General features: G+C 52.9%; 1 pseudogene; it reads left to right on the top strand.

Annotated features, from left to right (window-relative positions):
- The first annotated feature begins 7281 nt into the window (after window positions 1-7281).
- LOC116958048 (uncharacterized) lies at window positions 7282-25128 on the top strand (annotated as a pseudogene).
- Window positions 25129-61549: the final 36421 nt, after the last annotated feature.

Raw genomic sequence — 61549 nt, 5'->3', positions numbered from 1 at the left:
GAGTGTGTGTAGCATTGTGCACGTGTGTGTGTGTGTGTAGCATTGTGTGTGTGTGTAGCATTGTGCACGTGTGTGTGTGTGTGTAGCATTGTGCACGTGTGTGTGTGTGTAGCATTGTGCACGTGTGTGTGTGTGTAGCATTGTGCACGTGTGTATGTGTGTGTAGCATTGTGTGTGTGTGTTTAGCATTGTGTGTGTGTGTAGCATTGTGTGTGTGTGTAGCATTGTGTGTCTGTGTGTAGCATTGTGTGTGGTGTAGCATTGTGCACGTGTGTGTGTAGCATTGTGCACGTGTGTGTGTGTTTAGCATTGTGTGTGTGTGTAGCATTGTGCACGTGTGTGTGTGTGTGTAGCATTGTGTGTGTGTGTTTAGCATTGTGTGTGTGTGTAGCATTGTGCACGTGTGTGTGTAGCATTGTGCACGTGTGTGTGTGTGTGTGTTTAGCATTGTGTGTGTGTGTGTAGCATTGTGCACGTGTGTGTGTGTGTGTGTAGCATTGTGCACGTGTGTGTGTGTAGCATTGTGCACGTGTGTGTGTGTAGCATTGTGTGTGTGTGTAGCATTGTGTGTGTGTGTAGCATTGTGTGTGTGTGTAGCATTGTGTGTGTGTGTAGCATTGTGTGTGTGTGTTTAGCATTGTGTGTGTGTGTAGCATTGTGCACGTGTGTGTGTGTAGCATTGTGCACGTGTGTGTGTGTAGCATTGTGCACGTGTGTGTGTAGCATTGTGCACGTGTGTGTGTGTGTGTAGCATTGTGCACGTGTGTGTGTGTGTGTAGCATTGTGCACGTGTGTGTGTGTGTGTAGCATTGTGCACGTGTGTGTGTGTAGCATTGTGCACGTGTGTGTGTGTGTGTGTAGCATTGTGCACGTGTGTGTGTGTATAGCATTGTGCACGTGTGTGTGTGTGTAGCATTGTGCACGTGTGTGTGTGTGTGTGTAGCATTGTGCACGTGTGTGTGTGTATAGCATTGTGCACGTGTGTGTGTGTGTATAGCATTGTGCACGTGTGTGTGTGTGTAGCATTGTGCACGTGTGTGTGTGTAGCATTGTGCACGTGTGTGTGTGTAGCATTGTGCACGTGTGTGTGTGTAGCATTGTGCACGTGTGTGTGTGTAGCATTGTGCACGTGTGTGTGTGTAGCATTGTGCACGTGTGTGTGTGTAGCATTGTGTGTGTGTGTGTAGCATTGTGTGTGTGTGTGTGTAGCATTGTGCACGTGTGTGTGTGTAGCATTGTGCACGTGTGTGTAGCATTGTGTGTGTGTAGCATTGTGTGTGTGTGTAGCATTGTGCACGTGTGTGTAGCATTGTGTGTGTGTGTGTGTAGCATTGTGCACGTGTGTGTGTGTGTGTAGCATTGTGCACGTGTGTGTGTGTGTGTAGCATTGTGCACGTGTGTGTGTATAGCATTGTGTGTGGTGTGTGTGTTTAGCATTGTGTGTGTGTGTAGCATTGTGTGTGTGTGTGTGTGTAGCATTGTGCACGTGTGTGTGTGTGTAGCATTGTGCACGTGTGTGTGTGTCTCTGTAGCGTGTGGAGCGGTGGTGCAGCGGTTAGCGCTACGCTGCGCTGCGGAACTTAGCGACCCCAGTTCGATTCCCGCTCACGGCCACCAACACCACCGCTCCTGGGGCCTCCCCTAGGTCGACTCGGCCTCAAAATGAATACCTGGTGTAGCGGTGTGTGGCGAACATCGCTAGCACTGGGAGGGAGACAAAGGCGGCCGGGCGTGGTGCTGGTCACAATCCTCAGGCGCAACTCGCGAACGGCACTTGCCCCAAATCTCTTGATGGGCTACACGGGGGGCGTCTTTGTCTTTGTTACGTGCTGTGGTGTATACGTGATGGGCTGGTGGTGACGGTGATGTGTAAACACCTGGCGTAACCATGGTAACGATGTGGTTAAGGCAATCTCCACGGTCATGCCACCGCCCGTAGGCTCGAGTAATTATTTCCCCCAAAGTACTGTACGTGTTTATAATTATTGTAATTATTTAAATTAATTGTCTCCGCAGTGTTGCGGAGTTAAATCAAACGCCACTTGAATAGAGTGGGGAGGGGCATAGGGGGGGGGGGGGGGTCGCCGTTGCCAGGGCAACCGCGCCACACAAGCGTCTCCCCGGCAACGGCTGCCGTGGTAACCGGCAGCGGCTGCCATGGCAACCGCGTGGGAGCCAACATGGCCGCCAGGGGTGTTTGCAGTGTGTCTCACACCGTGTGTGTGTGTGTCACATCGTGTGTGTGTGTCACACCGTGTGTGTGTGTCACACCGTGTGTGTGTGTCACACCGTGTGTGTGTGTGTCACACCGTGTGTGTGTGTGTGTCACACCGTGTGTGTGTGTGTGTGTGTCTCACACCGTGTGTGTGTGTGTCTCACACACCGTGTGTGTGTGTGTCACACCGTGTGTGTGTGTGTGTCACACCGTGTGTGTGTGTGTGTGTCTCACACCGTGTGTGTGTCTCTCACACCGTGTGTGTGTGTCACACCGTGTGTGTGTGTGTGTCACACCGTGTGTGTGTCTCTCACACCGTGTGTGTGTGTGTCTCACACGTGTGTGTGTGTGTCTCACACCGTGTGTGTGTCTCTCACACCGTGTGTGTGTGTGTCTCACACCGTGTGTGTGTGTGTGTCTCACACCGTGTGTGTGTGTGTGTCTCACACCGTGTGTGTGTGTGTCTCACCGTGTGTGTGTGTGTGTCTCACACCGGTGTGTGTGTGTGTGTCTCACACCGTGTGTGTGTGTGTCTCTCACACCGTGTGTGTGTGTGTGTCTCACACCGTGTGTGTGTGTGTGTCTCACACCGTGTGTGTGTGTGTGTCTCACACCGTGTGTTGTGTGTGTCTCACACCGTGTGTGTGTGTGTGTGTCTCACACCGTGTGTGTGTGTGTGTGTCTCACACCGTGTGTGTGTGTGTGTCTCACACCGTGTGTGTGTGTGTGTGTCTCACACCGTGTGTGTGTGTGTGTGTCTCACACACCGTGTGTGTGTGTGTCTCACACACCGTGTGTGTGTGTGTCTCACACCGTGTGTGTGTGTGTCTCACACCGTGTGTGTGTGTGTCTCTCACCGTGTGTGTGTGTGTCTCTCACCGTGTGTGTGTGTGTCTCTCACCGTGTGTGTGTGTGTCTCACACCGTGTGTGTGTGTGTGTCTCACACCGTGTGTGTGTGTGTCTCACACCGTGTGTGTGTGTGTGTCTCACACCGTGTGTGTGTGTGTGTCTCACACCGTGTGTGTGTGTGTCACACCGTGTGTGTGTGTGTGTCACACCGTGTGTGTGTGTGTGTCACACCGTGTGTGTGTGTGTGTGTCACACCGTGTGTGTGTGTGTGTCTCACACCGTGTGTGTGTGTGTCACACCGTGTGTGTGTGTGTGTCACACGTGTGTGTGTGTGTCACACCGTGTGTGTGTGTGTGTGTGTCACACCGTGTGTGTGTGTGTGTCTCACACCGTGTGTGTGTGTGTGTCTCACACCGTGTGTGTGTGTCACACCGTGTGTGTGTGTGTGTCACACCGTGTGTGTGTGTGTGTCACACCGTGTGTGTGTGTGTCTCTCACACCGTGTGTGTGTGTCTCTCACACCGTGTGTGGTGTGTGTCTCACACCGTGTGTGTGTGTGTGTCTCACACCGTGTGTGTGTGTGTCTCACACCGTGTGTGTGTGTCTCACACCGTGTGTGTGTGTCTCACCGTGTGTGTGTGTGTGTGTCACACCGTGTGTGTGTGTCTCACACCGTGTGTGTGTGTCTCACACCGTGTGTGTGTGTCTCACCTGTGTGTGTGTGTGTGTCTCACACCGTGTGTGTGTGTGTGTGTGTGTCACACCGTGTGTGTGTGTGTGTGTCACACACCGTGTGTGTGTGTGTGTGTGTGTCTCACACCGTGTGTGTGTGTGTGTGTCTCACACCGTGTGTGTGTGTGTGTCTCACACCGTGTGTGTGTGTGTGTCTCACACCGTGTGTGTGTGTGTGTCTCACACCGTGTGTGTGTGTGTGTCTCACACCGTGTGTGTGTGTGTGTCTCACACCGTGTGTGTGTGTGTGTCTCACACCGTGTGTGTGTGTGTGTCTCACACCGTGTGTGTGTGTGTGTCTCACACCGTGTGTGTGTGTGTCACACCGTGTGTGTGTGTGTCACACCGTGTGTGTGTGTCTCACACCGTGTGTGTGTGTGTGTCTCACACCGTGTGTGTGTGTGTGTGTCACACCGTGTGTGTGTGTGTGTGTCACACCGTGTGTGTGTCACACCGTGTGTGTGTGTGTGTCACACCGTGTGTGTGTCACACCGTGTGTGTGTGTGTGTCACACCGTGTGTGTGTCACACCGTGTGTGTGTCACACCGTGTGTGTGTCACACCGTGTGTGTGTGTGTGTGCACACCGTGTGTGTGTGTGTGTGTGTCACACCGTGTGTGTGTGTGTCTCACCGTGTGTGTGTGTGTGTCACACTGTGTGTGTGTGTGTGTCACACCGGTGTGTGTGTGTGTCACACCGTGTGTGTGTGTGTGTCACACCGTGTGTGTGTGTTGTGTCACACCGTGTGTGTGTGTCTCACACCGTGTGTGTGTGTGTCACACCGTGTGTGTGTGTGTCTCTCACACCGTGTGTGTGTGTGTCTCTCACACCGTGTGTGTGTGTGTGTGTCTCACACCGTGTTTGTGTGTGTGTCTCACACCGTGTGTGTGTGTGTGTCACACCGTGTGTGTGTGTGTCACACCGTGTGTGTGTGTGTGTCACACCGTGTGTGTGTGTGTCACACCGTGTGTGTGTGTGTGTGTCTCACACCGTGTGTGTGTGTGTCACACCGTGTGTGTGTGTGTGTCTCCCCCCCTACCCCCCCCCCCCCGTGTTCCCCAGACGCTCTTTGCCAGAGTCTCGTGTTTATATTTCTCACGGGCCTGGGGTAATGGATGGGGGGTGAGGGCGTGGGGAGTGAGGGGGGAGGGGGTGAGGGGGGAGGGGAGGGGTGAGGGGAGGGGTGAGGGGAGGGGTGAGGGGAGGGGTGAGGGGAGGGGTGAGGGGAGGGGTGGGTGGTGTGTGGGGTGAGGTGCTGTGAGGTTATTGGTGAGGGCCAGGGATGTGGGTGAGCAGTGAGGGAAGGGTGGAGGGGGGTGGTGGTGGTGGGTGAGTGAAGGTGACAGTGCTGGGGGTGAGGTGAGTGGTGATTGTGGCACAGCAGTCAGCCCACGTCACCTGCACCTAGCCTGGCACAGCAGTCAACGCACGTCACCTGCTGGGTCTGTCCCGTGACCTCCTCCTGCACCTAGCCTGGCACAGCAGTCAACCTGTGTCACCTGCAGGATCTGTCTCGTGACCTCCTCCCTCGTGCACTAGCCTGGCACAGCAGTCAGCCCACGTCACCTGCAGGGTCTGTCCCGTGACCTCGTGCACCTAGCCTGGCACAGCAGTCAACCCACGGCACCTGCAGGGTCTGTCCCGTGACCTCTTCGTGCACCTAGCCTGGCACAGCAGTCAACCCACGGCACCTGCACCTAGCCTGGCACAGCAGTCAACCCACGGCACCTGCTGGGTCTGTCCCGTGACCTCGTGCACCTAGCCTGGCACAGCAGTCAACCCACGGCACCTGCAGGATCTGTCTCGTGACCTCGTGCACCTAGCCTGGCACAGCAGTCAACCCACGGCACCTGCTGTGTCTGTCCCTCCTGCAGGCAGAGAGCCTTCGACACTTTGCGTGACGGCCTCAAAGTGCACCTAGCCTGGCACAGGCGTCGTGGTGACGTCACCGCCACTTTGGTGGCGAACGGCGGGAACTGGTGTTGGAGTGATTGGGGCTGAGGTGCTGTGTGTAGAACTTCTTTCATACCGTACGTAGCCACCCGTGCTGTGTGTGTGTGAACTTTATTCACACCGTACGTGGGGGGGTGGGTGGGGGGAAACACAACAAACTAAACACAACAACAACAACAAACTAAACACAACAACAACAACAAACTAAACACAACAACAAACTAAACACAACAACAACAACAAACTAAACACAACAACAACAAACTAAACACAACAACAACAACAAACTAAACACAACAACAACAACAAACTAAACACAACAACAACAACAAACTAAACACAACAACAACAAACTAAACACAACAACAACAACAAACTAAACACAACAGCAACAACAACAAACTAAACACAACAGCAACAACAACAAACTAAACACAACAACAACAAACTAAACACAACAACAACAACAAACTAAACACAACAACAACAACAACAAACTAAACACAACAAAAACAACAAACTAAACACAACAACAACAACAAACTAAACACAACAACAACAACAACAACAAACTAAACACAACAACAACAACAACAAACTAAACACAACAACAACAACAAACTAAACACAACAACAACAAACTAAACACAACAACAAACTAAACACAACAACAACAACAAACTAAACACAACAACAACAACAAACTAAACACAACAACAACAACAAACTAAACACAACAACAACAACAAACTAAACACAACAACAACAACAACAAACTAAACACAACAACAACAACAACAAACTAAACACAACAACAACAACAACAAACTAAACACAACAACAACAACAACAAACTAAACACAACAACAACAACAAACTAAACACAACAACAACAACAACAAACTAAAACACAACAACAACAACAACAAACTAAACACAACAACAACAACAACAAACTAAACACACAACAACAACAACACAAACTAAACACAACAACAACAACAACAAACTAAACACAACAACAACAACAACAACAAACTAAACACAACAACAACAACAACAACAAACTAAACACAACAACAACAACAACAACAAACTAAACAACAACAACAACAACAACAACAAACTAAACACAACAACAACAACAACAACAAACTAAACACAACAACAACAACAACAACAAACTAAACACAACAACAACAACAACAAACTAAAACACAACAACAACAACAACAAACTAAACACAACAACAACAACAACAAACTACACAACAACAAACAACAACAAACAAAACACAACAACAACAACAAACTAACACAAACAACAACAACAAACTAAACACAACAACAACAACAACAAGAAGCAGTCCTCAAGAAATGAGTTTGCCGATCTAGACGATGATTTACCAGTGCCATAGCTCCCAGTCGCTTCTCTAACCGGAAGCAAGAGCGTCCAGACGGCCGCACGGCGACAATGCAGTAACCGTGGTCTTTGTTCGACGCGCAGAGTTTTCGTGATATCGCCATCATCCCCCTCCCCCCCTCTCTCTCTCTCACGTGTCCAGGTTCCAAGGGGGCCAGGGCCTGGTGCTGTACCCCCAGATCGGGGATAAGCTCGACATCATTTGCCCCCACGAGTTCCGCCCGGCGGGGCCCAGGGGGCGGCCCCCTACGAGTACCACCGCCTCTACGTGGTGAGCAGGGAGCAGGCGGACAGGTGAGATCCTCGCCCTACTCGCTCGCTCAACTCGTCCAATCGTTGAACCTACGTGCCTGCTCGCCCGCTCGCCCACCCGCTCGCCCACCCACTTGCTCGTTCACCTGATTGCTCGCCCACCCGCTCGTTCACCCACTTGCTCGTTCACCTGTTAGCTCGCCCACCCGCTCGTTCACCCACTTGCTCGCCCACCCGCTCATTCACCCACCCGCTCGCCCACCCACTCGTTCACCCACTTGCTCGTTCACCTGTTAGCTCACCCACCCGCTCGCTCACCCACTTGCTCGCCCACCCGCTCGTTCACCCACCCGCTCGCCCACCCACTCGTTCACCCACTTGCTCGTTCACCTGTTAGCTCGCCCACCCGCTCACCCACCCGCTCGTTCACCCACTTGCTCACCCGCTCGCCCACTCGCTGGCCACCCGCACCACAATACCCGCTGGCACGCTCACATCGGACCCAAGGCCCGCAATGCTTGACCGCGGCTGGGCCTGGCTTGGGACTGGCGCTGGCTCCCATGAGCCACGGGCCCTTGGTTTGGTGCCAGTCACACTCAGCCTGAGCCGTGCCTGAGTGTTACAGGCTGAGCCTGAACCATGCCTGAGTGTTACAGGCTGAGTCTGAACCATACCTGAGTGTTACAGGCTGAGCCTGAACCATGCCTGAGTGATACAGGCTTAGCCTGAACCGTGCCTGAGTGTTACAGGCTGAGCCTGAACCCTGCCTGAGTGTTACAGGCTGAGCCTGAACCATGCCTGAGTGCTACAGGCTGAGCCTGAACCATGCCTGAGTGTTACAGGCTGAGCCTGAACCATGCCTGAGTGTTACAGGCTGAGCCTGAACCATGCCTGAGTGCTACAGGCTGAGCCTGAACCGTGCCTGAGTGTTACAGGCTGAGCCTGAACCCTGCCTGAGTGTTACAGGCTGAGCCTGAACCATGCCTGAGTGCTACAGGCTGAGCCTGAACCATGCCTGAGTGTTACAGGCTGAGCCTGAACCATGCCTGAGTGTTACAGGCTGAGCCTGAACCGTGCCTGAGTGTTACAGGCTGAGCCTGAACCGTGCCTGAGTGTTACAGGCTGAACCTGAACCATGCCTGAGTGTTACAGGCTGAACCTGAACCATGCCTGAGTGTTACAGGCTGAGCCTGAACCGTGCCTGAGTGCTACAGGCTGTGCCTGAACCCTGCCTGAGTGTTACAGGCTGAGCCTGAACCGTGCCTGAGTGTTACAGGCTGAGCCTGAACCATGCCTGAGTGTTACAGGCTGAGCCTGAACCATGCCTGAGTGCTACAGGCTGAGCCTGAACCGTGCCTGAGTGTTACAGGCTGAGCCTGAACCATGCCTGAGTGTTACAGGCTGAGCCTGAACCATGCCTGAGTGTTACAGGCTGAGCCTGAACCATGCCTGAGTGTTTACAGGCTGAACCTGAACCGTGCCTGAGTGTTTACAGGCTGAACCTGAACCGTGCCTGAGTGTTACAGGCTGAGCCTGAACCATGCCTGAGTGTTTACAGGCTGAGTCTGAACCGTGCCTGAGTGTTACAGGCTGAGCCTGAACCATGTCTGAGTGTTACAGGCTGAGCCTGAACCATGCCTGAGTGTTACAGGCTGAGCCTGAACCATGCCTGAGTGTTTACAGGCTGAACCTGAACCGTGCCTGAGTGTTTACAGGCTGAACCTGAACCGTGCCTGAGTGTTACAGGCTGAGCCTGAACCATGCCTGAGTGTTTACAGGCTGAGTCTGAACCGTGCCTGAGTGTTACAGGCTGAGCCTGAACCATGCCTGAGTGTTACAGGCTGAGCCTGAACCATGCCTGAGTGTTACAGGCTGAGCCTGAACCATGCCTGAGTGTTTACAGGCTGAACCTGAACCGTGCCTGAGTGTTTACAGGCTGAACCTGAACCGTGCCTGAGTGTTACAGGCTGAGCCTGAACCATGCCTGAGTGTTTACAGGCTGAGTCTGAACCGTGCCTGAGTGTTACAGGCTGAGCCTGAACCATGTCTGAGTGTTACAGGCTGAGCCTGAACCATGCCTGAGTGTTACAGGCTGAGCCTGAACCATGCCTGAGTGTTACAGGCTGAGCCTGAACCATGCCTGAGTGCTACAGGCTGAGCCTGAGCCGTGCCTGAACCGTGCCTGAGTGCTACAGGCTGAGCCTGAACCGTGCCTGAACCGTGCCTGAGTGCTACAGGCTGAACCTGAGCTATGACTCTGCTTGGCCTGAGACAACGATGCCCAGCGCTGAGAGTGCCGACTGCATCAACGCCTTCCCAACTGCTCGCTCGCTCTCGTCCCCAGGGTGCTGTGGAGCAAACTCTCTCGCTCGCTCCCCCTCTCTCCAAACTCTTCCTCCAACTCTTGAGTCTCTCCCATCTCTGTCTCCCACTCCCCCCGCCTCTCTCTCTCTCTGTCTCTCTCCGCCGTGTTGACGGAAATTGGCTTTAATTGGCGGAAAAGCGGACTCGGCTCTCGGCGATTTCCTGCCGCCGATACCGGCCCCATAATTGTCGGAAACGTCGCTTCCTTCGCTGGAGGGCCGGCGGGCGGGGGGGGGGGTGACTCGTCTGGGACTCACCGGGCCTGGCTGAGCACTGGGGACTGGCTGAGCGTTGGGGCCTGGCTGAGCGTTGGGGCCTGGCTGAGCATTGGGGCCTGGCTGAGCGTTGGGGCCTGGCTGAGCGTTGGGGCCTGGCTGAGCGCTGGTGCCTCTCGTGAACACCACTGTGGCTATGAGATGTTGACTACCTCGCCTGGTGTACAGGAGGTCGTGGGTTCCATCCCGACCCTAACTGCTGCTGTATATTTGGAGTCTGCGTCTCTCTCTTTCCTCATCATCACGGTGGCTAGGAGATGTTGACTACCTCGCCTGGTGTACAGGAGGTCGTGGGTTCGATCCCGACCCTAACTGCTGCTGTATATTTGGAGTCTGCGTCTCTCATCATCATCATCACGGTGGCTATGAGATGTTGACTACCTCGCCTGGTGTACAGGAGGTCGTGGGTTCCATCCCGACCCTAACTGCTGCTGTATATTTGGAGTCTGCGTCTCTCATCATCATCATCACGGTGGCTATGAGATGTTGACTACCTCGCCTGGTGTACAGGAGGTCGTGGGTTCCATCCCGACCCTGACGATGCCTGCTGCTGCTTCTGCTGTAGATTTGGAGATGGCATGTGTCTCTCTCCGCGTGCTCGCGTGCATTTTTCTCCGAGTCCTCCGGTTTCCCCCCCCCCCCCCTCCACATTTAGAATGGACGACACGCGTTTTATATAAACTCGACGTCCTCTAATATCAACTATAAACAAACAAGTGACAGAGCTCATTAATGTAGGGGAGGGTGGGGGGGGGAGAGAGTCCATTTTAGACATTGAATATCGGCAAGAGAATCTTAAAATCTTCTTTGGTTCTTTCGGTAAAGTCACGTAGAGTGAGAATAAAATACTAAAATAACACAATAAAATTCTCACGACGTTTCGGCCACAACGCAAGCGGCCGTCTTCAGGTGGAAGGAACAGACCTGTCGGGACGACAGAGCTTCAGTGAACGCTGTTAAGATTCGTAGCGACTTTTAAGCTGGTTGGGAGAAGTGAGGCACCTTGACAAATGGGGTTTACATATCAAATAGCTGAGGGATTAGCTTGTGACTGGTCACAGAAATGGCTATGTTAAAGTCAAAACCTACACATCCACAGAGGCAACTAGTAATTTAGCATTGAAATAGCTAAGGGATTAGCTTGTGACTGGTCACAGAAATAGATGTTAAAGTAAAGGCCTACACATCCACAGAGCTTCAGTGAACGCTGTTAAGATTCGTAGCGACTTTTAAGCTGGTTGGGAGAAGTGAGGCACCTTGACAAAGGGGGTTTACATATCAAATAGCTGAGGGATTAGCTTGTGACTGGTCACAGAAATGGCTATGTTAAAGTCAAAACCTACACATCCACAGAGGCAACTAGTAATTTAGCATTGAAATAGCTAAGGGATTAGCTTGTGACTGGTCACAGGAATGGCTATGTTAAAGTCAAAACCTACACATCCACAGAAAGCAACTAGTAATTTAGCATTGAAATAGCTAAGGGATTAGCTTGTGGCTGGTCACAGGAATAGATGTTAAAGTAAAGGCCTACACATCCACAGAGCTTCAACGAACGCTGTTAAATTATTCTCATCCGACGTGGTGACTTCACCGAAAGAACCAAAGACGATGAATCCTTGCAGTCACGGAAGCTTTAAATGGAAATCTTAAAATCAATACCAGAGGGGTACGGACAGGGAGCCAGTGATGTTGCGCGTGTGTGTGTGTGTTGGCGACGATGGTGACGGTGTGTGTACGATGATGGAAGTGGTCTCGGTAGAGGCTACACGGGGGACCTTTGTCTTTGTGCAGGTGCGACACAGTGCAGCGGCCTCGCGTCCTGCTGACCTGCGAGCGTCCAGACGCCGACCTTCGCTACACGCTCAAGTTCCAGGAAGTGTCGCCAAACTTTTTGGGCCTTGAGTTCCGTCGTCATCGTGACTACTACATCACCTGTGAGTGTGAGAACACCACTACCACTACTACATCACCTGTGAGTGTGAGAACACCACTACCACTACTACTACATCACCTGTGAGTGTGAGAACACCACTACCACTACTACCACTACTACTACTACATAACCTGTGAGTGTGAGACCACCACTACCACTACCACCACTACTACTACATAACCTGTGAGTGTGAGACCACTACTACTACTACTACATAACCTGTGAGTGTGAGACCACTACTACTACTACATCACCTGTGAGTGTGAGACCACTACTACTACTACTACATCACCTGTGAGTGTGAGAACACCACTACTCCTACCACTACTACTACTACACCTGTGAGTGTGAGACCACCACTACTACTACTACATCACCTGTGAGTGTGAGAACACCACTACTACCACCACTACTACTACATCACCTGTGAGTTTGAGACCACCACTACTACTACATCACCTGTGAGTGTGAGACCACCACTACTACTACCACTACTACTACATCACCTGTGAGTGTGAGAACACTACTACTACTACATCACCTGTGAGTGTGAGACCACTACCACTACTACTACATCACCTGTGAGTGTGAGACCACTACTACTACTACATCACCTGTGAGTGTGAGACCACTACTACTACTACTACATCACCTGTGAGTGTGAGAACACCACTACTCCTACCACTACTACTACTACACCTGTGAGTGTGAGACCACCACTACTACCACCACTACTACTACATCACCTGTGAGTGTGAGAACACCACTACTACCACTACTACTACTACATCACCTGTGAGTGTGAGAACACCACTACTACCACTACTACTACTACATCACCTGTGAGTGTGAGAACACCACTACTACTACTACATCACCTGTGAGTGTGAGAACACTACTACTACTACCACTACTACTACATCACCTGTGAGTGTGAGACCACTACTACTACTACATCACCTGTGAGTGTGAGACCACTACTACCACCACTACTACTACATCACCTGTGTGAGTGTGAGACCACCACTACTACTACTACATCACCTGTGAGTGTGAGACCACTACTACTACTACATCACCTGTGAGTGTGAGACCACCACCACTACTACTACTACATCACCTGTGAGTGTGAGACCACTACCACTACTACTACATCACCTGTGAGTGTGAGAACACCACTACTACCACCACTACTACTACATCACCTGTGAGTGTGAGACCACCACTACTACTACATCACTTGTGAGTGTGAGACTACTACTACTACATCACCTGTGAGTGTGAGACCACCACTACTACTACATCACTTGTGAGTGTGAGACCACCACTACTACTACTACATCACCTGTGAGTGTGAGACCTCCACTACTACTACTACATCACCTGTGAGTGTGAGACCTCCACTACTACTACTACATCACCTGTGTGTGTGAGACCACCACTACTACTACTACATCACCTGTGAGTGTGAGAACACCACTACTACTACTACATCACCTGTGAGTGTGAGAACACCACTACTACCACTACTACTACATCACCTGTGTGTGTGAGACCACTACTACTACTACATCACCTGTGAGTGTGAGACCACCACTACTACTACTACATCACCTGTGAGTGTGAGAACACCACTACTACTACTACATCACTTGTGTGTGTGAGACCACTACTACTTCTACTACATCACCTGTGAGTGTGAGACCACTACTACTACTACTACATCACCTGTGAGTGTGAGACCACTACTACTACTACATCACCTGTGAGTGTGAGACCACCACTACTACTACTACATCACCTGTGAGTGTGAGAACACCACTACTACTACTACATCACCTGTGAGTGTGAGACCACCACTACTTCTACTACATCACCTGTGAGTGTGAGACCACTACTACTACTACTACATCACTTGTGTGTGTGAGACCACTACTACCACTACTACTACATCACTTGTGTGTGTGAGACCACTACTACCACTACTACTACATCACCTGTGAGTGTGAGAACACCACTACTACCACTACTACTACATCACCTGTGTGTGTGAGACCACTACTACTACTACATCACCTGTGAGTGTGAGACCACCACTACTACTACTACATCACCTGTGAGTGTGAGACCACTACTACTACTACTACATCACCTGTGAGTGTGAGACCACTACTACTACTACATCACCTGTGAGTGTGAGACCACCACTACTACTACATCACCTGTGAGTGTGAGACCACTACTACTACTACTACATCACCTGTGTGTGTGAGACCACTACTACTACTACATCACCTGTGAGTGTGAGACCACCACTACTACTACTACATCACCTGTGAGTGTGAGACCACTACTACTACTACTACATCACCTGTGAGTGTGAGACCACCACTACTACTACTACATCACCTGTGAGTGTGAGACCACTACTACTACTACTACATCACCTGTGAGTGTGAGACCACTACTACTACTACTACATCACCTGTGAGTGTGAGACCACTACTACTACTACATCACCTGTGAGTGTGAGACCACCACTACTACTACATCACCTGTGAGTGTGAGACCACTACTACTACTACTACATCACCTGTGAGTGTGAGACCAGTACTACTACTACATCACCTGTGAGTGTGAGACCACTACTACTACTACATCACCTGTGAGTGTGAGACCACTACTACTACTACTACATCACCTGTGAGTGTGAGACCACCACTACTACTACTACATCACCTGTGTGTGTGAGACCACTACTACTACTACATCACCTGTGAGTGTGAGACCACCACTACTACTACTACTACATCACCTGTGTGTGTGAGACCACCACTACTACTACTACATCACCTGTGAGTGTGAGACCACCACTACTACTACTACATCACCTGTGAGTGTGAGACCACCACCACTACTACTACTACATCACCTGTGAGTGTGAGACCACTACTACTACTACTACATCACCTGTGTGTGTGAGACCACCACTACTACTACTACATCACCTGTGTGTGTGAGACCACCACTACTACTACTACATCACCTGTGAGTGTGAGAACACTACTACTACTACATCACCTGTGAGTGTGAGACTACCACCACTACTACTACTACATCACCTGTGAGTGTGATGGTAATGTGTGTGTGATGTGTGTGTGATGTGTGTGATGGTGATGATGGTGGTGTGTGATGTGTGTGTGATGGTGATGTTGCGTGTGTGTGTGCGATGACGACGTTGTGTGATGGCGATGTTGATGGTGGGTGGTGATGTTGATGGTGATGTGGGTGGGTGGTGATGGTGATGTTGATGGTGGGTGGGTGGGTGGTGATGGTGATGTTGATGGTGATGTTGATGCTGATGTTGATGCTGATGATGTTGGTGGTGATGTTGATGGTGGTGATGTTGATGGTGGTGATGTTGATGGTGGTGATGTTGATGGTGATGTTGATGGGTTACCCCACAGCCACCTCCAACGGGACGCTGGAAGGCCTAGAGAATCAGCGGGGAGGAGTTTGCCGATCTCACGCCATGAGGATCCTACTCAGGGTCGGTCAAGGTGAGTGTCGGGGAGGTCAGGGGTCACCATCAGCAGGGGTCAGCAGGGGTCAGGGTTAGTAGCGGTGGTGGTGATGGCGGTAGCGGTGGTGGTGATGGTAGCGGTGGTGATGGCGGTAGCGGTGGTGGTGATGGTAGCAGTGGTGATGGGGGTAGCGACGGTGGTGATGGCGGTGGTGATGATGGTCGCGGTGGTGATGATGGTAGCAGTGGTGATGGGGGTAGTGGCGGTGGTGATGATGGTAGCAGTGGTGATGGCGGTAGCGGTGGTGGTGATGGTAGCAGTGGTGATGGCGGTACCGGTGGTGATGGCGGTAGCAGTGGTGATGGCGGTAGCGGCGGTGATGATGGTAGCAGTGGTAAATGGGGGTAGCGATGGTTGTGATGGTGATGGCGGTGGTGATGATGGTCGCGGTGGTGATGATGGTAGCAGTGGTAATGGGGGTAGCGATGGTTGTGATGGTGATGGCGGTGGTGATGATGGTCGCGGTGGTGATGATGGTAGCAGTGGTAATGGGGGTAGCGATGGTTGTGATGGTGATGGCGGTGGTGATGATGGTCGCGGTGGTGATGATGGTAGCAGTGGTGATGGCGGTAGCGGTGGTGATGATGGTAGCAGTGGTGATGGCGGTACCGGTGGTGATGGCGGTAGCGGTGGTGAACGGGGGTAGTGGCGGTGGTGATGGTGATGGCGGTGGTGATGATGATGGTAGTGATTGGGCGTAGTGGCAGTGGTGATGTTGGTGATGGTGGTAACGGTGGTGATTTTGGTAGCGTGGTGGTGATTTTGGTAGCGTGGTCGTGATGGTTGTATCGGTGGTGGTGGTGATGATGGTAGTGGTATCGGCGGTGGTGATGATGGTAGTGGTATCGGCGGTGGTGATGATGGTAGTGGTATCGGTGGTGGTGATGTTGGTAGTGGTATCGGTGATGGTGATGATGGTAGTGGTATCGGCGGTGGTGATGATGGTAGTGGTATCGGCGGTGGTGATGATGGTAGTGGTATCGGTGGTGATGATGATGGTAGTGGTATCGGTGGTGGTGATGATGGTAGTGGTATCGGTGGTGGTGGTGATGATGGTAGTGGTATCGGTGGTGGTGATGATGGTAGTGGTATCGGCGGTGGTGATGATGGTAGTGGTATCGGTGGTGGTGATGATGGTAGTGGTATCGGTGGTGGTGATGATGGTAGTGGTATCGGTGGTGGTGATGATGGTAGTGGTATCGGTGGTGATGATGGTAGCGGTAGAGAATGGTGGTGATGGTAGCGGTAGAGAATGGTGGTGATGGTGATGGTGGTAGCGGTAGAGAATGGTGGTGGTGGTAGAGAATGGTGGTGATGATGGTGGTGGTGATGGTGGTAGCGGTAGAGAATGGTGGTGATGGTGTTGATGGTGATGATGGTGGTGGTGATGGTGATGGTGATAGCGGTAGAGAATGGTGGTGATGGTGGTGATGGTGGTAGCGGTAGAGAATGGCAGTGATGGTGATGGTGTTGATGGTGGTGGTGGTGATGGTGATGGTGATGATGATGGTGGTGGTGGTGATGGTCGTAGCGGTAGAGAATGGTGGTGATGGTGGTGATGGTGGTAGCGGTAGAGAATGGTGGTGATGGTGGTGGTGGTGATGATGATGATGATAGTGGTGGTGATGGTGGTAGCGGTAGAGAATGGTGGCAATGATGTTGATGATGGTGAGGATGGTGGTGATGGTGATGACGGTGATGATGATGGTGGTAGTAGTGGGGAGTGGTAGAGAATGGTGATAGTAGTGGTGATGATGATGGTGGTAGTAGTGTTGGTGTTGGTGGTAGTAGTAGTGGTGATGGTGATGACAGTGATGGTGATGATGGTGGTAGTAGTGGTGATGGTGGTGATGGTGATGGTGGTGATGATGGTAGTGATGGTGATGATGGTGGTGTTGATGGTGATGATGATGGTGATGGTGGTAGTAGTAGTGGTGATGATGATGGTGGTGTTGATGGTGATGATGGTGATGGTGGTGGTAGTAGTGGTGATGGTGGTAGTAGTAGTGGTGGTGATGGTGGTAGTAGTGTTGGTGTTGGTGGTGTTGGTGGTAGTAGTAGTGGTGATGGTGATGACAGTGATGGTGATGATGGTGGTAGTAGTGGTGATGGTGGTGATGGTGATGGTGGTGATGATGGTAGTGATGGTGATGATGGTGGTGTTGATGTTGATGATGATGGTGATGGTGGTAGTAGTAGTGGTGATGATGATGGTGGTGTTGATGGTGATGATGGTGATGGTGGTGGTAGTAGTGGTGATGGTGGTAGTAGTGGTGGTGATGGTGATGATGGTGGTGATGGTGGTGGTGGTAGTGGGTAGTGGTAGTGCAGCGGTGAGTGCTGCACTCCGAACCCGTCAATGACCCGAGTTTCGATTCACGCTCACGGCCAACACCGGTGACGAGCATCCAAACCGTTCCTGGGCCTCCTCCCCTAGGTCGACTCGGCCTCAAATGAGTAACTGGTGGCGGTGTGTGCAGTTATAAACATCGCCCCCGGGGGGGGGGGGAGACAAAGGCGGCCGGGCGTGGTTGCTGAGCAACCCCCACCCGCTCTGCGTGCCACATCATCGTCATGCTAACGGTGACCCCGCCCCCTGCCACGCCCCCCTGCCACGCCCCCTCTGATCCCCCCCCCCTCCCCCAGACCCCCGAGCCCCCGCCCACGTGACGTCTGTGACCCGGCGACCCACCCCCGGCTCCGGCTCGTCACGTGAGCCCGTGGTGATCGTGGTGCCGCCCCCACCCCACGGAGGCGGTGGGGGGGCGCCGCCCCCTACCAACCGCCCAGGTAACGCGCCCCTAGCAACGGAGGAGACACTAGCACGCCCCTAGCAACGGGGGGAGACGCTCGCACGCCCCTAGCAACGGGGGGAGACGCTCGCACGCCCCTAGCAACGGGGGGAGACGCTCGCACGCCCCTAGCGACGGGGGAGACGCTAGCCCCCCTGGCAACGGGGGAGACGCTCGCACGCCCCTAGCGACGGAGGAGACGCTCGCACGCCCCTGGCAACGGGAGAGACGCTCGCATGCCCCTAGCAACGGGAGAGACGCTCGCACGCCCCTAGCGACGGGAGAGACGCTCGCACGCCCCTAGCGACGGGAGAGACGCTCGCACGCCCCTAGCAACGGGGGAGACGCTCGCACGCCCCTAGCAACGGGGGAGACGCTGGCACGCCCCTAGCGATGGGGGAGACGCTCGCACGCGCCTAGAGACGGGGGAGACGCTCGCACGCGCCTAGCAACGGGGGAGACGCTCGCACGCGCATAGCAACGGGAGAGATGCTCGCACGCCCCTAGCGACGGGGGAGACGCTCGCACGCGCCTAGCAACGGGAGAGACTCTCGCATGCCCCTAGCAACGGGGGAGACGCTCGCACGCCCCTCGCAACGGGGGAGACGCTCGCACGCCCCTAGCAACGGGAGAGACGCTCGCACGCCCCTAGTGACAGGGGAGACGCTAGCCCCCCTAGCAACAAGGGAGACGCTCGAACGCCCCTAGCGACAGGGGAGACGCTCGCACGCCCCTAGCGACAGGGGAGACGCTAGCCCCCCTGGCAACGGGGGAGACGCTCGCACGCCCCTAGCGACGGGGGAGACGCTCGCACGCGCCTAGCAACGGGGGAGACGCTCGCACGCGCCTAGCAACGGGGGAGTCGCTCGCACGCGCCTAGCAACGGGAGAGACGCTCGCACGCCCCTAGCGACGGGGGAGACGCTCGCACGCGCCTAGCGACGGGGGAGACGCTCGCACGCGCCTAGCAACGGGGGAGACGCTCGCACGCGCCTAGCAACGGGGGAGTCGCTCGCACGCCCCTAGCAACGGGAGAGACGCTCGCACGCCCCTAGCAACGGGGGAGACGCTCGCACGCCCCTCGCAATGGGGGAGATGCTCGCACGCCCCTAGCAACGGGAGAGACGCTCACACGCCCCTAGCAACGGGGGAGACGCTCGCACGCCCCTAGCGACGGGAGATGCTCGCACACCCCTAGCAACGGGGGAGACGCTCGCACGCCCCTAGCAACGGGAGAGACGCTCGCACGCCCCTAGCGACGGGGGAGACGCTCGCACGCGCCTAGCAACAGGAGAGACACTCGCACGCCCCTAGCAACAGGAGAGACGCTCGCACGCCCCTAGCAACAGGGGAGACACTCGCACGCCCATAGCAACGGGAGACGCACGTCCCTAGCGACGGGGGAGACGCTAGCACGCCCCTAGCGACGGGGGAGACGCTCGCACGCCCCTAGCGATGGGAGACGCTAGCACGTCCCTAGCGACGGGGGAGACGCTCGCACGCGCCTAGCAACGGGGGACGCTCGCACGCCCTTAGCGACTGGAGAGACGCTCGCACGCCCCTAGCAACGGAGGAGACGCTCGCACGCCCCTAGCGACGGGGGAGACGCTCGCACGCCCCTAGCAACAGGGGAGACACTCGCACGCCCCTAGCAACGGGAGACGCACGTCCCTAGCGACGGGGGAGACGCTAGCACGCCCCTAGCGACGGGGGAGACACTCGCACGCCCCTAGCAACGGGAGACGCACGTCCCTAGCGACGGGGGAGACGCTCGTACGCCCCTAGCGACGGGAGACGCTTGCACGTCCCTAGCGACGGGGGAGACGCTCGCACGCGCCTAGCAACGGGGGACGCTCGCACGCCCTTAGCGACTGGAGAGACGCTCGCACGCCCCTAGCAACGGAGGAGACGCTCGCACGCCCCTAGCGACGGGGGAGACGCTCGCATGCCCCTAACAACGGGGGACGCTCGCACACCCCTAGCAACGGGGGAGACGCTCGCACGCCCCTAGCAACAGGAGGGACGCTCGCACGCCCCTAGCAACAGGAGAGACGCTCGCACGCCCCTAGCGACTGGAGAGACGCTCGCACGCCCCTAGCGACAGGGGAAACGCTCGCACGCCCCTAGTGACGGGGGAGACGCTCGCACGCCCCTAGCAACGGGGCGACCCGCGCACCCCTAGCAACGGCGGCAACTTGGTGAGGGGGCTGGGGAGACTGCTCATTGTACAACAACGATTTAATTCTGCAATTAACACCTTCTCCCCTCCACCACCACCATCACCTACCCCCCCCTCTCCTCCACCAGGGGTGTCAGATCCCCGCAGCGGCGTGGGGGAGGGGCCGGGGCCGGGGCCGGGGGGAGAGACGTTGCTCGGCTCTGACGTGGCGCTCATTGTGGGCGTGGCCAGCGGCTGCCTCATCTTCCTCCTCCTCGCCCTCTTCCTCCTCCTCTTCCTGCTGCGCCAGAGGCGACGCAGCAACCACCACCACCACAACCACCACCACGGCAACAACAACCACAACAACAGCAACCACCAGCAGCAGCAGCAGCAGCACGGCCACCACAACCACCACAACTACAACCACAACAACCACCACAACCACTACAACCACCACCACCAGCAGCAGCAGCAGCAGCAGCAGCTGGCACCTCTCTACCGGGGCTTGGTGAGCGGCCGTAAGAGCGGCCACCATCACCACCACCATCACCACCACGGCGGTGGCGGCGGTGGCGGCGGTGGCGCCATGCACCACCTGCTGCACCACCAGGCCCCGCTGCGCCACCCTGGGCCCTACTCACTCACCACGCTCGCCAATGCCCGGCGGGCCGTGTCTCTGTCGGCCGGCGGCGGCGGCGGCGGCGGCGGCCACCCGCCAGCGCCGCTGCCGCTGCCCTCGCCCGGCCCCCTGGCGCCGCCCCCTCTCCCCCCCTCCTCCTCCGGCACCGCCACCTCCTCCACCTCGTCGTCGTCGTCGTCGTCCCGGGGGCCGTGCGCCACCACGGGAGGGGGAGCGGCGGCTCGCTGCGGTAGCGGCGGCGGTGGCAGCGGTAGCGGCGGTGGCGGCGGTAGCGGCGTGTCGTCGTCCACCTCGCTGCTCGGCGCCGAACGGCTCGCCGGGGCCGTGGGGGGCGAAGGGGCGGCAAGGAGGAGTTTGTCCCTGGCGTCGGCCGCGGGGGCGTCGGGCACGGAGGCGAGCGACGTCCTCGTCGCGCTGAGGCCCGCGTCGGCGGTGCTGGCGGCCGCGGCCGGGGGGGGCGCCGGAGGGCTCGTCGCGGGGGGCCCAGGTGCCCCCCACTACGAGAAGGTGAGCGGCGACTACGGCCACCCCATCTACATCGTGCAGGGCCCCGACCGCAGCCCCTCCAACGTCTACTACAAGGTGTGAGAGGCGGTGGACGTGGCGGCGGAGGCGACGGGGAGGGGAGGAGGCGGAGGAGGAGGAGGCCTTCATCTAGCAGTGGATAGACCCTGGCCGACGATGTTGGTGGAGGCTATGGGAGGCCTTTGCCGAGCAATGGATAGACTCTGCCTGATGGTGGTGGCTTATGGGAGGCCATCATCATCCGGCAGTGGAGAGGCCCTGGAAGATGGTGGTGGTGGCGGCGACCGCGGTCATGGTGGAGGCTAGCGGGGGCGGGGGGGGGAAGAGGTGGTGGGCGACGATGGACGTGGGAGGGACGCGTTGCTTGAGATGCAGCAGACGACGATGACGACGATGATGATGATGATGATGAAGAAGATGATGCTAAGGATGTCGGCGGTTGAGGATGGAGTCGAAGAGAAGAGGGTGGAGTGACGGGTGGGAGATGCGACAGCGTTGGACCCCTGTGTCGGGATGAGATCTGGTCAGTTGTGGGGTTCTGGCCCCGGTGTTCTCCCGGGTCCCAGGTGGAACCGGAGTGGATTCCCGTCTGGTCTCCGGACGGGCCAAGGGGTCGCAACGCGTCGACGATCCCCCCCCCCCCCAACCAACCCTGATCTCCCCGACTCGGTAGCACCCAGAGCTCGCATTGTGCCAACGAAGGGGACCGTGGGTTTTGGCGGGGCCACAGAGACGAAGACACGCACACACGCACGCACGCACGCACGCACGGGAGCCTACGCACACGATTTGATGCTGAGTCTGGGTGGCGGGGTGGTGGGTGGGTGTTTGGTGTGTCGTGTGTGGATTGTCCTACGCCATGAAGACTCCAAGAAAGAAAAAAAAAACGACGGTCTATCGTTCTGGAGGGTGACCTGCGATTCGTTTCTAGGAACCCGTTTTCCTAACTGGTTTCGAGGAGGGGGTAGGGAGGAACCCTCCTTGGGCCCCAAAGTATCTCGTAGGGACCAAAGCCCCCCCCCCCCCCTCCCTCCCTCCTCGGGATGTGGGAAGGGGAGGGGGCGGTTAACGGAACAGAACCTGAGGCCAGCTCAAGAAGTTTTAGTCTGGTGGACCAAAAACGGTGCGTTTTGATGGTTTGTTTATTATTTTTAAACCGACGGAGACTTTGTTACAAACTGGCGTGGGTGTGGGTGGGGTAAGGGTAGTGGGTAGGGGGGTGATGTTTGTGCCAAAGATCCACCCACCGTGTGGCCTGTAACAGGTTGTCAGGGCAAGTGTTGTTAGTGAGTAGGCCGGCACGGTGCACGATGGAGTGGGTGGCCAACACCACACCTTGGTCTCCCCCGAGTGGCGATGTTTACTCTACACATTGCCCCAGGTGCTCATTTGAGGCCGAGTTTGACCGAGGGGGGGAGGGAAGGCTCCATAACTGATTCAGATTGAATTATCACCAAGTGTTTGCGCCGGCCGTGAGCGGAGAATCGAACTCGGGTCTCGCTGGGCTCGTGGCACAAACGTGCAGCGTTAACCGCGTCGACACCGCCACTCTCCCCATCGCTGCCACCACCACCCCCAGCACCACCACCGACACGGCCAGCACCGACATTGCCAGCACCGACACTGCCACCGCCACGGTGATGTCGGGGGGGGCCTTTGTGCGTTGCGGTTTTGTGGTTTATTGTTTGCGTATTTTTTTTTCTGTAAGCCGCCACCGCGGTTAAAGGTGGACGCTGCGTGGTGGCGGTCGTGGGCGGTGGTGGTAGCCAGTGGGCGGTGGTGGTAGCCAGTGGTCGTGGCTGCAATAGTGGTGGCGGCAGCGATTATGGTAGTGCCAGTAGCGGTGGTGGTGGTTGGGGTTTATGATGCACTTCCCCCCCCCCCCCCACCCCTTACTGACGGTCGCGTGCCCGGACGAGCCCCCAGTGAACGTTGTTCTGACCACCGCATTGCCCTCCATCCCCCCCCCCCATGCCGAATATATTTATTTTACTCTGCGATGTCGATAACGCCGACGATGATGATTCTCGTTTTGATTTGGTTCCTGATGATTTATAATATTAATTGTCGTCGTGTGTTCTCGCGCCGTTTATATATATCTATGTTTGTTAATATCGTTACGTTGTATGGAGAGGCGCGCGAGGGGGGCATTTTGGAAGACTTTTTTTATTGGGGCGCCGAGGTTTTTGACCCCTCGCACCTGCCCATTTATTTTCTTGCAGCTTTATTTTATTTTATCACTCGATTTTATGTTACAATTTTTCTCACTTTAGCACAAATACTGGAAGCTTTGTAAAATACGTCTTCGCTTCCGTACCCACGAGTGCCATGACAAGATTACGAAACGGTGGACAGGAGCAACGTGAGTGAGAAGTGACGGGCACCTAACGTTGGCTCAATGTTAAAGACGTCGTCCAGGGCCAGCTTCGGTCCCGACCCGCATCGGGCGCGTGATTGGACGCTCCTGGTCCAATCGGGTTGGGTCCAATCGAAAGCTTCGGTTAAACCCGGGTCCGGCGCGTGATTGGATAATTTTTGGTCCAATCAAAAGCTCTCTCCGGTCCAACCCCGGGTCCGGCGCGTGATTGGATGTTTTTGGTCCAATCAAAAGCTCTCTCCGGTCCAACCCCGGGTCCGGCGCGTGATTGGATATTTTTGGTCCAATCAAAAGCTCTCTCCGGTGCAACCCCGGCACCGGCACGTGATTGGACCAACGTCCAATCGCGCCCTGGACCCTGGGTTTGATTTCCCCGTCCCCCAGGTCGACTCGGCCTGAAATGAGCACCTGGCACGGTGTTGTAAAAATGTCAGCACTGGGGGGAGACAAAGGCGGCCGGGCGTGGTAGCTTGGCCACCGACGGTCTGCTAATGCTATACGGAGCGGAGGGGAAATTTGTCCTTTGTTTCTAGTTTGGGCCGGGAAAAAAACCACTGGAACTTTTATACGGAAAAAGGAAACTTCCCTTTGAAGGTCTAGAAGCTCAAGCGATGGCAATATTATTATAGGAGTAAAGTTACACTAATACCTAGTATTATAATAATGCTACGTATTACTACCGTGCTGTTGCGTATCACTATGCTACAATACGTGTAACCGTTATTGTAAAATATTGTTTTAATAACGGTTATGATAACGCTATTGGTATACTATTATGATAGTATGCCAATGACATTGTTATATAATGTTATGATGATGATGTTTGTCGCAGGCAGTGGTGTTGGGGAGGTTGTGGGGGTCGCGGGTCAGAGCCCCCCCCTCCCCCATCTCTAGGTCGTGCCACTGCTGGATGAGACCCTCCCACTGGCGTCTCTACCTCCCCCCCCCCCCCTTCTGTGAGGTGTAAGGAGGTGTAAGGAAGGATATCTGTCGATCTTTTTTTGGACGTCGCTCGTTTTGTAAAGGAAAGAATAAAAGGGAAGTGAAACTTCGTCGGCCGACGCGTCTCGTGCCGGCTCTCTGCGGGGAATGAGAGGAGGAGGAGGTGGAGGAGGTGGTGGAGGAGATGGTGGAGGAGGGAGATGGAGGAGATGGAAGTGGAGGGAGATGGAGGAGGAGATGGAGATGGGGGAGATGAAAGAGGTGGAGGGAGATGGAGATGGAGGTGGAGGGAGATGGAGATGGAGGGAGATGGAGGTGGAGGGAGGTGGAGGTGGAGGGAGATGGAGGTGGAGGGAGATGGAGGTGGAGGGAGATGGAGGAGGAGATGGAGATGGAAGTGGAGGGAGATGGAGGTGGAGGGAGATGGAAGTGGAGGGAGATGGAGGAGGAGATGGAGATGGAGGAGATGGAGGAGGAGGGAGGAGGAGGAGGAGGAAGGAGGTGGCAAGTCTCTCCCACCACACTTTCCATCCATGCTGATTGTAGGCGCGGTGGTAGTGGAGGAAGAGATGATGGCGGTGATAACGGTGGTGTGTGAACTTCTTTCGCACCGTACGTAACCAACCGTGCCAACCGGAAGTGTGATATAATGATGATGGTGATGGGAGTGATTTTCATTATGGTGATTGATGATGATGGTGATGATGATGGCGATGATGATGATGATGATGACGATGGAGATGTTGATGGTGGTGATGGTGGTGATGATGGTGGTGATGATGGTGATGGTGGTCATGGCGGTGGTCATGGCGATGTTGATGGTGGTGATGATGGTGGTGATGGTGGTCATGGCGATGTTGATGGTGGTGATGGCGATGTTGATGGTGGTGATGGCGATGTTGATGATGGTGGTGATGGTGGTGATGGTGATGTTGGTGGTGGTGATGGTGATGTTGATGGTGGTGATGTTGATGATGATGGTGGTGATGTTGATGGTGGTGATGGCGATGGTGGTGATGATGGTGATGTTGATGTTGATGATGGTAGTGATGGTGATGATGGTGGTGATGGCGATGTTGATGTTTTTATTGTCGAGTTCTCGCTGCCGAAACTCCACGGAGTGATTTCAGCATCACCACCACGGTCTATCCACTGCTGGATGAGGATCAATGCGATGGTGATGGTGGTGGTGTCTCTACCCCGCGTGTGGTCTCTAATACACGTGACTCCTCTCTCTGTCTCCCAGTGTCATCATCGTCACCGTGGTCTATCCACTGCTGGCTAGGGGAGATGTTGACTACCTCGCCTGGTACGCAGGAGGTCGTGGGTTTGATCCAGACCCTGACGATGCCTGCTGCTGCTGTATATTTGAAGTCTGCGTCTCTCTCATCATCATCATCATCATCACGGTGGCTATGAGATGTTGACTACCTCGCCTGGTACGCAGGAGGTTGTGGGTTCGATCCCGACCCTGACGATGCCTGCTGCTGTATATTTGAAGTCTGCGTCTCTCTCATCATCATCACGGTGGCTAGGAGATGTTGACTACCTTGCCTGGTACACAGGAGGTCGTGGGGTTGATCCAGACCCTGACGATGCCTGCTGCTGCTGCTGTATATTTGAAGTCTGTGTGTCTCTCTCATCATCACCACGGTGGCTAGGAGATATTGTTCCCTCCACACTTAGCATCAACGTCATTGGGCCGATATAAATGCCCAGATTCGTTGAGCTATCATTTGTTGATGGGCAGGTCCTCTTCTGAAAAAAAACCCATCTACTACATACCATCATTAGACCGCCTTTGCCAGTACCAACAAATAATCATGGGGGTTTTCCATTTTTTTTTTATCTGGCAACAAAACTGAAACCTTCTTCCAAGGAATCATCTTACTGCATTAACCACAATGCGCTTGTGGTCAAAATGCAAACAAATAACACACTCTGGTGATATTGTGTTTTGGTACTGGCAGAGGAGCAGGAGTGGAGCCACGGGGGGGGGGGCTTGCCCCCCCCCCTGAAATTTTGGGAACGTCGGTCATCGGGATAACCGGATATCCGGCTGCTGCACATTGCTGCAGGCTGCTGTCACCTCGTGCTGTCACCTCGTGTGCTGCCCTGCAGGCTGCTGTCACCTCGTGCTGTCACCTCGTGTGCTGCCCTGCAGGCTGCTGTCACCTTGTGTGCTGTCACCTCGTGCTGTCACCTCGTGCTGTCACCTCGTGCTGTCACCTCGTGTGCTGCCCTGCAGGCTGCTGTCACCTCGTGTGCTGTCACCTTGTGCTGTCACCTCGTGCTGTCACCTCGTGCTGTCACCTCGTGTGCTGCCCTGCAGGCTGCTGTCACCTCGTGCTGTCACCTCGTGCTGTCACCTCGTGTGCTGCCCTGCAGGTTGCTGTCACCTCGTGCTGTCACCTTGTGCTGTCACCTCGTGTGCTGCCCTGCAGGCTGCTGTCACCTTGTGTGCTGTCACCTCGTGCTGTCACCTCGTGCTGTCACCTCGTGTGCTGCCCTGCAGGCTGCTGTCACCTTGTGCTGTCACCTCGTGTGCTGCCCTGCAGGCTGCTGTCACCTTGTGCTGTCACCTCGTGCTGTCACCTCGTGCTGTCACCTTGAGCTGTCACCTCGTGTGCTGCCCTGCAGGCTGCTGTCACCTTGTGCTGTCACCTTGTGCTGTCACCTTGTGCTGTCACCTTGTGCTGTCACCTCGTGTGCTGCCCTGCAGGCTGCTGTCACCTCGTGCTGTCACCTCGTGTGCTGCCCTGCAGGCTGCTGTCACCTTGTGTACTGCCCTGCAGGCTGCTGTCACCTCGTGCTGCCCTGCAGGCTGCTGTCACCTTGTGCTGTCACCTCGTGCTGCCCTGCAGGCTGCTGTCACCTTGTGCTGTCACCTTGTGTACTGCCCTGCAGGCTGCTGTCACCTTGTGCTGTCACCTCGTGCTGTCACCTTGTGTGCTGTCACCTTGTGTGCTGTCACCTCGTGTGCTGCCCTGCAGGCTGCTTGAGCGGCAGCCTTTCGAACTTCTCGAACTGATCAGCCACGTCAGCGGCTCCGACCTATGAATAAAACGTCCGCGTTCGAATCCAATAAAGTTTGTTTTATATGGATTTGTGTGGCGCCCATTGGGAAACATGAACGCACTGAGATATCTCTCAGAACATTGAAGTCAGCCCCCCCCCCCAAAGTCAAAATCCTGGCTGCAAAGGAGGTCTAATGATGTAGACGTTTACCCAGAGGGCCTCGTTACTCTCATTGTGGCATTGTCTTTGAGATGCACAGCGAGGGAAAACAAGTATTTGGTCCCCTGCTGATTTTGTACGTTTGCCCACAGTGACAAAGAAATGATCGGTCTATAATTTTAATGGTAGGTTTATTTGAACGGTGCGAGACAGAATAACAACAACAACAAAATCCAGAAAAACGCATGTCAAAAATGTTATAAATTGATTTGCATTTCAATGGGGGAAATAAGTTTTTGGCCCCCTCTCAATCAGACAGATTTCTGGCTCCCAGGTGCCTTGTATACAGGTAACGAGCTGAGATTAGGAGCACACCAATCAGTTTCAAGGACAATGCATCATCTTATCAGCGTGTTTTTTTTGTTGGTATTTTGACCACAAATTGTGGTTAATGCAGTAAGATGACTCCTCGTAAAAATATTTCAGTTTAGTTGCCAAAAAAAACCAGTGGAAAACACCCCTATTATTCTTATTATTATTCCACTACATAGCAGCTTCATCGGAGCCCTTACCTGGCGAAATAACAAATCGTGACATCGTATTTAGGGTATTTGTCTGCTCCTGTAAATATCCATGCGATGATGATGATGATGCCGAGAAGCCAGATTCGTTGAGCTATCATTAGCGATGGCCAGCTCGCTTCTGAACTGAATAATAAAAACAAGCTACTGCGCAGCCGCTTCCGTAGGTGCCCTTACGCCTGTTAAAATAAAATAAAATAGTTTCAGTTTACGAGACGTGACCTTTGGTGACCTCTCCGAGTTCATCACCACGTGTCAAACTCTGCTCGCTGCCCTGTCGCTCCCTCCCCTCTCTCTCTCCCCCTCTCTCTCCCCCTCTCTCCCCCTCTCTCTCTCTCTCCTCTCTCTCTCCCCCTCTCTCCTCTCTCTCCCCTCTCCCCCTCTCTCTCTCCCCTCTCCCCCTCTCTCTCTCCCCTCTCCCCCTCTCTCTCTCTCCCCTCTCCCCCTCTCTCTCTCTCTCTCCCCTCTCCCCCTCTCTCTCCCCTCTCCCCCCCTCTCTCCTCTCTCTCCCCTCTCCCCCTCTCTCTCTCCCCCTCTCTCGGTGTAGTCGGCACTTTGCTCCGTTCATCATTTCGTTTTTTTTTGTTTTTTTAATGCTTTGCTTTATGTACCCCCCCCCCCCTTTTAAATGAAAGACCTAAAAAAAAAAATATTTCCCCTTCCCTCTCTCTCTACCCCCTCTCCGCCCCCCCTCTCTCTCTACCCCCTCTCCGCCCCCCCCTCTCTCTCTCTGCCCCCTCTCTTCCTACTCCATTTGGCTCTCTCTCGCTCTCTCTTTTTTCTTTATAACTACGACAAGTGCTGCATCTGCCCGCAGCCCTTCCCGCAGTCAGACGGCCTCCGACGGGGTAGCTCACAATGTGCACGCACAGAGCTCTCTACCGTCATCTGCCACCGAGCACGCGGCCCTCCTCCAGCTGCCCACCGCTCCTTGAAGGCCGGCACGGCGTGGGTCAGCCGCGCCGCACGGCGGAACCCCGGGCCCACACCGCACCCTGGCTCCGACCGGAGCGTGGAAGATGCCCCAGGGCTGCTGGCCGGACGTCGCCCCTCCAGGGCCACCTTCCTCGCCCTGTGTGCACGGCGAGCTTGGCGTGGCCGAAGAGAAACGTTGACCGGCCCCTGGAGATGTTGGGGTCCGTCGCCCTTCGGGTATCCGAAGATGAGGACCGTCGGGGGGAGAGGTGGAGGCTGAACCTTAGGAGGATGTTTCTCGGGACCTTGAACACAGCGAGTTCCAGGCTCTCGCACTCCACGTATTGGTGCGCCACCGTCTCCACTTTACCGCAGGACCGGCACTCCGGGGACGTGTCGGTGAAGCGCGCCGGGGAGACGTCGGTGGTGACGGTGCCGTGGGCGATGCTCCGGCCGAGGTCGCCGATGCGGTGGAGTGGAGTTGCCTCCAGCGAGGCCTCTCCGGAGAGACGCAGGGCCAGGGGCTCTCCTCCAGGCGTGGTCCTTGTGGCTCCTCAGGGTGTCCTGTTGGTGGAACCGGACCATGTAGGAGTAGAGCACCTTCCTCTTGACGTTAGCGAAGGCCACCTCCGGCAGGTCTTCCAGCCGGCACGGGTTGTGATCCCTCTCTCCCCTCCCTCTCTCTCCTCCCCTCTCTCTCCCCCCCTCTCTCTCCCCTCTCTCTCCACACTCTCTCCCCTCTCTCCTCTCTCTCTCTCCCCTCTCTCTCCCCTCTCTCTCTCCCCTCTCTCTCTCCTCTCTCTCCTCCCTCCGCTCTCTCCCCCCTCTCGCTCTCTCAACTCCTCCTGTCGAATTCTGAAATAATTTCCGGCCATTATTTCCAAAAGAATGCTGCCCCTCTATCGCACCGGACCACTCGCCACAGAAAAACTAACAAAAACGAGATATCTCTGGCCATAATAATAATACAGTGTGTAGGGTTTTTTTACATCATTAACACCACCACCACCAACCATTACCACCATCATCATCATGATCGGTCCATTACAGCTGTGTATTGATTACGGTACGTTGTGTGTGTGTGTAGGTGTGACTGAGTGTGTGTGTAGGTGTGTCTGTGTGTGTCTGTGTGTAGGTGTGTCTGTCTGTGTGTGTGTGGGGAGCGGTGGTGCAGCGGTTAGCGCTATGCTGCGCTACGAACCCGGCGACCCGAGTTCGATTCCCGCTCACGGCCACCAACACCACCAGTGACGATTATCTGAACCGGTACCTGGGCCTCATCTAGGTCAACTCAGCCTCAAATGAGTACCTGGTGTAGCGGTGTGTAGTAAGCATCGCGACTGGGGAGACAAAGGCGGCCGGGTGTGGTGTTGGCCACCAACGCCCTCGTGTGCTGTGCCGGCCTTCATAGCTGCTGCTCACTAACAGCACTTGCCCCTACAGCCTGTTAGAGGCTACACGGGGGAGTTTTGTCTTTGTGTGAGTGTGTGTGAGTGTGTGTGTGTAAATGAGTGTGAGTGTGTGTAAGTGTGTGTGTGTGTGAGTGTGTGTTTACCAGCAGAGGTCTCACTCCGAATCAGTCGAGCGGCAATATCTTTTCATCGGTTGCGTAACGCTGTGTGGAAGCTACCTGGTCTGTCGCTCCGCACTAAGCTTCAGGTCTTCTCGGCCACGGTCATTCCCTCCCTTCTCTACGCTTGCGAAACGTGGACCCCCCTAATGGAACATCTTCGCCGGTTAGAAACATTTAGGCTGGCCTGCCTACGATCCACCCTGGGTTTAACCAGACTGGGTTGTGTAAGGAGCTCACAAATCCTTGAAAGATCTGGGCAAGGTCACATCGGTGAGCTCCTCCGGCAGGCAAGGCTGCGATGGCTGGGTCATGTAGCCCGCATGCCCAGCTACCGCATGCCGAAACAGCTTTTGTTCGGCCGGATCGAGGGGGCTAAACGGGCGCGGCACAGGCTAAAGAAGAGATGGAGTGATGTGGTACAGGAGGACGTGGAGCTGAGTGGACTTGCCGATGACTGGTACCAGTAGTGTCAAGATCGGCCTCTGTGGAGGAGGCTCGTGAAGGACACTACTGGGCAGTTGGAGGTAGTCGCCCTCCAACAACAACGGAGGGCGGAGGAGCGACGCTCACAACAACGAGCGGAGCGCCGGGTGACTAAAGCACAGCAGGTTGGTACAGTAGGGGGCACAGGTGGTGCATCAGCCAGTCATCTCAGTCAGTCGACCCCTGGCACCTTCGTCTGCCCCGTGACCTCCTGCCAGCGGGCGTTCAACACTTCACATGGCCTCAAGGTGCACATGGCCTGGCACAATCGTCATGGTGACGTCACCGCCACTTAGTGGCGAATGGCGGTTGTTGTGTGTGTGTGTGTAATCCGGCAAAACAACCCCCTACCTCCTCGCGGTGCCGGACGGGCAACCCTGTCGTGGACAGTGCTGTGGGGGGAGGGCCAATTTCGATTGGCTCCTCCCCTCATGGCGTCTTTGACCACCGCAGTGGCTAAACGGGGGCTCTGGACAGGTGCGGGTGTCTGGTAACCCCTCTACTTTCAAATGTTTACCACTAAACCACGACTAAAATATCTAACTAATAAGCTTGTGCCAGAGGCCACGGGACAGGCGTCTATGACGTCTCCCGGCCAAACCCCAATTGGCGGAGCCAGGAGATTGAATCTCTACCCTCAGGGCTCCTCCAGGAACAACGAAAAGCCACTTCGCGTGGCCACGTGGAATGTTCGAACGCTCACTGCAGAGGAGAGGCTGCCACTCCTCTGTCGGGAGCTGGACCGGTACCGCCTGGATCTCTGTGGCATTTAGGAGGTCCGGTGGACCGGTTCTGGCTCCTGCCACCATGAGGGGTGGACAGTCCTCTACTCGGGGCAGCAGACTGCCAAACAACAGGGTGTGGCTCTTCTTTTGAACAAAAGAATGAAGGGTGCGTGGGAGCGTGGCGGTGAGGTGTGGGAAGCTGTAAGCCCCAGGCTACTTTGGGCTCGCCTTCCCATCAACCGGAGGTGAGGAGTGGTGGTCGTGGTTACTTATGCCCGCACCGAAGACGAACATCCGTGGAGGGATGCAGGCAAAGCCGATGAGTCGGATTCCTTCTATGACCTCCTGTCACAGGTGCTGGCTAAAGTGGCCCCTCAGGATAGAGTCATCTTGTTGGGTGACTTCAATGCCCGAGTTGGTCATGATGCTGGCACCTGGTCTGGAGTGATTGGAGGGAATGGGCCAGATCAGCTCAATAACAACGGTAGGAGGCTGCTAGATTGTTGTGCAGCCCATGGGCTTGTAATTACCAACATGCTGTTCCGGCATCAGCGCATCCACACAACATCATGGATGCATGCCGGGTCCAAGCAAGAACATCTGCTGGACTACATAGTGACGGACCAGCGAATGTGAGCCCATGTCCTTGACACCAGGACCTACCGTGGAGCTGATCTGCCCTCTGACCATCGACTAGTCATCTGTAAGATGCGCCTGCCATTCTTCCACTCCGGTGGTGGGTGTACACCCAGGACCCCATTCCAACCTAAAGTGTGCTGGTCTCAGTTATCTGATGAAAGTTGCAAGCGAGAATTTCATCATCGCATGCGGCTGGGGTTGGCATCGTCCCCGACTCCTCCTGATGTCGAGGGTAAATGGGCGAGGTTTAGGACTGCGACTCATGCAGCTGCAATGGCTGCTTTGGGTACGCGGTCCAGACCTCCCCAGAGACCCCGGCTGACAGAGGAGGTGTTCAGGATGGTTGAGAAAAAGCGACAGGCCCACTGTCATCGGCTACAGAATTCCACGTCAGAGAATGAGGAGGCTTACCGCAGCCTTCACTCGGAGTTTCGGAGAGCCGTGAGGCGCTGCAAGGATGGGTGGTCGCAGGTTGCTGAGGAGATGGAGTCTACCTCAGTGGCCCGCGATCACAAATCTCTATTTAACTCCATCAACAAAGCAACCTGCAGCGCCACACCTATTACCATCATTAGGGGGAAAAAACGGTGATCCAATCTCCGACCCCCAGGAATAGGTTTGCAGATTTGCTGAGCATTTCTGTGAGGTCCTGGGGGAGGGGAAATACCTCAGCCAGGAAAACATCGTGGCACAAAGTGGGGATGACCCTGCTGAGGCTGCAGTGCCTCAAATTTCGGAAGAAGTCACCCCCTGTGAGTGGCTGGCTGAGGTGCCATCTGTTGACGAAGTACTGAAGGCGATCCGGAGTCTGAGACCAGGAAAGGCACCGGGTAGAGATGATCTCCCAAGCGAAATGCTGAGGGAGGGTGGCGTTTGTGCACAGACTGTCCTATATGACATCATAACAACAGTCTGGACCACTGGACGGGTTCTACAGGATTGAAAGGATGCCCTGGTGGTCCCACTCTTTAAGAAGGGGGACCGCACAGACTGTAACAACTACAGGGGCGTCTCACTCCTCAGTGTGCCGGGAAAGGTCCTGGCAAGGATTATTCAACATCGCCTTGCCAGCCACGCTGAGGAGAGGCTTGCAGAGCCCCAATGCGGTTTCAGGAAAGGGCGGTCCTGCACAGATGCCATATTTTCTGTCCGTCTGCTACAGCAGAAGTGTACGGAATTCCAACAAGACCTACATCTCTGCTTTATTGACCTGGTCAAGGCCTATGATACCATCAGTAGGCCTGGGCTCTGGGTTGTTCTTCGTGCTTTTGGAGTCCCTGACCCTCTGCTCACGATCATTAAGGACCTTCATGATGGTGAGCGGGCCCGGGTAAAACTACGTGGCCAGTAGTCAGAGCCATTCCCTGTACACCTTGGGGTGCGACAGGGATGCCTTCTGGCTCCCACATTATTTGACATCTATTTTGACCACGTAGTTCGTGAAGCCTTCAATAGCTGTACCGGGGGAATCTCCATTTGGTACAGATATAATGGGAGGCTGATCGATGCCTGGGTGCGGTCAAGGGATGGCTCCCTATTGCTAAACCACGTTATGTATGCCGATGATTTGGTAATATCTGCTCATTCAGAGGAGGAGTTGGAGACGCTGCTGCTGAGACTGGAGCGTGCCACTAAGAGATGAGGCCTTACCATCAGCCCCACCAAAACTAAGCACCTGCCTGGGTATTTTGTACCATCGGACACTCCACCCCCACAACTCCCAATCGGTGATGGGGCAGTTGTGGAGAGAGTGGAGCGTTTCCCATACCTGGGCAATGTGCTTATGACCAGCTCCAGTTTAACAGCAGAGGTCTCACTCCGAATCAGTCGAGCGGCAATATATTTTCATCGGTCGCGTAACGCTGTGTGGACGCTACCTGGTCTGTCGCTCCGCACTAAGCTTCAGGTCTTCTCGGCCACGGTCATTCCCTCCCTTCTCTACGCTTGCGAAACGTGGACCCCCCTAATGGAACATCTTCGCTGGTTAGAAACATTTAGGCTAGCCTGCCTACGAACCATCCTGGGTTTAACCAGGCTGGATTGTGTGAGGAGCTCACAAATCTATGAAAGATCTGGGCAAAGTCCCATTGGTGAGCTCCTCCGGCAGGCAAGGCTGCGTTGGCTGGGTCATGTAGCCCGCATGCCCAGCCACCGCATGCCGAAACAGCTTTTTTTCGGCCGGATCAAGGGGGCTAAACGGGCGCGGCACGGGCTAGAGAAGAGATGGAGTGATGTGGTACAGGAGGACGTGGAGCTGAGTGGACTTGCCGATGACTGGTACCAGCGGTGTCAGGATCGGCCTCTGTGGAGGAGGCTCGTGAAGGACGCTACTGGGCAGTTGGAGGCAGTTGCCCTCCAACAACAACGGAGGGCAGAGGAGCGACGCTCACAACAACGAGCGGAGCGCCGGGTGGCTAAAGCACAGCAGGTTGGCACAGTAGGGGGCACAGGTGGTGCATCAGCCAGTCATCTCAGTCAGTCGACCCGTGGCATCTGGGTCTGCCCCGTGACCTCCTGCCAGCGGGCGTTCGACACTTCACGTGGCCTCAAGGTGCACATGGCCTGGCACAAGCGTCGTGGTGACGTCACCACCACTTAGTGGCGAATGGCGGTTGTTGTTGTGTGTGTGTATAAGTGTGTAAGTGAGTGTGTAAGTGATTGTGTGTGTGTGTATAACTGTGTAAGTGAAACAACGAAAAGCCACTACGGGTGGCCAAGTGGAATGTTCGAACGCTCACTGCAGAGGAGAGGCTGCCACTCCTCTGTCGGGAGCTGGACCGGTACCGCCTGGATCTATGCGGCATTCAGGAGGTCCGGTGGACCGGCTCTGGCTCCTGCCACCATGAGGGGTGGACAGTCCTCTACTCGGGGCAGCAGACTGCCAAACAACAGGGTGTGGGTCTTCTTTTGAACAAAAGAATGAAGGGGGCGTGGGAGCGTGGCGGTGAGGTGTGGGAAGCTGTAAGCCCCAGGCTACTTTGGGCTCGCCTTCCCATCAAACGGAGGCGAGGAATGGTGGTCGTGGTTACTTATGCCCCCACCGAAGATGAACATCCGTGGAGGGATGCAGGCAAAGCCGATGAGTCAGATGCCTTCTATGACCTCCTGTCACAGGTGCTGGCTAAAGTGGCCCCTCGGGATAGAGTCATCATGTTGGGTGACTTCAATGCCCGAGTTGGTCATGATACTGGCACCTGGTCTGGAGTGATTGGAGGGCATGGGCCAGATCAGCTCAATAACAACGGTAGGAGGCTGCTAGATTTTTGTGCAGCCCATGGGCTTGTAATTACCAACACGCTGTTCCGGCATCGGCGCATCCACACAACATCATGGATGCATGCCGGGTCCAAGCAAGAACATCTGCTGGACTACATAGTGACGGACCAGCGAATGCGAGCCCATGTCCTTGACACCAGGACCTACCGTGGAGCTGATCTGCCCTCTGACCATCGACTAGTCATCTGTAAGATGCGCCTGCCATTCTTCCACTCCGGTGGTGGGTGTACACCCAGGACCCCATTCCAACCTAAAGTGGCCTGGTCTCAGTTATCTGATAAAAGTTGCAAGCGAGAATTTCATCATCGCTTGCGGCTGGGATTGGCATCGTCCCCGACTCCTCCTGATGTCGAGGGTAAATGGGCGAGGTTTAGAACTGTGATTCATGCAGCTGCAATGGCTGCTTTGGGTACGCGGTCCAGACCTCCCCAGACACCCTGGATGACAGAGGAGTTGTTCAGGATGGTTGAGAAAAAGCGACAGGCCCACTGTCATCGGCTACAGAATCCCACGTCAGAGAATGAGGAGGCTTACCGCAGCCTTCGCTCGGAGGTTCGGAGAGCCGTGAGGCGCTGCAAGGATGGGTGGTGGTCGCGGGTTGCTGAGGAGATGGAGTCTGCCTCAGTGGCCCGTGATCACAAATCTCTATTTAACTCCATCAAAAAAGTAACCTGCAGCGCCACACCTATTACCATCATTAGGGGAAAAAACGGTGATCCAATTTCCGACCCCCAGGAACAGGTTCGCAGATTTGCTGAGCATTTCTGTGAGGTCCTGGGGGAGGGAAAATCCCTCAGCCAGGAAAACATCGTGGCACAAAGTGAGGATGACCCTGCTGAGGCTGCGGTGCCTCAAATATTGGATGAAGTCACCCCCTGTGAGTGGCTGGCTGAGGTGCCATCTGCTGAGGAAGTATTGAAGGCGATCCGGAGTCTGAGACCAGGAAAGGCAGCGGGCAGAGATGATCTCCCAAGCGAAATGCTGAGGGAGGGTGGCGTTTGTGCTCAGACTGCCCTATATGACATCATAACAACAGTCTGGACCGCTGGACGGGTTCCGCAGGATTGGAAGGATGCCCTGGTGGTCCCCCTTTTTAAGAAGGGGGACCGCACAGACTGTAACAACTACAGGGGCATCTCACTCCTCAGTGTGCCGGGAAAGGTCCTGGCAAGGATTATTCAGCATCGCCTTGCCAGGCACGCTGAGGAGAGGCTTGCGGAGCCCCAATGCGGTTTCAGGAAAGGGCGGTCCTGCACAGATGCCATATTTTCTGTCCGTCTGCTACAGCAGAGGTGTAGGGAATTCCAACAAGACCTACATCTCTGCTTTATTGACCTGGTCAAGGCCTATGATACCATCAGTAGGCCTGGGCTCTGGGTCGTTCTTCGTGCTTTTGGAGTACCTGACCCTCTGCTCACGATCATTAAGGACCTTCATGATGGTGAGCGGGCCCGGGTAAAACTACGTGGCCGGGAGTCAGAGCCATTCCCTGTACACCTTGGGGTGCGACAGGGATGTCCTCTGGCTCCCACATTATTTAACATCTATTTTGACCACGTAGTTCGTGAAGCCTTCAATAGCTGTACCGGGGGAATCTCCATATGGTACAGATATAATGGGAGGCTAATCGATGCCCGGGTGCGGTCAAGGGATGGCTCCCTATTGCTCAACCACGTTATGTATGCTGATGACTTGGTAATAGCTGCTCAGTCAGAGGAGGAGTTGGAGACGCTGCTGCTGAGACTGGAGCGTGCCACTAAGAGGTGGGGCCTTACCATCAGCCCCACCAAAACTAAGCACCTGCCTGGGTATTTTGTACCATCGGACACTCCACCCCCACAACTCCCAATCGGTGATGGGGCAGTTGTGGAGAGAGTGGAGAGTTTCCCATACCTGGGCAGTGTGCTTATGACTGGCTCCAGTTTAACAGCAGAGGTCTCACTCCGAATCAGTCGAGCGGCAATATCTTTTCATCGGTTGCGTAACGCTGTGTGGAAGCTACCTGGTCTGTCGCTCCGCACTAAGCTTCAGGTCTTCTCGGCCACGGTCATTCCCTCCCTTCTCTACGCTTGCGAAACGTGGACCCCCCTAATGGAACATCTTCGCCGGTTAGAAACATTTAGGCTGGCCTGCCTACGATCCATCCTGGGTTTAACCAGACTGGATTGTGTGAGGAGCTCACAAATCCTTGAAAGATCTGGGCAGGGTCCCATCGGTGAGCTCCTCCGGCAGGCAAGGCTGCGATGGCTGGGTCATGTAGCCCGCATGCCCAGCCACCGCATGCCGAAACAGCTTTTGTTTGGCCGGATTGAGGGGGCTAAGCGGGCGCGGCACGGGCTAGAGAAGAGATGGAGTGATGTGGTACAGGAGGACGTGGAGCTGAGTGGACTTGCCGATGACTGGTACCAGCGGTGTCAAGATCGGCCTCTGTGGAGGAGGCTCGTGAAGGATGCTACTGGGCAGTTGGAGGCAGTCGCCCTCCAACAACAACGGAGGGCGGAGGAGCGACGCTCACAACAGCGAGCGGAGCGCCGGGTGGCTAAAGCACAGCAGGTTGGCACAGTAGGGGGCACAGGTGGTGCATCAGCCAGCCATCTCAGTCAATGGACCCGTGGCACCTGGGTCTGCCCCGTGATCTCCTGCCAGGAGGCGTTCGACACTTCACGTGGCCTCAAGGTGCACATAGCCTGGCACAAGCGTCGTGGTGACGTCACCGCCACTTAGTGGCGAATGGCGGTTGTTGTTGTTGTGTGTGTGTGTATAACTGTATGAGTGAGTGTGTGTGTAAGTGTGTGTATAAGTGTGTAAGTGTGTGTGTATAAGTGTGTAAGTGTGTGTGTAAGTGTGTAAGAGTGTGTGTATAAACAGTAATTTCCTTTCCTCTCCGAGCTCAGAGCCCGAGATTAGTGTACGCACGTGTGTGATGTGTATGTGGTTGTATGTGATGTGTGTGTGTATCTGAGTGTGTGTGTGTATGTGTGTGTATCTGAGTGTGTGTGTGTATGTGTGTGTATCTGAGTGTGTGTGTGTATGTGTGTGTATCTGAGTGTGTGTGTGTGTATGTGTGTGTATCTGAGTGTGTGTGTGTATGTGTGTGTATCTGAGTGTGTGTGTGTATGTGTGTGTATCTGAGTGTGTGTGTGTATGTGTGTGTATCTGAGTGTGTGTGTGTATGTGTGTGTATCTGAGTGTATGTGTGTGTATCTGAGTGTGTGTGTGTATGTGTGTGTATCTGAGTGTGTGTGTGTATGTGTGTGTATCTGAGTGTGTGTGGGGAGCGATAGTGTAGCGGTTAGCGCGCTGCGCTATGAACCTGGCGACCCGGGTTCAATTCCCGCTCACGGCCAACACCAGTGACGATTTTCTGAACCGGTCCCGGGCCTCCCCTAGGTCGACTCAGCCTCAAATGAGTACCTGGTGCGGTGTGTAAACATTGCCACTAGGGAGACAAAGGCGGTCGGGCGTGGTGCTGGCCACCCACCCCCTCGTGTACCGTTACCGGCCTTCATAGGTGCTCGCTAACAGCACTTGCCCCTACAGTCTGTTAAGGCTATATGGGGGATCTTTGTCTTTGTATCTGAGTGTGTGTGTGTATGTGTGTGTATCTGAGTGTGTGTGTGTATGTGTGTGTATGTGTGTGTATGTGTGTGTATGTGTGTGTATGTGTGTGTATGTGTGTGTATGTGTGTGTATCTGAGTGTGTGTGTATCTGAGTGTGTGTGTGTATGTGTGTGTATCTGAGTGTGTGTGTGTATGTGTGTGTATCTGAGTGTGTGTGTGTATGTGTGTGTATCTGAGTGTGTGTGTGTATGTGTGTGTATCTGAGTGTGTGTGTGTATGTGTGTGTATCTGAGTGTGTGTGTGTGTATGTGTGTGTATCTGAGTGTGTGTGTGTGTGTATGTGTGTGTATCTGAGTGTGTGTGTGTGTGTATGTGTGTGTATGTGTGTGTATCTGAGTGTGTGTGTGTGTGTATGTGTGTGTATCTGAGTGTGTGTGTGTGTGTATGTGTGTGTATCTGAGTGTGTGTGTGTATGTGTGTGTATCTGAGTGTGTGTGTGTATGTGTGTGTATCTGAGTGTGTGTGTGTATGTGTGTGTATCTGAGTGTGTGTGTGTATGTGTGTGTATCTGAGTGTGTGTGTGTGTATGTGTGTGTATCTGAGTGTGTGTGTGTATGTGTGTGTATCTGAGTGTGTGTGTGTATGTGTGTGTATCTGAGTGTGTGTGTGTATGTGTGTGTATCTGAGTGTGTGTGTGTATGTGTGTGTATCTGAGTGTGTGTGTGTATGTGTGTGTATCTGAGTGTGTGTGTGTATGTGTGTGTATCTGAGTGTGTGTGTGTATGTGTGTGTATCTGAGTGTGTGTGTGTATGTGTGTGTATCTGAGTGTGTGTGTGTATGTGTGTGTATCTGAGTGTGTGTGTGTGTGTATGTGTGTGTATCTGAGTGTGTGTGTGTGTGTATGTGTGTGTATCTGAGTGTGTGTGTGTATGTGTGTGTATCTGAGTGTGTGTGTGTATGTGTGTGTATCTGAGTGTGTGTATCTGAGTGTGTGTGTATGTGTGTGTATCTGAGTGTGTGTATCTGAGTGTGTCTATCTGAGTGTGTGTGTATGTGTGTGTGTGTATCTGAGTGTGTGTGTATGTGTGTGTGTGTCTCTGTCCGTCTGCTACAGCAGAGGTGTAGGGAATTCCAACAAGACCTACATCTCTGCTTTATTGACCTGGTCAAGGCCTATGATACCATCAGTAGGCCTGGGCTCTGGGTCGTTCTTCGTGCTTTTGGAGTCCCTGACCCTCTGCTCACGATCATTAAGGACCTTCATGATGGTGAGCGAGACCGGGTAAAACTACGTGGCCGGGAGTCAGAGCCATTTCCTGTACACCCTGGGGTGCGACAGGGATGTCCTCTGGCTCCCACATTATTTAACATCTATTTTGACCACGTAGTTCGTGAAGCCTTCAATAGCTGTACCGGGGGAATCTCCATATGGTACAGATATAATGGGAGGCTGATCGATGCCCGGGTGCGGTCAAGGGATGGCTCCCTATTGCTCAACCACGTTATGTATGCCGATGATTTGGTAATAGCTGCTCATTCAGAGGAGGAGTTGGAGACGCTGCTGCTGAGACTGGAGCGTGCCACTAAGAGGTGGGGGCTTACCATCAGCCCCACCAAAACTAAGCACCTGCCTGGGTATTTTGTACCATCGGACACTCCACCCCCACAACTCCCAATCGGTGATGGGGCAGTTGTGGAGAGAGTGGAGTTTCCCATACCTGGGCAGTGTGCTTATGACCGGCTCCAGTTTAACAGCAGAGGTCTCACTCCGAATCAGTCGAGCGGCAATATCTTTTCATCGGTTGCGTAACGCTGTGTGGAAGCTACCTGGTCTGTCGCTCCGCACTAAGCTTTAGGTCTTCTCGGCCACGGTCATTCCCTCCCTTCTCTACGCTTGCGAAACGTGGACCCCCCTAATGGAACATTTTCGCTGGTTAGAAACATTTAGGCTGGCCTGCCTACGATCCATCCTGGGTTTAACCAGACTGGATTGTGTGAGGAGCTCACAAATCCTTGAAAGATCTGGGCAAGGTTCCATCGGTGAGCTCCTCCGGCGGGCAAGGCTGCGATGGCTGGGTCATGTAGCCCGCATGCCCAGCCACCGCATGCCGAAACAGCTTTTGTTCGACCGGATCGAGGGGGCTAAACGGGCGCGGCACGGGCTAGAGAAGAGATGGAGTGATGTGGTACAGGAGGACGTGGAGCTGAATGGACTTGCTGATGACTGGTACCAGCGGTGTCAAGATCGGCCTCTGTGGAGGAGGCTCGTGAAGGACGCTACTGGGCAGTTGGAGGCAGTCGCCCTCCAACAACAACGGAGGGCGGAGGAGCGACGCTCACAACAACGAGCGGAGCGCCGGGTGGCTAAAGCACAGCAGGTTGGCACAGTAGGGGGCACAGGTGGTGCATCAGCCAGTCATCTCAGTCAGTCGACCCGTGGCACCTGGGTCTGCCCCGTGACCTCCTGCCAGCGGGCGATCGACACTTCACGTGGCCTCAGGGTGCACATAGCCTGGCACAAGCGTTGTGGTGACGTCACCGCCACTTAGTGGTGAATGGCGGTTGTTGTTGTGTGTGTGTCTGTGTGTGTGTGTCTGTGTGTGTGTACCTGGGTGTGTGTGTGTGTAACGGGGAGCGGTGGTGCAGCGGTTAGCGTTACGCTGTGCTACGAACCCGGCGATCCGAGTTTGATTCCCGCTCACGGCCACCAACACGACCAGTTACGATTATCTGAACCGATCCTGGGCCTCCCCTAGGTCGACTCAGCCTCAAACGAGTGCCTGGTGCGGTGTGTCGTGAACATCGCCACTGGCGGGGAGACAAAGGCGGCCGGGCGTGGTGCTGCCCACACAAATACCCCCGCCCCCATTCACCGCCCCTCCCCCCCAGTGTGTTCACTCACAGCACTTAGCCCCAAGCAGCATCATCAGCAGCAGCATCATCAGCATCATTATCATCTGCATCATCATCAGCAGCAGCATCGTCATCAGCAGCAGCAGCATCATCATTATCATCATCACGTGGGTATAAAATAAAGTCACGTGGGTATGAAATAAAGTCACGTGGGTATGAAATAAAGTCACGTGGGTGTGAAATAAAGTCACGTGGGTGTGAAATAAAGTCACGTGGGTATAAAATAAAGTCACGTGGGTGTGAAATAAAGTCACGTGGGTGTGAAATAAAGTCACGTGGGTGTGAAATAAAGTCACGTGGGTATGAAATAAAGTCACGTGGGTATGAAATAAAGTCACGTGGGTATGAAATAAAGTCACGTGGGTATGAAATAAAGTCACGTGGGTATGAAATAAAGTCACGTGGGTATAAAATGAAGTCACGTGGGTGTAAAATAAAGTCACGTGGGTGTAAAATAAAGTCACGTGGGTATAATATAAAGTCACGTGGGTATGAAATAAAGTCACGTGGGTATAAAATAAAGTCACGTGGGTATAAAATAAAGTCACGTGGGTATGAAATAAAGTCACGTGGGCATGAAATAAAGTCACGTGGGCATGAAATAAAGTCACGTGGGTGTAAAATAAAGTCACGTGGGTGTAAAATAAAGTCACGTGGGTATAAAATAAAGTCACGTGGGTATAAAATAAAGTCACGTGGGTATAAAATGAAGTCACGTGGGTGTAATATAAAGTCACGTGGGTATGAAATAAAGTCACGTGGGTATAAAATGAAGTCACGTGGGTGTAAAATAAAGTCACGTGGGTATAAAATAAAGTCACGTGGGTATAAAATAAAGTCACGTGGGTATGAAATAAAGTCACGTGGGTATGAAATAAAGTCACGTGGGTATAAAATAAAGTCACGTGGGTATGAAATAAGGTCACGTGGGTATGAAATAAGGTCACGTGGGTATAAAATAAAGTCACGTGGGTATGAAATAAGGTCACGTGGGTATGAAATAAGGTCACGTGGGTATAAAATAAAGTCATGTGGGTATGAAATAAAGTCACGTGGGTATAAAATAAAGTCACGTGGGTATGAAATAAAGTCACGTGGGTATAAAATAAAGTCACGTGGGTATGAAATAAAGTCACGTGGGTATAAAATAAAGTCACGTGGGTATGAAATAAAGTCACGTGGGCATGAAATAAAGTCACGTGGGTGTGAAATAAAGTCACGTGGGTGTAAAATAAAGTCACGTGGGTATAAAATAAAGTCACGTGGGTGTAAAATAAAATCACGTGGGTATAAAATAAAGTCACGTGGGTATAAAATAGTCACGTGGGTATGAAATAAAGTCACGTGGGTGTAAAATAAAGTCACGTGGGTGTAAAATAAAGTCACGTGGGTATAAAATAAAGTCACGTGGGTGTAAAATAAAATCACGTGGGTATAAAATAAAGTCACGTGGGTATAAAATAAAGTCACGTGGGTATAAAATAAAGTCACGTGGGTATGAAATAAAGTCACGTGGGTGTAAAATAAAGTCACGTGGGTGTAAAATAAAGTCACGTGGGTGTAAAATAAAGTCACGTGGGTGTAAAATAAAATCACGTGGGTATAAAATAAAGTCACGTGGGTATAAAATAAAGTCACGTGGGTATGAAATAAAGTCACGTGGGTATGAAATAAAGTCACGTGGGTGTAAAATAAAATCACGGATCCCTGCAGTCACCAAAACTTCAGATCTCGATAGCTATTATTTATTTTATTATTTATTCCCACGTGACTTTGCCGAAAGAATCAAAGATCAGGGCGGGGTTCTCTCCCTTCCTCTGCCCCACCCACCAGACGCAGATTTGAGGCTCTGCTCCCACCGCGAGCGGGGGGGGCTGTGGGGGGTGGTGGGGGGGGGCTGTGGGGGTGGGGGGTGAGAGAGGGGGGGGTACCCCCCTCCCCCCAACTCTTCCTCCCATTGTTGTGAGCGTGGGAGCCTCAACCTCCCCCCCCCTCCCGAGACTCTCCCGATCCGAGGTTGGATTCTCAGACACGGCCGCGGGTCACCCCCCCACCACTCCACCCCCCCACCAATCCACCCCCCCACCACTCCACCCCCCCACCACTCCACCCCCCCACCCCCACCTTATCGTCGTCCCAAGTGAGACGAATCAACTCTCAAACTTCTTACCGTGACGGGGTTTTAAAAATAACCACAAACTATCTACACACAAATATAGAAAGGATCGCCCATTACGTGATTACTTCACCGCAAGAACCAAAGCGTATGGATCCTTGCAGTCACGAAAACTTCAAATCTACAACAACAACAACAGCCGCCATTCGCCACTAAGTGGCGGTGACGTCACCACGATTCTTGTGCCAGGCTATGTGCACCCTGAGGCCACGTGAAGTGTCGAACGCCCGCTGGCAGGAGGTCACTGGGCAGACCCAGGTGCCACGAGTCGACTGACTGAGATGACTGGCTGATGCACCACCTGTGCCCCCTACTGTGCCAACCTGCTGTGCTTTAGCCACCCGGCGCTCCGCTCGTTGTTGTGAGCGTCGCTCCTCCGTCCTCCGTTGTTGTTGGAGGGCGACTGCCTCCAACTGCCCAGTAGCATCCTTCACGAGCCTCCTCCACAGAGGCCGATCTTGACACCGCTGGTACCGGTCATCGGCAAGTCCACTCAGCTCCACGTCCTCCTGTACCACATCACTCCATCTCTTCTCTAGCCCGTGCCGCGCCCGCTTAGCCCCCTCAATCCGGCCGAACAAAAGCTGTTTCGGCATGCGGTGGCTGGGCATGCGGGCTACATGACCCAGCCATCGCAGCCTTGCCTGCCAGAGGAGCTCACCGATGGGACCTTGCCCAGATCTTTCAAGGATTTGTGAGCTCCTCACACAATCCAGTCTGGTTAAACCCAGGATGGATCGTAGGCAGGCCAGCCTAAATGTTTCTAACCGGCGAAGATGTTCCATTAGGGGGGTCCACGTTTCGCAAGCGTAGAGAAGGGAGGGAATGACCGTGGCCTAGAAGACCTGAAGCTAAGTGCTTTAGTCACACGGCGCTGGTGAAGTGGTGTAGTGGTGAGTGGTGAGTGTTCTAGTGGTGAGTGGTGTAGTGGTGAGTGTTGTAGTGGTGAGTGGTGTAGTGGTGAGTGGTGTAGTGGTGAAAGTGGTGAGTGTTGTAGTGGTGAGTGATGTAGTGGTGAGTGGTGTAGTGGTGAGTGGTGAGTGTTGTAGTGGTGAGTGGTGTAGTGGTGAGTGTTGTAGAGGTGAGTATTGTAGTGGTGAGTGATGTAGTGGTGAGTGGTGTAGTGGTGAGTGATGTAGTGGTGAGTGGTGTTGTGGTGAGTGATGTAGTGGTGTAGTGGTGAGTGGTGTAGTGGTGAGTGGTGCAATGGTGAGTGTTGTAGTGGTGAGTGTTGTAGTGGTGAGTGTTGTAGTGGTGAGTTGTAGTGGTGTAGTGGTGAGTGCTGTAGTGTTGTAGTGGTGAGTGGTGTAGTGGTGAGTGGTGTAGTGGTGAGTGTTGTAGTGGTGAGTGTTGTAGTGGTGAGTGTTGTAGTGGTGAGTGGTGTAGTGGTGAGTGTTGTAGTGGTGTAGTGGTGAGTGTTGTAGTGGTGTAGTGGTGAGTGTTGTAGTGGTGTAGTGGTGAGTGTTATAGTGGTGAGTGGTGTAGTGGTGAGTATTGTAGAGGTGAGTGGTGTAGTGGTGAGTGTTGTAGTGGTGAGTGTTGTAATGGTGAGTGGTATAGTGGTGAGTGTTGTAGTGGTGTAGTGGTGAGTGTTGTGGTGGTGAGTATTGTAGTGGTGAGTGTTGTAGTGGTGTGGTGGTGAGTGGTGTAGTGGTGAGTGTTGTAGTGGTGAGTGGTGTAGTGGTGAGTGCTGTAGTGGTGAGTGTTGTAGTGACGTAGTGGTGAGTGTTGTAGTGGTGAGTGGTGTAGTGGTGAGTGCTGTAGTGGTGAGTGGTGACTGCTGTAGTGGTGAGTGGTGAGTGGTGTAGTGGTGAGTGTTGTAGTAGTGAGTGTTGTAGTGGTGAGTGGTGAGTGTTGTAGTGGTGTAGTGGTGAGTGTTGTAGTGGTGTAGTGGTGAGTGTTGTAGTGGTGAGTGTTGTAGTGGTGAGTGATGTAGTGGTGAGTGGTGAGCGGGGTGAGTGATGTAGTGGTGAGTGGTGAGCGGGCTGAGTGATGGAGTGGTGAGTGTTGTAGTGGTGAGTGGTGAGTGTTGTAGTGGTGAGCTGGGTGAGTGATGTAGTGGTGAGTGTTGTAGTGGTGAGCGGGGTGAGTGTTGTAGTGGTGTAGTGGTGAGTGTTGTAGTGGTGTAGTGGTGAGTGGTGTAGTGGTGAGTGGTGTAGTGGTGAGTGTTGTAGTGGTGAGTGGTGAGTGGTATAGTGGTGAGTGTTGTAGTGGTGAGTGGTGAGTGGTGTAGTGATGAGTGTTGTAGTGGTGAGTGGTGTAGTGGTGAGTGGTGTAGTGGTGTAGTGGTGAGTGGTGTAGTGGTGAGTGTTGTGGTGTAGAGGTGAGTGTTGCAGTGGTGAGTGTTGTAGTGGTGTAGTGGTGAGTGTTGTTGTGATGAGTGGTGTAGTGGTGAGTGGTGTAGTGGTGAGTATTGTAGTGGTGAGTGGTGTAGTGGTGAGTGGTGTAGTGGTGAGTGGTGGAGTGGTGAGTGGTGTAGTGGTGTAGTGGTGAGTGGTGTAGTGGTGAGTGGTGTAGTGGTGAGTGGTGTAGTGGTGAGTGGTGTAGTCGTGAGTGGTGTAGTGGTGAGTGGTGGAGTGGTGAGTATTGTAGTGGTGAGTGGTGTAGTGGTGAGTGGTGGAGTGGTGAGTGGTGTAGTGGTGAGTGGTGTAGTGGTGAGTGGTGTAGTGGTGAGTGGTGTAGTGGTGAGTGGTGTAGTCGTGAGTGGTGTAGTGGTGTAGTGGTGAGTGGTGTAGTTGTGAGTGGTGAGTGGTGTAGTGGTGAGTGTTGTAGTAGTGAGTGTTGTAGTGGTGAGTGGTGAGTGTTGTAGTGGTGAGTGTTGTAGTGGTGTAGTGGTGAGTGTTGTAGTGGTGAGTGTTGTAGTGGTGTAGTGGTGAGTGTTGTAGTGGTGAGTGGTGAGTGTTGTAGTGGTGAGTGATGTAGTGGTGAGTGGTGAGCGGGGTGAGTGATGTAGTGGTGAATGGTGAGTGTTGTAGTGGTGAGCGGGGTGAGTGTTGTAGTGGTGAGTGTTGTAGTGGTGAGTGGTGAGTGTTGTAGTGGTGAGCTGGGTGAGTGTTGTAGTGGTGAGCTGGGTGAGTGTTGTAGTGGTGAGTGGTGAGTGTTGTAGTGGTGAGCTGGGTGAGTGTTGTAGTGGTGAGCTGGGTGAGTGTTGTAGTGGTGAGTGGTGAGTGATGTAATGGTGAGCTGGGTGAGTGTTGTAGTGGTGAGCTGGGTGAGTGTTGTAGTGGTGAGCGGGGTGAGTGTTGTAGTGGTGAGTGGTGAGTGTTGTAGTGGTGAGCTGGGTGAGTGATGTAATGGTGAGTGGTGTAGTGGTGACTGTTGTAGTGGTGAGTGGTGAGTGTTGTAGTGGTGAGTGATGTAGTGGTGAGTGATGTAGTGGTGAGTGTTGTAGTGGTGAGCTGGGTGAGTGATGTAGTGGTGAGTGGTGTAGTGGTGAGTCGTGTAGTGGTGCAGTGTTGTAGTGGTGAGTGATGTAGTGGTGAGTGGTGAGTGTTGTAGTGGTGAGCTGGGTGAGTGATGTAGTGGTGAGTGGTGAGTGTAGTGGTGAGTGTTGTAGTGGTGAGTGATGTAGTGGTGAGTGATGTAGTGGTGAGTGTTGTAGTCGTGAGCTGGGTGAGTGATGTAGTCGTGAGTGGTGTAGTGGTGAGTGGTGTAGTGGTGAGTGTTGTAGTGGTGAGTGATGTAGTGGTGAGTGGTGAGTGTTGTAGTGGTGAGCTGGGTGAGTGATGTAGTGGTGAGTGGTGAGAGTAGTGGTGAGTGATGTAGTGGTGAGTGTTGTGGTGGTGAGTGTTGTAGTGGTGAGTGGTGTAGTGGTGAGTGTTGTAGTGGTGTAGTCGTGAGTGTTGTAGTGGTGAGTGGTGAGTGTTGTAGTGGTGAGTGGTGTAGTGGTGAGTGGTGTAGTGGTGAGTGTTGTAGTGGTGAGTGGTGAGTGTTGTAGTGGTGAGTGGTGAGTGTTGTAGTGGTGAGCTGGGTGAGTGTTGTAGTGGTGAGTGGTGAGCTGGGTGAGTGATGTAGTGGTGAGTGGTGAGCTGGGTGAGTGGTGAGTGGTGAGCTGGGTGAGTGTTGTAGTGGTGAGCGGGGTGAGTGTTGTAGTGGTGAGTGATGTAGTGGTGAGTGGTGTAGTGGTGAGTGGTGTAGTGGTGAGTGTTGTAGTGGTGAGTGATGTAGTGGTGAGTGGTGAGTGTTGTAGTGGTGAGCTGGGTGAGTGATGTAGTGGTGAGTGGTGAGAGTAGTGGTGAGTGATGTAGTGGTGAGTGTTGTAGTGGTGAGTGTTGTAGTGGTGAGTGTTGTAGTGGTGTAGTCGTGAGTGTTGTAGTGGTGAGTGGTGAGTGTTGTAGTGGTGTAGTGGTGAGTGTTGTAGTGGTGAGTGGTGTAGTGGTGAGTGTTGTAGTGGTGAGTGTTGTAGTGGTGAGTGGTGTAGTGGTGAGTATTGTAGAGGTGAGTGGTGTAGTGGTGAGTGTTGTGCTGGTGAGTATTGTAGTGGTGAGTGGTGTAGTGGTGAGTGTTGTAGTGGTGAGTGTTGTAGTGGTGAGTGTTGTAGAGGTGAGTGGTGTAGTGGTGAGTGTTGTAGTGGTGAGTGGTGTAGTGGTGAGTGTTGTAGTGGTGTAGTGGTGAGTGTTGTAGTGGTGAGTGTTGTAGTGGTGGGTGGTGTAGTGGTGAGTGGTGTAGTGGTGAGTGGTGAGTGTTGTGGTGGTGAGTATTGTGGTGGTGAGTGTTGTAGTGGTGAGTGTTGTAGTGGTGAGTGTTGTAGTGGTGAGTGGTGTAGTGGTGAGTGTTGTAGTGGTGTAGTGGTGAGTGTTGTAGTGGTGAGTGGTGTAGTGGTGAGTGTTGTAGTGGTGAGTGTTGTAGTGGTGAGTGGTGTAGTGGTGAGTGTTGTAGTAGTGAGTGATGTAGTGGTGAGTGGTGAGCGGGGTGAGTGATGTAGTGGTGAGTGGTGAGCGGGGTGAGTGATGTAGTGGTGAGTGGTGAGTGATGTAGTGGTGAGCGGGGTGAGTGTTGTAGTGGTGAGTGTTGTAGTGGTGAGTGGTGAGTGTTGTAGTGGTGAGCGGGGTGAGTGTTGTAGTGGTGAGTGGTTAGTGTTGTAGTGGTGAGCTGGGTGAGTGATGTAGTGGTGAGTGGTGTAGTGGTGAGTGGTGTAGTGGTGAGTGGTGAGTGTTGGAGTGGTGAGTGATGTAGTGGTGAGTGATGTAGTGGTGAGCGGTGTAGTGGTGAGTGATGTAGTGGTGAGTGTAGTGGTGAGTGATGTAGTGGTGAGTGATGTAGTGGTGAGTGGTGAGTGATGTAGTGGTGAGTGTAGTGGTGAGTGTAGTGGTGAGTGTTGTAGTGGTGAGTGGTGTAGTGGTGAGTGGTGTAGTGGTGAGTGGTGTAGTGGTGTAGTGGTGAGTATTGTAGTGGTGAGTGGTGAGTGTTGTAGTGGTGAGTGGTGTAGTGTTGTAGTGGTGAGTGGTGTAGTGGTGAGTGTTGTAGTGGTGAGTGTTGTAATGGTGAGTGGTGAGTGTTGTAGTGGTGAGTGGTGTAGTGTTGTAGTGTTGTAGTGGTGAGTGGTGTAGTGGTGAGTGTTGTAGTGGTGAGTGGTGTAGTGATGAGTGTTGTAGTGGTGAGTGTTGTAGTGGTGAGTGGTGAGTGTTGTAGTGGTGAGTGGTGAGTGTTGTAGTGGTGAGCTGGGTGAGTGTTGTAGTGGTGTAGTGGTGAGTGTAGTGGTGAGTGATGTAGTGGTGAGTGGTGTAGTGATGAGTGTTGTAGTGGTGAGTTTAGTGATGAGTGTTGTAGTGGTGAGTGGTGAGTGTAGTGGTGAGTGTAGTAGTGGTGAGTGATGTAGTGGTGAGCTGGGTGAGTGATGTAGTGGTGAGCTGGGTGAGTGATGTAGTGGTGAGCTGGGTGAGTGATGTAGTGGTGAGCTGGGTGAGTGATGTAGTGGTGAGCTGGGTGAGTGATGTAGTGGTGAGCTGGGTGAGTGTAGTGGTGAGTGTAGTGGTGAGTGATGTAGTGGTAAGTGGTGAGTGTAGTGGTGAGTGTTGTAGTGGTGAGGTGGGTGAGTGATGTAGTGGTGAGCTGGGTGAGTGATGTAGTGGTGAGCTGGGTGAGTGATGTAGTAGTGAGCTGGGTGAGTGTAGTGGTGAGTGTAGTGGTGAGTGATGTAGTGGTGAGTGGTGAGTGTAGTGGTGAGTGTTGTAGTGGTGAGTGGTGAGTGTATTGGTGAGTGTTGTAGTGGTGAGTGGTGAGTGTTGTAGTGGTGAGCTGGGTGAGTGATGTAGTGGTGAGTGGTGAGTGTAGTGGTGAGTGTTGTAGTGGTGAGTGATGTAGTGGTGAGTGTTGTAGTGGTGAGTGGTGAGTGTAGTAGTGAATGATGTAGTGGTTAGCTGGGTGAGTGATGTAGTGGTGAGTGGTGAGTGTAGTAGTGGTGAGTGTTGTAGTGGTGAGCTGGGTGAGTGATGTAGTGGTGAGTGGTGAGTGTAGTAGTGGTGAGTGATGTAGTGGTGAGCTGGGTGAGTGATGTAGTGGTGAGTGGTGAGTGTAGTGGTGAGTGTTGTAGTGGTGAGCTGGGTGAGTGTTGTAGTGGTGAGTGGTGAGTGTTGTAGTGGTGAGTGTTGTAGTGTTGTAGTGGTGAGCTGGGTTAGTGATGTAGTGGTGAGCTGGGTGAGTGATGTAGTGGTGAGTGGTGAATGTTGTAGTGGTGAGCTGGGTGAGTGATGTAGTGGTGAGTGTTGTAGTGGTGAGCTGGGTGAGTGATGTAGTGGTGAGCTGGGTGAGTGATGTAGTGGTGAGTGTTGTAGTGGTGAGCTGGGTGAGTGTAGTAGTGGTGAGTGGTGAGTGTAGTGGTGAGTTGTAGTGGTGAGCTGGGTGAGTGATGTAGTGGTGAGTGGTGAGTGATGTAGTGGTGAGCTGTGTGAGTGATGTAGTGGTGAGTGGTGAGTGTTGTAGTGGTGAGTGGTGAGTGATGTAGTGGTGAGCTGGGTGAGTGATGTAGTGGTGAGTGGTGAGTGGTGTAGTGGTGAGTGATGTAGTGGTGAGCTGGGTGAGTGATGTAGTGGTGAGCTGGGTGAGTGATGTAGTGGTGAGCTGGGTGAGTGATGTAGTGGTGAGTGGTGTAGTGGTGAGTGATGTAGTGGTGAGCTGGGTGAGTGATGTAGTGGTGAGCTGGGTGAATGATGTAGTGGTGAGTGGTGAGTGTAGTGGTGAGTGGTGAGTGTTGTAGTGGTGAGCTGGGTGAGTGATGTAGTGGTGAGTGGTGAGTGATGTAGTGGTGAGCTGGGTGAATGATGTAGTGGTGAGTGGTGAGTGATGTAGTGGTGAGTGGTGAGTGTAGTGTTGAGTGGTGAGTGTTGTAGTGGTGAGCTGGGTGAGTGATGTAGTGGTGAGCTGGGTGAGTGATGTAGTGGTGAGTGGTGAGTGTAGTGGTGAGTGGTGAGTGTTGTATTGGTGAGCTGGGTGAGTGATGTAGTGGTGAGCTGGGTGAGTGATGTAGTGGTGAGTGGTGAGTGTTGTGGTGGTGAGCTGGGTGAGTGATGTAGTGGTGAGCTGGGTGAGTGATGTAGTGGTGAGTGGTGAGTGATGTAGTGGTGAGTGGTGAGTGTAGTGGTGAGTGGTGAGTGATGTAGTGGTGAGCTGGGTGAGTGATGTAGTGGTGAGCTGGGTGAGTGTTGTGGTGGTGAGCTGGGTGAGTGATGTAGTGGTGAGTGTAGTGGTGAGTGTTGTAGTGGTGAGCTGGGTGAGTGTTGTAGTGGTGAGCTGGGTGAGTGTTGTAGTGGTGAGCTGGGTGAGTGATGTAGTGGTGAGTGGTGAGTGTTGTAGTGGTGAGCTGGGTGAGTGATGTAGTGGTGAGTGGTGAGTGTTGTGGTGGTGAGCTGGGTGAGTGATGTAGTGGTGAGCTGGGTGAGTGATGTAGTGGTGAGTGGTGAGTGTTGTGGTGGTGAGCTGGGTGAGTGATGTAGTGGTGAGCTGGGTGAGTGATGTAGTGGTGAGTGGTGAGTGATGTAGTGGTGAGTGGTGAGTGTAGTGGTGAGTGGTGAGTGTTGTAGTGGTGAGCTGGGTGAGTGATGTAGTGGTGAGCTGGGTGAGTGATGTAGTGGTGAGTGGTGAGTGTTGTGGTGGTGAGCTGGGTGAGTGATGTAGTGGTGAGCTGGGTGAGTGATGTAGTGGTGAGTGGTGAGTGTTGTGGTGGTGAGCTGGGTGAGTGATGTAGTGGTGAGCTGGGTGAGTGATGTAGTGGTGAGTGGTGAGTGATGTAGTGGTGAGTGGTGAGTGTAGTGGTGAGTGGTGAGTGTTGTAGTGGTGAGCTGGGTGAGTGATGTAGTGGTGAGTGGTGAGTGATGTAGTGGTGAGCTGGGTGAGTGATGTAGTGGTGAGTGGTGAGTGTAGTGTTGAGTGGTGAGTGTTGTAGTGGTGAGCTGGGTGAGTGATGTAGTGGTGAGTGGTGAGTGTAGTGGTGAGTGGTGAGTGTTGTATTGGTGAGCTGGGTGAGTGATGTAGTGGTGAGCTGGGTGAGTGATGTAGTGGTGAGTGGTGAGTGTTGTGGTGGTGAGCTGGGTGAGTGATGTAGTGGTGAGCTGGGTGAGTGATGTAGTGGTGAGTGGTGAGTGATGTAGTGGTGAGTGGTGAGTGTAGTGGTGAGTGGTGAGTGATGTAGTGGTGAGCTGGGTGAGTGATGTAGTGGTGAGCTGGGTGAGTGTTGTGGTGGTGAGCTGGGTGAGTGATGTAGTGGTGAGTGTAGTGGTGAGTGTTGTAGTGGTGAGCTGGGTGAGTGTTGTAGTGGTGAGCTGGGTGAGTGTTGTAGTGGTGAGCTGGGTGAGTGATGTAGTGGTGAGTGGTGAGTGTTGTAGTGGTGAGCTGGGTGAGTGATGTAGTGGTGAGTGGTGAGTGTTGTGGTGGTGAGCTGGGTGAGTGATGTAGTGGTGAGCTGGGTGAGTGATGTAGTGGTGAGTGGTGAGTGTTGTGGTGGTGAGCTGGGTGAGTGATGTAGTGGTGAGCTGGGTGAGTGATGTAGTGGTGAGTGGTGAGTGATGTAGTGGTGAGTGGTGAGTGTAGTGGTGAGTGGTGAGTGTTGTAGTGGTGAGCTGGGTGAGTGATGTAGTGGTGAGCTGGGTGAGTGATGTAGTGGTGAGTGGTGAGTGTTGTGGTGGTGAGCTGGGTGAGTGATGTAGTGGTGAGCTGGGTGAGTGATGTAGTGGTGAGTGGTGAGTGTTGTGGTGGTGAGCTGGGTGAGTGATGTAGTGGTGAGCTGGGTGAGTGATGTAGTGGTGAGTGGTGAGTGATGTAGTGGTGAGTGGTGAGTGTAGTGGTGAGTGGTGAGTGTTGTAGTGGTGAGCTGGGTGAGTGATGTAGTGGTGAGTGGTGAGTGATGTAGTGGTGAGCTGGGTGAGTGATGTAGTGGTGAGTGGTGAGTGATGTAGTGGTGAGTGGTGAGTGTAGTGGTGAGTGGTGAGTGTTGTAGTGGTGAGCTGGGTGAGTGATGTAGTGGTGAGCTGGGTGAGTGATGTAGTGGTGAGTGGTGAGTGATGTAGTGGTGAGTGGTGAGTGTAGTGGTGAGTGGTGAGTGTTGTAGTGGTGAGCTGGGTGAGTGATGTAGTGGTGAGCTGGGTGAGTGATGTAGTGGTGAGTGGTGAGTGTTGTGGTGGTGAGCTGGGTGAGTGATGTACTGGTGAGCTGGGTGAGTGATGTAGTGGTGAGTGGTGAGTGATGTAGTGGTGAGTGGTGAGTGTAGTGGTGAGTGGTGAGTGATGTAGTGGTGAGCTGGGTGAGTGATGTAATGGTGAGCTGGGTGAGTGTTGTGGTGGTGAGCTGGGTGAGTGTTGTAGTGGTGAGCTGGGTGAGTGATGTAGTGGTGAGCTGGGTGAGTGTTGTAGTGGTGAGCTGGGTGAGTGATGTAGTGGTGAGTGGTGAGTGTTGTAGTGGTGAGCTGGGTGAGTGATGTAGTGGTGAGCTGGGTGAGTGTTGTGGTGGTGAGCTGGGTGAGTGATGTAGTGGTGAGTGGTGAGTGTAGTGGTGAGTGTTGTGGTGGTGAGCTGGGTGAGTGATGTAGTGGTGAGTGATGTAGTGGTGAGTGGTGAGTGTTGTAGTGGTGAGCTGGGTGAGTGTTGTAGTGGTGAGCTGGGTGAGTGTTGTAGTGGTGAGCTGGGTGAGTGTCGTGGTGGTGAGCTGGGTGAGTGTTGTAGTGGTGAGTGTAGTGGTGAGTGATGTAGTGGTGAGTGTAGTGGTGAGTGATGTAGTGGTGAGCTGGGTGAGTGGTGAGTGTTGTAGTGGTGAGCTGGGTGAGTGATGTAGTGGTGAGTGTAGTGGTGAGTGTAGTAGTGGTGAGTGTTGTAGTGGTGAGCTGGGTGAGTGATGTAGTGGTGAGTGTTGTGGTGGTGAGCTGGGTGAGTGATGTAGTGGTGAGTGGTGAGTGTAGTGGTGAGTTGTAGTGGTGAGCTGGGTGAGTGATGTAGTGGTGAGTGGTGAGTGATGTAGTGGTGAGCTGGGTGAGTTGTAGTGGTGAGCTGGGTGAGTGTTGTAGTGGTGAGCTGGGTGAGTGTCGTGGTGGTGAGCTGGGTGAGTGTTGTAGTGGTGAGTGTAGTGGTGAGTGATGTAGTGGTGAGCTGGGTGAGTGATGTAGTGGTGAGTGTAGTGGTGAGTGATGTAGTGGTGAGCTGGGTGAGTGGTGAGTGTTGTAGTGGTGAGCTGGGTGAGTGATGTAGTGGTGAGTGTAGTGGTGAGTGTAGTAGTGGTGAGTGTTGTAGTGGTGAGCTGGGTGAGTGATGTAGTGGTGAGTGTTGTGGTGGTGAGCTGGGTGAGTGATGTAGTGGTGAGTGGTGAGTGTAGTGGTGAGTTGTAGTGGTGAGCTGGGTGAGTGATATAGTGGTGAGTGGTGAGTGATGTAGTGGTGAGCTGGGTGAGTGATGTAGTGGTGAGCTGGGTGAGTGATGTAGTGGTGAGCTGGGTGAGTGTTGTAGTGGTGAGTGTAGTGGTGAGTGTTGTAGTGGTGAGCTGGGTGAGTGATGTAGTGGTGAGTGGTGAGTGTAGTGTTGAGTTGTAGTGGTGAGCTGGGTGAGTGATGTAGTGGTGAGCTGGGTGAGTGATGTAGTGGTGAGTGGTGAGTGTAGTGTTGAGTTGTAGTGGTGAGCTGGGTGAGTGATGTAGTGGTGAGCTGGGTGAGTGATGTAGTGGTGAGCTGGGTGAGTGTTGTAGTGGTGAGTGTAGTGGTGAGTGATGTAGTGGTGAGTGGTGAGTGTAGTGGTGAGTGTTGTAGTGGTGAGCTGGGTGAGTGATGTAGTGGTGAGTGTAGTGTTGAGTTGTAGTGGTGAGCTGGGTGAGTGATGTAGTGGTGAGCTGGGTGAGTGATGTAGTGGTGAGTGGTGAGTGTAGTGTTGAGTTGTAGTGGTGAGCTGGGTGAGTGATGTAGTGGTGAGCTGGGTGAGTGATGTAGTGGTGAGCTGGGTGAGTGTTGTGGTGGTGAGCTGGGTGAGTGATGTAGTGGTGAGTGTAGTGGTGAGTGTTGTAGTGGTGAGCTGGGTGAGTGATGTAGTGGTGAGTGTAGTGGTGAGTGTTGTAGTGGTGAGTGTAGTGGTGAGTGTTGTAGTGGTGAGCTGGGTGAGTGATGTAGTGGTGAGTGGTGAGTGTAGTGGTGAGTTGTAGTGGTTAGCTGGGTGAGTGATGTAGTGGTGAGTGGTGAGTGTAGTGGTGAGCTGTAGTGGTTAGCTGGGTGAGTGATGTAGTGGTGAGTGGTGAGTGTAGTGATGAGTTGTAGTGGTGAGCTGGGTGAGTGATGTAGTGGTGAGTGTAGTGGTGAGTTGTAGTGGTGAGTTGTAGTGGTGAGCTGGGTGAGTGTTGTAGTGGTGAGCTGGGTGAGTGTAGTAGTGGTGAGCTGGGTGAGTGATGTAGTGGTGAGCTGGGTGAGTGTAGTAGTGGTGAGCTGGGTGAGTGTTGTAGTGGTGAGCTGGGTGAGTGATGTAGTGGTGAGCTGGGTGAGTGTAGTAGTGGTGAGCTGGGTGAGTGTTGTAGTGGTGAGCTGGGTGAGTGTTGTAGTGGTGAGCTGGGTGAGTGTAGTAGTGGTGAGCTGGGTGAGTGTTGTAGTGGTGAGCTGGGTGAGTGATGTAGTGGTGAGCTGGGTGAGTGATGTAGTGGTGAGTGTAGTGGTGAGCTGGGTGAGTGTTGTAGTGGTGAGCTGGGTGAGTGATGTAGTGGTGAGTGTAGTGGTGAGTGTTGTGGTGGTGAGCTGGGTGAGTGATGTAGTGGTGAGTGTAGTGGTGAGTTGTAGTGGTGAGCTGGGTGAGTGATGTAGTGGTGAGTGTAGTGGTGAGTGTTGTGGTGGTGAGCTGGGTGAGTGATGTAGTGGTGAGTGTAGTGGTGAGTTGTAGTGGTGAGCTGGGTGAGTGATGTAGTGGTGAGTGTAGTGGTGAGTTGTAGTGGTGAGCTGGGTGAGTGATGTAGTGGTGAGTGTAGTGGTGAGTGTAGTGGTGAGTGTAGTGGTGAGTTGTAGTGGTGAGCTGGGTGAGTGATGTGTCGTTCTCCCCTCCCCACCAATCAGTCCGCCTGTGATTGAAGTCATCAATTACCTCCCGAAGTGGGGGGGGGGGTCACGTGACCGGGAGTCTCTCCAATGATCAACATCTACATTTAGACCGCAGCAGGAAATCCGAAAAGCCATGAAGCTTTTTATATTTTAATCAAGGGTGCCCAGTCATTGGGGGTTCAATTGGGGGTCCATCCAAACCCTAGACCCCGCAGAGACTGACGATCCCCAACCCCCCCTCATCCCCCTCACCACCCCCACCCCCCCCACCCCCACCCCACCCCCACCCCCACCCCCACCCTCCCCCCCCTCACTGACTGTGATCTCTCCTCCCCCACCTGCCCCCTCCCCACGTCCCCCCCCCTCCCCTCGGCGTCTCCAGGCGACGCGGAGGCCGCGTCTCCATGGTAACGCGGCGCTGATTGAGGCCTCTTGATTCGTCACGTGACTTGGTCGGTGTGAAGATAGGGTGGAGGGGGGTGGGGGTGAGGGGGGTGGGGGTGAGGGGGGTGGGGGTGATGGAGGGGGGGGGTGATGGAGGGGGGTGAGGGGGGTAGGGGTGATGGGGGGGGTGATGGAGGGGGGGGTGATGGGGGGGGGGTGATGGGGGGGTGATGGGGGGGTGATGGGGGGGTGATGGAGGGTGATGGAGGGTGATGGGGGGGGTGAGGGGGGTGGGGGTGATGGAGGGGGGGGGGGTGAGGGGGGTGAAGGGGGTGATGGAGGGGGGGGGTGATGGGGGGGTGATGGAGGGGGGGGTGAGGAGGGTGAAGGGGGTAATGGAGGGGGGTGATGGGGGGGTGGTGGGAGTGGGATGAGCGGATGGGGGGGGGGGGGTTGAATTCCGCTGATAATTAATTAATAATCATCAGCATCAGCACAAATGACATCATCAACATCATCAGCACAAAAAAAACATCATCAGCACAATTAACATCAGCAGCAGCAGCAGCATCATCATCAGCACGACAGCAATCGTCAACACAACGAATATCAGCAGCACCTTAAATAATATCATTATCATCATCATCAGCGGCAGCAGCATAAATGATAATAACATCAGCGGCAGCATAAATGACAACATCATCATCATCAGCAGCAGCACAATTAAGATGATCATCATCAGCATCATCATCATCAGCATAGTCACGCCAGACTTTTATTTTGCCCGTTCCAGGACGAAAGCTACTGTGATCTTGTCTTTAAGCTTCTGTGAGCGCACGAAATCCACGTGGGTAGGTCGTGTTGTTGTTGTTATTTTATTGTTTTACATATACGTGGTGACTTTAAGAAGGAACCCAAAAGAATATGAAAGAAGGTTAAACAATTAAATAATAAACAAATAAAACAATAAAATTCTCACGACGTTTCTACTGCAACACAAGCAATCATCATCAGGTGTGGAAACCACAGAGAAAATTAGAAATCTTTTTTTAAGTGGTACTTTTAATTTTATAAATTTTCTCGCTGTGGTTTACACACCTGATGATGATTGCTTGTGTTGCAGTCGAAACGTCGTGAGAATTTTATTGTTTTATATTTTTATTATTTTATTGTTTCCCATACACGTGACTTTACCGAAAGACCCAAAGAATATGAAAGAAGGTTAAACAATAAAACAATAAAAAATATAAAACAATAAAATTCTCACGACGTTCCACTGCAACACAAGCAACCATCATCAGGTGTGGAAACCACAGAGAGAACATTTGTCAAAAAAAAGTACCACTTAAAAAAAAGAATTCAAAATTTCTCGCTGTGGTTTCCACACCTGATGATGACTGCTTGTGTTGCAGTGGAAACGTGAGAATTTTATATTTCTATATTTTTATTATTTTATTGTTTCCCATATATGTCACTTTACCGCAAGACCCAAAGAATATGAAAGAAGGGAAACAATAAAACAATAAAAAATATAAAACAATAAATTTACCACGACGTTTCTACTGCAACACAAGCAATCATCATCAGGTGTGGAAACCACAGAGAGAACATTTGAAATCTTTTTTTAAAGTGTTACTTTTTTTAAATAAATTTTCTCGCTGTGCTTTTCACACCTGATGATGACTGCTTGTGTTGCAGTCGAAACGTCGTGAGAATTTTATTGTTCTATATTTTTGTTATTTTATTGTTTCACATATACGTCACTTTCCAGAAAGACTCAAAAGAATATGAAAAAAGGTTCAACAATTAAATAAAAAATATATAAAACAATAAAATTACCACGTTTCTACTGCAACACAAGCAATCATCATCAGGTGTGGAAACCACAGAGAAAACATTTGTCAAAAAAAAAGTACCACTTTAAAAAAAAAGAATTCAAATTTTCTCGCTGTGGTTTTCACACCTGATGATGATTGCTCGTGTTGCAGTCGAAACGTCGTGAGGATTTTATTGTTTTAGATTTTTATTATTTTATTGTTTCCCATACACGTGACTTTACCGAAAGACCCAAAAGAATATGAAAGGTAAACAATAAAATAATAAAAAATATAAAACAATAAAATTCTCACGACGTTCCACTGCAACACAAGCAATCATCATCAGGTGTGGAAACCACAGAGAGAACATTTGAATTCTTTTTCAAAGTGGTACTTTTTTTTTACAAATTTTCTTGCTGTGCTTTTCACACCTGATGATGATTGCTTGTGTTGCAGTCGAAACGTCGTGAGAATTTTATTGTTTCATATATTTTTATTATTTTATTGTTTCCCTTCTACGTGGTGACTTTACCGAAAGACGCAAAAGAATATGAATCCCTGCAGTCACGAAAGCTTTAAATCAATAAAAAAAATATGAAAGCTGTAATATTTACAAACGCAATGGGGCAGAGCAGAATTCTATCTTGCTATTGACTCTTGTAACGAAAGAATGTCATCAAACATGTCACTGTAGCACTCTATACACCACTGACCTTCAATTTGTTTAAATTCACCGCTCTAGACACGTTATCCTCCGTGGCTTTCGGTCGCCGGGGGTTGGAATAAATTGGAAATCGATACAAATATCTGGGAAATCATCAGGAAAAATGTAACGCAGAAGCATAAGTTAGACTTGCCAACTCCAATGTAGATTTGAAGTTTTCGTGACTGCAGGAGTCCACACTCTGTGTTTCTTTCGGGAAAATCACGTAGGTGAAAAAAAAGTTAAAATAAAAACAAAAAATAAGAATTAAAAACAAAAATAAAATAAAAATAGAAATAATCAATGAGGTAAAAATTAAAAAATAAGATTAAAAAATTAAAAATAGAAATAATCACTGAAGTAAAAATAAAAATATAGAAATAATCAAAGTAAATCACGACGTTTCGGATACAACACAAGCGTCCGTCATCAGGTGCGACAACCACAGCAAAAAAACAATACTGTAAAAAAAATTACTGTAAAAAATAAATTACTGTAATTTTTTAGCTTCCGAAACGTCGTGATTTAATTTGATTATTTCTATTTTTTTACTTTTTGTATTCTTATTTTTTTATTTGTATTTTATTATTCTTGGTTCTTTCGGTAAAGTCACGTAGAAGGGAAACAATAAAAATAATAAAACATATAGTGTGTGGGGTGGGTGAGGTGTGTGGGTGAGGTGTGTGGGTGAGGTGTGTGAGTGAGGTGTGTGGGTGAGGTGAGTGGGGTGAGGTGTGTGGGTGAGGTGTGTGGGTGAGGTGTGTGGGTGAGGTGTGTGGGTGGTGAGGTGGGTGATGTTGGTGAGGTGTGTGGGTGAGGTGTGTGGGTGAGGTGTGTGGGTGAGGTGTGTGGGTGAGGTGTGTGGGTGAGGTGTGTGGGTGAGGTGTGTGGGGTGGGTGAGGTGTGTGGGTGAGGTGTGTGGGGTGGGTGAGGTGTGTGGGGTGGGTGAGGTGTGTGGGTGAGGTGTGTGGGTGAGGTGTGTGGGGTGGGTGAGGTGTGTGGGTTAGGTGTGTGGGTGAGGTGTGTGGGTGAGGTGTGTGGGTGAGGTGTGTGGGTGAGGTGTGTGGGTGAGGTGTGTGGATGGTGAGGTGTGTGGGTGAGGTGTGTGGGTGAGGTGTGTGGG

The sequence above is a fragment of the Petromyzon marinus genome, assembly GCF_048934315.1.
Source record: "Petromyzon marinus isolate PM22_M1 ecotype Great Lakes invasive population chromosome 70 unlocalized genomic scaffold, UKy_Petmar_22M1.pri1.0 chr70_unloc.2, whole genome shotgun sequence".
NCBI classification, from domain to species: Eukaryota; Metazoa; Chordata; class Hyperoartia; order Petromyzontiformes; family Petromyzontidae; genus Petromyzon; species Petromyzon marinus.
The sequence above is the reverse complement of the archived record's forward strand: the minus strand, read 5'-3'. Positions and strand labels throughout refer to the sequence as shown.